Raw genomic sequence first — 57,611 nt, 5'->3', positions numbered from 1 at the left:
TGGATCATATTGAATGCCAGTTAGTGCCATTTGTCAGCACTAAAAGAGGTCTGGCAGTCAGCTTTTTAAGTTATGATTGTAGCATAACAAGAATCATAAGTGTCAAAATAAGGTTCATCATTTAAAAGCTGTAAAATATATTTGTGTTTAATTTGAAACCGTCAAAAATGCACAGTTGAAAACCGATTTTATTAAAAAATCTATGGCCATTTAAAAAAATCTCTATATATATTGTGCTAAAAACTAAACTATTTCTAACATTTATTAGACTAAATGACTAATCAAAAACAGAATTGATTGATTAACTGTCCACGTAACTAGCCCTGTAAATATACAGTGTGTAGGGCACATTATAAAGTTCAATATGTATTCAGGGTGTATATGTGTAAATGTAATCCGGATTCAGCTCTCGCCAGGGGATTCCCCAAAACTGTGACTAGCCAGCCAGATGAGAAAACCAGCTGACTAAGGGATGGTTGCAGCTGATTATTTGAGTGATGTCATTTTTATATTTCATGTTAATCAACAAAACTCAAACGTGTGTACTTGAAAGCAAGACAACTAAAATTCCACCTATAAACATTTTTATTAGATTTAAATTCAGTGTTATGAAAAATTACAACCTGAACACAAACATTACTCCTAAACATGTTGTTGGGCACATTAAAAAAGTGATTGGAGGTGAAATATCTCAATTAATTTAAACAAAATAGCCAGAGTGACCCACGCATATCAACCTTTCTTCTGCCTCACTCCTAGCTGACCAGAAATCAGTAAAGTTTAAAGATGTTATGCTTGTCATAGTTTGAGATATGGTCCCCCTAATGTCTCCTCTGCAGATGTTTACATTCTTATATTGTTTCTGCAGATGTTTACATTCTTATATTGTTTCTGCAGATGTTTACATTCTTATATTGTTTCTGCAGATGTTTACATTTGTGGCTCCTGTTTTTAACTTTACCCAGAAAGACTTTTACTACAAACAGCAGCTCCTCTAAAACATTCATTATGGTCTGGCAAAAGTGACGTCACGGCAAATAGAAGTGCTACATTTTGTGGGTTTCTTTAATATTGACTATTTATATGGAACAATGAGTTTTGTTCCGTCTCTCTTTATTTCTGTCTTTCTCTTTACTGATGAGTCTCATGTCTGTAGAGCTCATTTATGTCATGTCTGGTTCGTCTTGGAAAGGAATACTACATACATACTACTACACATTACCTCTTTCTCAGTCTGTTATTCATAGGGCTGCACCCTCTTGGTGCACCAATCGGTTATTTTGGTCTTAAATTTCTATAGCCGTTTTGTTCATGCTGAATTACTTATTTCCAAGAATCGTATCAGCACATCTCTGGTAAACATAAGATTTTTTGGTTGATTTTTGTGGAGAAACTCACTTTTACTGATCTTTCTATTGGTCTTATAAGAATGTCTTTGGTTGAGCACATCCTTATCATTCAACAATTATTACTAACACATTTGTGTGGGCACACATCTCAACTTAATGTTTAATAATAATAATAATAATAATAATGGCTATAATTATTATTACTATTTTACCGTGCAACGTGCCGGACTGCACACTGTGGCACATCTTGCTGTGATGCTGTTTCTGCTCTGCAGAGGGAGCCATTGCTCCATTTCAGATCCTGTAGCAGCCAAGGAGCCAAAGATGCACTTTCCTCTCATCTTAATAACTTGTCCTACAGATTTGACATTCACTTCATATTCACCTTACAGTCATTAATAGTAGTTTAAGAAAAGCATTCATATGATTAGATACTAAATTAATTGCCTCAGTGTACATATCCTCTTAAATCAACTCATATCTGTCTCTGATATTGCACAGCCTGCACCCCTGAGGGTAGAAATCAATGGAGATAAATTGCCTTACGAGTGAGTTTCTCTTTCACTGAGTGGCCCGGTTCTTCAGAATGATGAGATGCTGCTGTCTCCTGTGACAGGCTGAGGTAGAGTTCCTCAAAGTCAGCAAGGATTCTGGGCAGAAGCCATGAGTGCTCTGCTTACTCCTGACATGCTGCACAACTGTCTCTCTCTATATGTGTGTGTGTGTGTGTGTGTGTGTGTGTGTGTGTGTGTGTGTGTGTGTGTGTGTGTGTGTGTGTGTGTGTGTGTGTGTGTGTGTGTGTGCGTATCTTTGTGTACGAGTACTCCCGCTTGTTTTTCCTTTAGGAGTTATGTTCAGAAATAAGATGGCCCCTCAAACCAGGTGCTAAAAAGACTGTGTGTGTGTGTGTGTGTGTGTGTGTGTGTGTGTGTTCTCTAAGCTAATCCGACTGTGACACATGCATCCTATTCAAAATGGAATTTCCCGTAGAAGAACCATCTGCATGATTTGTGGGTCCATGTCCGACATTTCATTTGCAGTATTACTCCGATTTTGATGACGGATATAGAGTAAAACGTTCTTTATGACATCGTCATAACATCCCCTTTATATAATCTTCCAGAAGAAGTTAGATCACTCAGACATTACAGACTGAAAGTGATACATCTAATAACAAGGAAGACTGTCGATGAGATTTACAATGTCATTACTCTGTCTCTGTGTATGACATATGAATGCGTAGCTGTCAGCACAGGTTTTCCATGCTCTATAACTGAGAACTGACCTCCAGGGGGATTTCTCTATGATGCGTCTGGTCTCACAGCTCGTCACGCCTTGCTGTCATCAAGTCAAACAGATGTGACCCAGTGCCTGCCGTAACACTGCCATGTAACTGACGCCCTGTGATATTCAAATCTGTTGAGGCTGTTGTGATGCACATTTTACAGGATCAGATTTGTAACCTGGCACTTTGGAAGATCCCATTTTCAGTGTGTGACTATAAATGAGTTGAAAAATGCCTCTTATTCTTGCACTGTCCTTGTGCAATCAACTGAATGAGAGTGTACAAACACCCTGAGAGACGAGTTCTGTAATAATTCTTCTTTAGATGTTTTGCCCTCTGTGTGAAACAACAGGGAGGATGTTTGCTTGGCAGGCCATAATCAGAAAGACACTTCTGCCACATGTTCATTGTGTGCGTGTGTGTGCCATGTTCACACGGCTCACAAAGTGTTTGTTTATGTGTGTTTATGCCTGGGTGTGTATTTGTATACGTAAGTGTATGTTTGTGTGCATATGTCTCAGTTGGCGAGTGGGAGTCGTGGTGTGGGCGGGGTTCAGTTTTCTGATTGGGTCTAGATGACAGTCAAGGCTCTTTGTTGTGGTTTGGGGCCCTGCTGGCCCGGGGCCCTCTCCTGTTTCCCTGCCATGTTCTGCTGTCACAGACTGCAGCTTTTAACCTTCAACAGATGCTCTACAGTTGTGAAGATAAAAGATGGCGTTGGTATCTGAGGCTGTAAGAGTGCTGAATAGAAGATGAAAATGACATTCGCGTGATAATCATGTGTGTTTGTTTTCTTTACACTTTGCAGAGTATCATATTCTATTGTAAAGCATTTGAGTCTGGTAATATTAAAGTTGATTAGGATTTCTTACAACTAGTTTTTAATAGATTTTGTCTTTATTCCTATAATATCGGTAACAATGACATTCAATAATCAAAAAGTTAACTGCAGAGTTCCGGAAGCATCCAGGTTAGAACAACTTACTTGAAGGCAAACAGTAAGAGTATAACCCAAACTGTGTAATCTAAATATCAATCATAGTTTACAGACCTATTTAAACTTTGACCTTTGCCGTAGTCCAAATAAATTGGTCCTTGGACATTTCTTACATTTACAATAAGAAAGGTGTAATTTACTTTCATCTTCATTTATACACAAATTGTGTGGAGTCCATTTGTCTCTATAGCCTCTCCTTCCATGCTCACTTCATTGCCTAAAACATCACCACTGTCAGCCTGATTGACCAATAACTGATGCTTTAAAAGATGAAAATATAAATATGTCTTAAGATGAATACCTTTTCTTTCCTCCATTGCAAACCACTTGCTGAGGAACTCTCAGCTCCGACTCCAGCAAGTTTTCCTCCAGCTGATAAATTGTACGGACAGGAAGTTTTCCGTATTCCTCCACACATCAGTTCAGAAACAAGAAACCCACCAGCTATTGTCTTGAAAGCAGTCCAACCCTCTCAAAACATATTGTGTGTGTGTGTGTTTGGAAGAAGGGATTTTATGCAAACGTTCTAATCTTCCCATGGAACAAGTGATTCCTGTTAATGTTACCTAATCCCCCCCCTGCTTTGATCAAACCTAGGAGTTAGCGTTGGATTAACTGATTGTGTAATATATTGGTTTCACTTCTCCCTTTAGGCAGACAATTAGCACATCTGGCCCTGCTACAGTGAGACCAAACTACTAATCCACCATCCCATCAGTAGGTAATTAACATTAAACATAACAGAAATCCCAATCAGGCCTAAAGCTGTTAGGCGTGCACTAACCGCTGATCAACTGTCCCTGAGTACCTGAGCCTGTCTCGTCCTCGGTGGCTCCTGGCCAAGAAGCAGCGATGCTCTATGTTTGAGCTAGTCACCTGCCTGCCTGCCTGCCTGCCTGCCTGCCTGCCTACCTGCCTGCCAGCGTGCCCTGTCATTGAGATAATAGCTGTTTTCTGTCTGTTTTTGTTCAGCCTCTAGGCTTTTGTCAAAAGGTGTCAGTCTTTGTGCTGTACTGCAGGGAGATTTACCTGCAGCATGTTCTGCTCCAAAGAACGGCTGCTGCTGTAAAAGAGACTAAAGAACGACTGAAAGGATTAAGTGACACTGGGATAATACATTGTTGTCCCATTGCTTGTAAATAGTTTAAAACACATCCATGTGTTTCAACGAAAAAGTGAGAACAGCTGTGAGAAAAACTGTATCACTTCATTAAAGGCTTGTTTTAACACAATTCAGTATCGTGTTCAAGGCGTCTGAGTTCTTGTTAAGTGAATGTTTTTCTAGTTTAGCAGCATGACAGATCCGACTTTCCGATGGGATTGACTGCATATGAATGTACACAGTGAATTGTGAATCAAATGCACACACACACACACACACACACACACACACACACACACACTCAAATACCTGAATGCTGTGCGAGCCCTATAACCCCTTCCTCTGTGTGCGCACCTCCACTATTTCTCTTTCCACCTCGAGAGCAATAAATCTCTTCTCTGTGTGTTGGAGCCACAGATGAGCCTTGTGATTTAGACTCTTGAGGGTGGAGGCTTTTCTTGGGTAAATGACCGCGCTCGCTACTGGCCCCCCTCTCCTCCTCTGAGGTGAAAGGGCTTTTACAGCTCCTTTTGTTTTCACTGTTTGTAAAAGAGTTTGGAGGACGTGCTTCAGTGATGGAGTGCCATATGGACATGTGCGTGGAGAAGGGTCACGTCAAAGTGACTTGTATCAAGAAAACCATCCTAATTCTTAATAATGAAGTATTAGGAGGGATCGTCCACTCGCTTGCGTTGGTGTTGGCGTGTATCAGAAGAATGTGTTTTAATTAATGCGCCTCTCTCAGCAGTGCGCATTGTGACGCCGGTTTCCCGTTAAGTTGTCTGCTTGGTTTGCGCAGCGTGGACTAACCCACGCTGCGAGGAAGGATAGACACAACAGCTCTATGGGGTCCAGGATTAACGCGCCGCAGAGAACAATTTGGGTCTCAACGCTCCTGTACTTGCCTTGTACGTTCTGAAGAGCGAAGGCAGATTGGCCGTAAACCAGAAGCGGAACCATTAGTACGTCTTATGGCTGAAAGTCATGGCGCAAACTTTTGGATTTTCTTGTTTTGAGAAGAGAAAAGGCTGGCCACCAAGCAGCTGCTGAGATGGGAAGGGGACTGTCCTCGTGGACCTTTTTTAATGATTGTTTAGAGTTGGGAAATATTTCTAACTTTAAAAATACCTTTCTCATATTTTTGTGACATCTAACTATCTAACTATCCAACTGAATGTCTTATAGGAGCCGATATTTTTGTTGGGTGTGGTAAGAATTGCCAGGAGAGACTTAAATTAATATTTAAGAGGTTAAACTATAAAAGATTGAAAGGATCTGTGACACTGGGGATCTGCTCTATGAAATATGCATTTGGCTTTGACAAATGCTTGTGACCCTGTGGCCTACTAAGGTATATCATTTATTCTTGAAGTAAGTGCTATTCCAGTATATACATTTTCAACAGCAGCACACGTTTTGTTTTTAAAGCGAATCTCTTCTTTTTTCAAAGTAAAAAAAATGGATAGATTTTAATTTCCCTATAATCTCCCTTGTTTTGATGTCTCAAACTCTCTTAGGTTACTGCTAGATAACATCTCTGGGTGTTCATTTTCACTCCCTCATGAAGTGCCAGCTGACACGGTTATAATTTCACCATTTATTATCAGCCAGTAAAAAGAACAAAGCTTCCCACTCAGCTATGCTTGTGTGGTGGTGTGGTATTTGCTATTTATTTGTTTAAAAGGGGCGTAGGGGCTGCTACAGTAATCTCTCCCTCTTTCCTCCCCCTTTCTTCTTTTTTTTTAAAAGTTCATTACCATCACCAGAGGCGCGTCGTGTCGTAGGGGTTAATTTAGCGCCGAGTTGGGGAGCGTCAGGGCACACACAGTGGACTAGTTGTGTCGATCACTCACGCAGAGGCGATGCCCTTTTGTGGAGAGGTCTCTTGTCACACAGAGGACAGACGGCATTCACAATCAGGACGCAGGGAAACAAAGAGAAGAACTGCATTTTAAAAGGCTCCATTCTTTCCCAGCAACCGCTGGGTGTTGACTGTGGGTGTTTTGAGAGGATCTTTGTTGCCCGGAGAAAAGTAGAGAGGAAGAATACGCGCCGTATACGGGTTGGGGGATTTTTTATGGACAAGGTTACTACAGTGCAGCTGATGCTGTCATCCACTCCACCTATGTTTGCTTTCCCGGAGTCTTGTTTTGCATGAGGAGCTGAACTTTTTACGCATTGTTTTACGCATTAATTGTACGAGACTCTGTCAAAATGAACTTTCTCTCCCCGGTACCTGTGGCGTAGCTGTTTGAGCCGGATCATTACACCTTCAAGGAGAACAAGTCATCGTGTGGATATCTGCTGAAAGGATGCCAGTTGATAAATTCGCAAACATGGAGGAAAAACTGTGGATATTGGAGGATCTCAATATGATGTACATCCGCCAGATTGCACTCAGTTTACAGGTACAAGTTTATTTCTATTTCCAGTTGACCATCACTTGTCTCTGACCCTCTGCTCGCGTTTTTCGTTTGTCTTCACCAGATTTTACACAATCTCATAGCTGTGGGGTGTGTGGTCATGTCTCGCACTGTTTCATTTTTCTTGATTGATATCCACACTGAGAACAAGCAGATCTTTTTTGTATCAGTGTTAGCTGTGTGTGCAGCTGTGCTTCTGCTTGTTGTAACGTTTACAGAGGAGTTTTGGTGAAGGATCTTTCTATAAGTGACAAACAAGTAGAGCTGGCTCTGGTGTGGTCTCCCCGTTACAGATGGCAAATCTTACACTGACAGTAAACAGAAAACAACACCACATGCCATCCATCTCTCCCTCTCGGTGTCTCCCCTTCCAACTAGGGTTCACTCACAGTCCACAGCTGCACATATGGGCCTCATAAGTTCCTGTGTGTGTGTGTGTGTGTGTGTTTGTGTGTGCTAGTATTGTGTTCTGAGAAAGACCGAAAGGAGTCATTCCATACAACATGCTCATATCAACAATGTACTAACTATTTCTGTGGAAATGACTAAAATGAGACATGTGGCCACTGGAAATGTTACAAGATTTTCCAAGCGAAATTTTATTATACTTGATTTTCTTGCCCAATAATCTGCAAAGATATGGGCTGTCTGTGCTGCAGCTGTTAAAAAAGGCAGAGTGCCTCTCTTCCACTATATGTCAACTGAAATCTGGTCCAAAAAGCCTTCAGCTGTGTGACACAAGGGCTGTATGAGAGGTGATATCACTCACTGGTGTGTTGTACCTTCTAGCAGTTTGGCATCGTTTTCATGTGCAAGGTGTTTATTTGTTTATACCTGTGCCAAGCGCCACAGAGCAATACAACTTAATGCCAGCTTCAGCTTGTGTGCAGCCTGTAGTCTATTCTCTTTTTGAGACATTATGGTTCCTAAATACTTGAATCTGCCTTAAAAACACCTCGGTGAACTTTTGATACACTTGTGCCGCTAGATTGTCCTGAGGTTTGTATAGCACTTGTAGCCTAACATGTCACAAAGCAGCTGTCACAAGGTGTCTTTACCAACAAATTGATCGGGAACTAATCCGATTATTAGTTCTTGTCACAGAGCCTCCTTTTGATACAGTTGTTTACAGCTCGGACATAGATTTGAAAGTGGTTGAATTGAATCTGGGGCATTATGTTGGTATGTAGATAACAGGCATTTTTGTGCCTTTATTTGTCTCAGTTTTATTTCTGTAAATGCAATTGCAAGGGTAGGAATGTATAATAACGAAACGTTGAGCCCGTATTTAGCCCTGTGGGAAAATGTGTCGCTTCTGCTCCTTCACAGGGAGTTCAGAGGTCATTACTCTGCAATAACCAGTGAGAATTTCAGATTGTTGGACAAAAAAGTTGTGCTCGCCTTCAGCTCATATAAGTATTTTTTGCTGGTAAACACTAACTTGTTTGCTCAGTCGCTCTCTCTTCCCCTCCCTCCCCCCATGTCTCCTCTGCCTGGGTGGGTTTATGAGACAGGGATTCTTTGTATGTAGCTGAGCTTCACGGCCCACAGTTTAACTGTAATTTCAGCTAGCTATGGATGTTTTTTTGCTCCAGGGTCTTTCATAAACGTCCTGCTGGATCATCACGACTTGCAATTATTACACTGTAAACCCTTTTCTCCTCCTCTTTGTTTTTCCCTGCGGCAACATCAAGCTACTCTCACCCAATGCATACACATATATAGATTTGCAAACTATAAAGAAAAACACCTTGTTTGCTGCTGTTTTTTTGCACTGGTCATCTCAGAAGATAAGAATATTTGTCAATTAAAAATAATTAAAAAGTGAGAAAATCACGCATGTCCTGAGGTTCCAGCATTCCTCAGTCTCGTATAATTGCTGTGTCAGGAGGGGAAAGAGAACAGCCATTGTGTTATTTGCACACTCAGTAGGAAGACATTTTTCTGGTCTTCAGGTTTTAACAAGTCTGTTTGTAATAGGAATATCTGCATTCTTGGCTCCAATGTAATGTTTTTTTTGTTGTCTTTTCCTCCATAAGACAGTCGCAGCAGCGCTTCTTCTTTAGGGTAAAAAGCATTTTGCCCAAAGAATACAGAGAGGTGGCCAATGGGAAACAGGAAATGGTCTTGTGTAATTACTTTTTCCCAACGGGAGCAACAAAATGATGTCATTGAACTTGCTGTCTTATAAGAGACGCATACGTCCTGTCACTACAAACCCAAATACAACGATTTTTTTTATTTACTTTGCTTTGCTTTTAATGTTGTTTTCGCCTATCCTGCTTCTCATCTCTCTTCACCTTCTCAGGCTGTGTCCCCACCGTCCTGTCGCCTTCACCACATGGGTATTGCCCGAGGGCCGTAGATAGACACTTTTTCACTGGTCTAATTTTAGCCTGCAGACCGGCCTTGAATGCACAGATCGTGGCTTCAACAGAGTTAAATGTGGACATTTGTGTAAAGGGTTTCGCAAGTTATAAAAGCAGGATTTGTGTTGTGTCCATTCTGTAAGTCAGGCATTGTTTCTGACAGTACAATACTTTCTCAGTGAGTGAGTGTGTATGTGTGTTGACCTCACTGGGCCACAGTGGCCCTGCTCAACTCAGAAGGGGTGCAGCCTGGGGCATTAAGCTGCTACAGCTCTGGCTGCTATCATACCAATGATATTGTCAGATGAAAGATTTAAGAGATCCCCTTTTTGGGTTCTGCTACAGTTGAGGTATTAAATCAACTGACCCTTCACTATTTGTTGAACCTGTGAAAAACACCAACTTAGAAGGGTAGCTAAATAAATAAAAACATTTTGATAAAGCTACTGTGGTTAGAAAATCCCCAAATTATCTGCTGATGTTCAACACTTCAGCGATAGTCAAACAGGATATCATGCTCCTAATTAGTGGTGTAACAGACCATTGTCGATCTGTGATCCGTACGGATCCCGCCTCACGGTTCGGCACCATGTGAACCGCGGATTAATTACACAGTTTAACGTTAACCATCACAATGTGAAATGATGTCTTACTGACATCAGCAGTTATGCTTTTATGTTACATTGTAAACAACCAATCCTTGTTTAAATTGACAGGACAATATAGTTAACGATGGCAGCATCGCTAATGGTTAAAGAACGTAGATTCCGTTTGGTTATATATTATGATGCATACATCGTTAGAACTCCTGACAAGATTTGTTTAATCCATAAAAATGCAATATTTCCATATCATTTGAATTGTGTGTTTTTATGAAGAAGAAGAAAAAACACTCTAGATGACTTTAACAAAGTAAAAGGATAACATTTAATATTTTACTCAAAGCAGTGGAAATAATATTTTGGACTCTGGTTAAAAGTCTGGAGCCTTGTAGACCGCTGTAATCAAACAAGAAAGGGATATGTATCTGCCAATATGGATCATCAACGATCAGCAGTTAGTATAGGCGGCAAAAAAACCTGATCAGGGATTTCTGAAAGTTATATTTGCTCCCTTTTTTCTTTTGTGCTGATCCAATCCGTGACCCTGATCTGTGAACCGTGAGTTTTATGATCCGTTGCACCACTACTCGTAATCAGGCTAATATACTACAACTATGATTTTAATAATAATGCACAAGTCCTATAGATGTCCTTAAGCAAATAGACAGATTGACCCTAACATGTTGTAGTCAAGGGAGCTCTGACCCTTTTTTGACGATGAGCTCTCGTGGGAGTTTCTTGCTGCCTCACCCGGGACTCATGTTTGACCTCTCACACGCTCCCACACCCTAAACTTAGCTGTGGCCATGCCTCAGATAGTTCTGTGGATTCTAGACACCACATGCAGGCGTTAAATATCCATTGGCTGGTATTCATGCAGCCTCTCTTCATCTGTTCTCAGATCACTGCCGTGACCGTTTGATTGAGTTGGATTAATCAGAAGTTGATCCGTCCACCCAGATCAATACAGCCTCTGTTTCTATTTGAAACTGTGCTTGCACAGAAATATCTGTTCTATGTGATTCAGTTTGTTCCCTTGGTCGTATTTGTCGTCATGTGTCAGAAAACATAAACTTTGGCTATTCTGCCATTTCCCTACTGTATATAAAGCCTTCTAAGTATCCGTCCTTGTAACAGAGATGTCTACCCTGACTTCATGCTTTCTAAATGTAGAAGGTCCTGGAGGGTAAAGGCCAAATTGACAGCAGTTAATTCCTCCCTGCTCTGGGACAGTAAACCAGCATCTTCTTGTGCACTCCGGCTAGACTGATGAATCCCAACCTGGATGATGAATTTGTAGAAAGAGCAAAGGTTAATCTTATTTATACTGGGACTGCTAAACAGTGCATGTGAGATTTAGCTTCAATCCCCTGCATTACGTGGACCTAGCCTCGATTTTCTTTTTATTTGTTCTGGTCCTATTCTTTCTGTTCTTGTCATCCTCAGTTAAATTCTTCTTTTAACGTTGTCATTCAATTATTCAATCTTTATTGTATTGCCCTTTCTGTCCTTGTGATGAATTCATCCCTTTAGCATTGACGTAAATATCAATATATTGTTCCATGAAGAAGCAGTCAGCAGTTGAAACCTGTGTGTGTGTGTGTGTGTGTGTGTGTGTGTGTGTGTGTGTGTGTGTGTGTGTGTGTGTGTGTGTGTGTGTGTGTGTGTGTGTGTGTGTGTGTGTGTGTGTGTGTGTGTGTGTGTGTGTGCGCATCTAGGTGAGTGTGTGCGTATGTTAGTTCAGCTGTGAGGTTGTTTAGGTAGCCTAAGTTACACCAGACCTGCTTGCTTCAGTGGAAGGTGTGCTAAAGCTAACAGCGCTCGTGATACAGGATACACAGTTACATCTGAGCCAAAACACATTCCTCCACAACGGACTACTTCATCGCACACCGCTAACCCGCTGAGCTCGCCTGTGTGCTTCTGAGAGTCTGTGGGTAAATATTTGCAAAGAGTAATAAGCCGATACTGTAAGCCATATAATCAAGCCGAGTGCTTTGCTTTGATTAAGGACATTAGGTTTATCACCCTGGATTTCACTGTTAATGGGAGGTTTTTTTTATGGGCTTTTTGCATTTGTTTTGAATTAGATATAAGAACTTCCTACAGTATTGCAACAGTCTCAAAATGAATGGAAATAGCCAGGTTTATTCACATGTAAGTGTTCTGCACATGGGGTTTAGTCTGTTTGCTGTGTGTGTGTGCGTGGTGTATTTATAAGTGTGTCTTTGGCATCTATTTCATGGATAGCTACAGTCGATTCCAGTTCTTCCAGTGCTGTAAGCCAAATGCAGGCACAGAGTGTGTGAGGTAGTGGAGAAAGAGGGCTTTGTATCACATCACACACACCCATCGCACACCAAGCCCTCCTCTCCCTGTTGGAACCACACATCTAGCCCCTAACTCTAAGCTATCTCCTCCAAGCCTTCCTCTCTCCCCTGCCAGCCTCAAGTCTACTGACTTTAAACCATCTGGCTCCCCACCTCACCTCTGCAGTCCCCCTGGACTTCACCAGAGTGCTTTATCTCACCCCATACCTCAGTCCTCACCCCAGCCATCGCCCATGCAGCGGTTAGGAGGTGCAGTACAGGTCTGAATGGGCCCACTGTGTGAGCAGGAACCAGTTAGATGCCGCGGCCTGAGCCAAGCTTCCTTTGAAAAACAGCAGGCTTGAGCTAGGAGAGCGAGAAGGAGAAAACGCAAAGCCAAACCGAGAGATGCTGTTATTGGAACATCGACCTGACTCCCAGCTCCTTCCCAGCCTGTTTCTTTTTGTCATTAACTTCCCTTTCCTCACGTTCTCCACCTGGATCTTTTGATAATTTCACTCTGCTGCCGCCTCTATCTCAGCTTCCGGCCCTTATTTCCACACTCTTTTATCTCACCCTTCAGCATAAACTTTCTTTAATCCTCCTTATCCACTCTTTCGGCTTTCACCTGGGCACACACAAAGACACTTTGGCTTTTTAGTCAAAGGACTCTTTTGCAGCTGCAATGAACATAACTTAAGCTGTTTGAATTGACACTGCAGGCTTTATTCAAATGAGCACAGATTGGATTTAAAGCTGTTTGGCTTATCATGTCAACAGCTCAGAAGTCACTGTTTTGAAGTGGAGATATTAAAAAACACTGTATTCCTTTGTAAAACATGTAATTAAGATCGTCTGAACATGTTCTGGCGATGCAGCTGGTTGCACAGGCTGTTAAATCAGATGGTTCTCTTTGTGTTTAAACAGAGCATTTGGTAATGTGTTTAATTGAGCCTGTAGATGTTGCTTTTGTGTTCGTCCATATGGATGCAATTTCTGCTTGCATCTGTGTGTTCTATTTAAGTGTGCTTTCCAGCTTGTGAGATAAACTCTGCACAGTGTACAGGATTGTGTGGAAGTTTATGGTTCATGCGGTGACTTTATTGATTTGTGTCTGTTGATGAGGTTTATGTAGAGTATGTGGGGGAGTTTTTAAGTGTGCATGAATAAATTCAGTCTATTTTTGTGTTTCTAATCTCTCTATCCCTCCCAACGCTGTTACCAGGCAAAGGTAGTTGCCTGGAACAGAGAGTAGGTGGAAGTCAGAGAGGCGGAGGACAAGAGAAGCTAGGGCTTTCTAAACAAGCAATTACCGCCATTAAAACAATCCATTCCTCAGTGAAGTTGAAAGCATCCTTGGCATCACCAGCATCCTTGTGACTCTACAGATTGTACCTTTTGGGGCAGGGTATGTGTGTTTGAGCAGCAAGCCAAAGTGTCTAATTGAATCACTGCACACTGCGGGATCCTTGGCCACTGAGTTGGTGTGTGTGTGTGTGTGTGGGTGTGTGTGGGTGTGTGTGTAAGTGTGGGTGCGTTGGCAGGTGGAATAACTCTGTCAGCATTTGGAGGGCTGCCATCTGAGCGTCCATTCTGCTTTAATCAAGGACAAGACATGATCTCTTCTCTCTTGCATTTAGGATGTAATGATGTTGTTGTTTCTGTCTCCATCTCTCTGTTTCACAGCGTCTGTAACAGACCCACTAACTTAACATAAATAGCTGTTTGTCACTTAGGTTTTGTATGACTTAAATTAATAAACATTAAAACAACCAGAGAAAGCTGAGCAGATGGCCTTGCAGCATTCGCAGAAGGCTTAATTATCACAGCAACAAAAGATGAGCTTGAGTTTTATTGACTTCTGTGGTTGGACGCCTTCAGATTGATGGTTGTGCTGCTAAGGAAAACCTAAATGGCAAAGGAAAACTGTCACGGGGGACTTCCAGGGTTTAGATGCGGGTCAGCAGGAGCTGGGGCTTAGGGCTGAGGTAGATGCGAGGGCCAAGGTTACTGACAAGGGGGCCTCTTGTTGTGGTACGAGGTGTTGAGAGGCATGGCTGAGCTGTTCCACCCCCAGACAACTCCCCCTCCACAAAAAAGCAACCTCTGTACCTCACCATGATGAGATCAGTGGAACAAACTCTCCAGCCGGATGATGTCATGTTTGGGACTTGGGTTAAAAATGTCAGGGTCACACTAGGAGAAGATGCGTGTGTGTGTCTGTGTGGGAGGGGTGTGCATAATACCCTTTGAGAATTTTACATGGGCTGTTGTGTTCATACCATCGTCTTTTCAACTTCCTGCTGTCTCCTTGATGGGGAAATAAAGAACAATAAGTTCTTCATGGCAAATTTCTATTATCGGGATAATATTGACTTTAGGAAGCTGCCTAGCTTGCTATTATGGAAGAGAAGTGAAAAATAGAGCCTGATTTTAAAAAGACAGGAATTATGTAAAAAAGACCAGACCTTATGAGATACCTTATAGAATTACCTTATTTAAGATTGTGTAAAAATGATGCTCACTAAAAAAAAGTAAGATTCAATAGAAAGTATTAGTTTTAAGTCTTGTAAAGTTAAGTGATTCCAATATGTTTTGGAGCCATTTTAAGAGTTTTAAGCATATTTTGATGATTACCAGGATAATATTGTTAATTGCAATAATTCTGGCCAGCATAATCATGACATGACATTTTCATATCGTCCCGTGACTACTCTCTCTACATTCACAGACACAAATGAGAACACGCACACACACACACACACACACTTGACTCTATTACCTTCTGTGTCCTCCTTCGCCTTCAACTATTTTTAGAAAAAGCGTGCAGAGCCTATAGTCAGAGTTAAAGAGTGTCCATATGTCAGTATATGTTTATCGTCATTCGGAGATGAAAAGGTTAATCCATCTTATTGTTGGGATAGACTCAGGAAAGGGACAGGGATCCCTGTTGGTACTGGGGAGAGGTATATAGCTCTCTATGATTGGTTGAGACGAACCGCTAACCGGACTGAGACCCCTATTAACCCCTGCTACACTGAGCCGCTCTGAAACACTGTGTCATTGATCCGTGCGGCTCTACACACAGACTGGCTGTTGGTGGTTATGTAACTTTGTGTGTAAGTTTATTGAGGGACTATTTTGGGGCCTACATAAAAACACACACAGCTTGTGTCCTCTGCAGCCGCAGCTGTCACTGTAAAATCCACCAAGATTGACGGTCAGTATATATATATAGCTTTGAATATGATCTCTGTTTATTTAACTTGCAAAATACTAAGGTATAGTTCGCAATAGCTATGTATCAATGATGACATGTCTCAAGATGTTTATTAGGTTTCTCATGTTGCAGATGTTGATACTGTTGTAGTGATAATAATGAGATATGCAGTTTTTGTCATTTAGATTTACAGGTAAACTCTGCAGTATATTAGTATGTAAACTACACAGCTATGAGATGTGAATGAATATCACCTCTTACATGTTTTGACAAGCTTGAATCAATCACTCCGTGATGTTGATGTCAAGTCTGTTTGGTGTCATCTAGTCTACTCCCAGCATCCCATGAGCTTTTCTCGGGGCAGCCTGACACTAGCAGGAAAGCATGTCACTACATGTTTCTTGGTCCTTGCATAAGATAAAACCATGACAGGAACATAATAATATGGTCACAGTTTCTCAGATTTGAGGCACAGTTCAGCAGAGTGGAGTGAATGATCCAGTTTGTTTGTAGATGTTGCCATGCTCTTTTATGGCCAATAGGGGGCTGATAGGCTACCCACCATAAAAGCCACCATAAAAGAAATTACGGTCTAAAAATTGGTGGTAAAAGGAAGAGAAAGCAATCAAATTCCTGTATTTTGACTCGTATTCCCGGCACCTTGCAATAAAGCAATTGAAGCTTATCCATGTGCTCCAGTGCTTCCTTTGGGTCAGTTTATGTGAAATTACCCAGAGACCTTTATTCAAACAAAGGGCTGTGAAAAATGTGGGTAAAATATTTGAAAGAGAAACACAGGCCTGTCCTTTAACGACCGCTGTCATCAGAGGCAGCAGATTAAAATCTGCACAAACTCGAGGTGTGAATTTTGCAAAGCTTATTTTCTGCGATGTTGCTCTTTCAGGCTGTGATAAGAATTAAGATTCCATTATTATTCACGCTTATGAAAAGATTACAAATTAAACAGAAATGGTTTGGGAAGATATCCTATAATTAGACACAAGGCTACAACAGACTCTTCGTCTACAGAGGGAGGAAGGGATCTTGAGGATGTGCAGTAGCAGCAGAGAAGAAGGGGAAACACTTGTTTGAGAAAAACACTCTTGTCGGTGAGTCAATAGGAAGTGCTCAAGTCTCAGAGGGAGGGGGCTGAGTAGGTTAGCCTGGCTGGAGGAATGTTCTCTCATTCTGTCAAATGCTGTGTAGTGACACTGGGAATGATGGTAATCATTAATTCAATGGTCCCACTGAGTCATTCAGCATGGGAAAACTGAAACTCACTGTCCAAGTATGTTCCTTATCTTATGTCCAGATTCCTTGAATATGTAATGTGTCATTGTTTGGCTCATACCGTATTCCAATTCAACAGGTGACAACATAGTTAAATGCCACCACTGTTTAGTCAGTGTATGCTGTACATGCCGGTATCGGTATTGTTAATCACTCGTGTTGTTCCCTGAACTGTGAGTGTAAATTTGTCTCCAACAGCACTTCTCTGGCTGGCTCTCTGGCACAGCTTCTTGCTGATGAAACCTTAATCTCATTAACTGTAGGATATTTACAGCTCTAAGTCCTGAGTTATCAAGGCTCATCTTGTTTTTGTTACCACGTCTACTCACACGGAGAGATGAGCAGAGAGAGAGCGCGATGGATTATAGGGTTAGAGGCAAATTTTACTGTAACATTTTTGTTGGTGTTGATGAAGTGAATGCCAGGACAAAGCACCCCCGTCCTCCTCTGTTGTCCTTGGCTTGAGGTTCAGCACTGCTTTCACCCAGCCAAATGCACAGATGTATTATTGTACCATTGAGGTGGACTTTGTTGCTCTGTTGCCATTAGCCAAGGCTGCCCACAGACTGACTCTCTCCTCCTCCATCCTGATCCTCCTACATGTCATCTGTTGCATCTCAGGACAGTGTACTCTATCTCATTCCACTTCTCAACCCACAAACAACACGCAATAAAACAAGTGTTGTGGTTTTTGTCTTCTTTTAATGAGGTTGTAGCCATTTTGCTCTGCTGATCTTCAGGAAAATATTAAAACAATAAAGATGTTTGATGCTTTTTGGTTAATTCCTGCAGAGGTATATTTTCATAACGTTCTCTGTTTGCAAGATATATCCCTAACACTCCAATTATTAGTTTTCCAGTGCGGATTTCCTGGAGCCATGCAGGTTTATTCCCCACACTTTTATTCTAGCTGGACTCTTCTGTGTTTTCCGTTTCCACCTGCCCACAAATCACTCTCATACATCACCGGTCGACAAGCTGATGCACTCAGCCGCACAGCAACTTCCCAGTGCGCACACAGGGGCCATGCAATAAGCAGAGGCAGGCACAGAAAGAGAGAGCAGAGAGATACGGGTAGAGATTTTTATTTTTCCCTGAATGATGACTTGTTCTGTCAGCAGAATTACATATAAATGCACCAAATGTAGGCTGATGGCCAATATTGTTTGAGCACACTGTGATGTTTTGATATTGTAATTTTTTTTTTCATTAGCCCTTTGGCTAATTCCCTGTCTAATTCCAAGAATTAAAATATGATGATGGCCATATTTTACTCATTGCATACATTATCCCTGGGCCAATCCGGGACTTAAAATGTACTACTCAGTAGAGCGTTTATAGTCCTCTACATGCACAGCATCTCTTCTATGGGATCACCTAACAAAGGCAGGTTTTACTGTGACTGTCTTGTGTATCTAATTAGCAATTATTATAAATTAATAGAAAATAAACTGTCCTCAATACAAATGCAGAGATAACGTTTTTTTTAATACACTTCAGCTGTTCAGAAGCAAGGAAGAATGTGTGGTAAAAGTGGGTTGTTTTGCCTGCACTGTTGTAGCAATGCGAACGGCATATTAACCAGTGCCTTGTGAAAAAAAAGTTGAGTCATAACTTAAAAAAAGGTATTTTTTTCCACTGGGCGGTGTAGGCAGAGCGACCACAGTGCATTTTATTGACTCACTTTGCATCCCACTTCAAACTATGGCCAAAGTCGGGGCTGCCAAATCCTTCTTATGTCAGTTTCTTCCAATATAGCTTTAGACTATGCACTGCCTTTATGTGTGAGGGACCCCATGGGACAGTAAACACTGTCTGTGGACTGACAACAACAAACCCCTGAGAGAGAAAAATGTAGCCTTAGTACAATCTCATTTACTGTTTGGTGAATGACAGTGGGATGACACTTAAACAAATTGCTGCCAACACCCCATGGATCCTCCTCAAGGACCGCTGGAGGTCCCTGACTCAGCTTTGAGAGCAACTGCCGTAAATGACAGTTCGTTCTCCTCTGCTTGCGCGCAGCTACACACAGATTAGGAACACACACACACACAGCGCGCACACACACCCGCCTCCTCAGAAACGGCTCTCGGTTGGTCCATCAGCCGGTCAGTCTTTATCCTTCCTTGTGCTGGTGGTGTTGTGTGTGTGTGTGTGAATCCGGACTGGAGCTCTGGAGCTACTAGGACGTCGTCGACGACAATGATGATGACGATGATGATGAAGACAACACAGAGAGGGGTTGGAACACATGACCGCGATCGTTCCCAAATTGCCAGGAGTGAGGTTTGTGTCTTCTGCGCGGATCCATAACAACTTCTGAGGTTAATAGACGGCAGCTATTTTCGGATTTTCGGTGATTATTTCCTTTAGCCTCTAAATGGAGCTGCCTCAGAGGGAAAATCTGAGTGAAGGTATTTCACAGGGTGTGTGGGACGTTGAACGGACCTTGGTGTTGCGTAAATAAGCGCCCGTGCTGCTAGTTTTGGAGAGTTGGGAAGCGGAGTGCTGCTCTTTTGAAAGGATGAACAACTCAAAGAATCAAAGGGTAAGATTTGCTGTTTTTTCCCCGAAAAGATTCAGAGGACTTTGATGGAATGGAAAAATGACAGCTGTAGCGTAAAACACGTCACACTTGGGGTTAATTCGTCACCGTCGGATGGGATCACGTAAACTCTATGATCCCAAGAGATTTGGAGACCTCTCATTGGGTCTACTATTTATTGTTGCAAGTCTACCCTGATAATATGCGGTTTACTCATGTAAGGAGAAACGCAACGCCACGATTGAAAAGCGCGACATTTTAAAGTTACCTTGTTTATCTCCCAAGTCTGCATTCCTGGTTGGTCCTAATCAAGACCTGTTTTAAATCAATAACGTCGTTTTATGAATTTGTCTCGGGGCTTATTTAAGTAGAGGATTTTATTCATAAAATGCCATCTTTTAGAAATGGTTCACTCTGCCTTTTTACTGCCCACCATTTGTTATCACAAGGGAGATTGAGGGAATAGATGAACCAGTTAAATTGTTTAATTGGTTCATAAGATGTATGCCGAACTGAAGAGTGGTACTTATTGACCTTTGAAATCTTGTATGTCATCCTCTTCAAGTTAATGATTTCTGCTAATAATCATGATTGTTTTAAAAGTCAAGATTTTTAAGGGAGTCTGGTTACAATATATTCTAAATTGGGCCAATTGTATATGTGTTCCTTTTTACATCAGAGGACAGGTATGTTGCATTAATTGCATTTGCTGTGGCCATACCCAATTCAATATAGTAGCTATTGATTTTGTTCCTTTGTTTGTCACCTTAAACAACTCACTCTCTATGGCTCACTCTATGCTATGCTTGTGGTTTGCTGGAGGTTACTTTAGTAGGGGATAGTAACCCTCAATGTCATGTTGTCTGAGTGCACTGTGCCGTATCAGCCAGCCTCTCAGAGTTGGAACAATGTGACTGTTACTGCAATAATGACTTACATCTCCCAGTCATCACCCTTTCCCCTCTCTTGTGAATAAATGTTTCCTAAGCGCCTTGAATTGGCAGCACAAAAATAGCTTGAGCATTGCATGTGAGAAGATTATGCTCTTCATTTCTTTTTCTTTTTTTCCCACAGCAATAAAATATCATTCCATGGTTTTCACATTACGCAGTTTTGCTCAGAGGATGCCAGTCCACATAGCAGAGGCATGTCAATCTTGGATTCATATTGCGATTTTTAGAAGCAGTTTGCCAGTTAAACACATGTACACCGAACCACAGAAAAGTGCTGAAAAGAAAGGACGGCTACCGAAATATGTTTTCCTCAACATGCTAAACCCCTAAAAGAGCAGTGGCTAGATGTCCGGAGTGTGTGTGACTGGCAGTCAGTTTGGTTTCTTAGTATAAGCGCATTTGTCTAACAGACCACTTCCTATAATCAACTTTTCTATCACCACTGAAACTCTATCCATGCACAGATTATCCAAACAACTGGCTGCATCTCTGTCTGTTGATTGCCTTCACTTTACTTAATGTCAGGCTGCTTCCTGATGTGAGAGAGAGAGCGAGAAAGAGAGAGCTAGAGTTTAGATTTTAGTGTCATGTTGATTTAAAAGGTCACCTGCATCAACATCAGTCAGAGATTAAACGAGCCAGACAGATGTGATCTTTCCATTCCTGGAATGCAGCCTTCTGTGTGTGTGTATGTATGTGTGTGTGTGTGTGTGTGTGTGTCTGTATCTCAGTGTACGTATGTGTGGTGCAGAGAGCTCAAAGCGTGTGGTGTGTGTTCATGCTGTCCCTACTACTGTTACAGCCACAGCCATCTCTGATCATTAGTAGTGAAAAGGTTACTTATATGCCAGAGCTCATCCTCAGTGTGACAAACGGCATCCTTAATATACAGTCTTTCTGATGCTTCTTTATGCAACTTGAGCTGTATTCATCGCATGCTGCAGTTAAACCGAATTTTTATTATTTTTCGTCAGTGCATTTCTGCTCATGCTTTTCATTGCCTTTGCAATTATACAAGGGGGGAGAAAAGTCAGCATCCTGTGTCGGTTCACTCGCTATGGAATCCTTCGGCCCGTGTCTAACAATCAATAACCACTTACTGCAGAGAAGCTTTCCGCAGTCAAGTCTCTGTCTGTCCACACAGCTTTCTGTCTCTCTCCTCTTTCTCTACCTATCTATCTGGATAGATATCTCAAGTGTCTCCTCTGCTTGTATGTGTCTGTCTCCCCTCCTCTTTCCTCCCAAGCCTTCACTCACCTCTGCAGTCACGTGTTTTCTCTTGTTGCCTCTTTCTGCCCCTGCTCTGTGCTGCTGTGTGTCTGCAGTAGAGGTCATTCTGTTTTCTCTGCTGATATTGTCCATTGTTTTTCCCGGCGAGGAATGAGAGAGGCTGAGGAAGACCGCCCTATGTACTGTACGGAATAGCGGCAGCAGTGGAGTTGGAGGGTTGTGAATTGGACTTGGACTATGCTGTGTGTGTGTCTCCTTGAGCCAGTTGTCTTTGGACTAGTGTGAAAAATGAGCCACTTACACCTTGCTCCGCCGCAATATTGCTTCACTGCCCACCCAATTATAGATATTTTAACTCACTTTTTCATACAAAATCTCCCTCTCTCTAGGAGTTTCTTACTTTTCATATAGTCTCTTGCCAGCTCTGGTCCTCCTCTCCTGCTTTCAGTTTCCAGCTTCATGACTCAAGTAAACACTATACAAAGCCAGCTCAAAATCCGCCCGACATGCCATGGCAGAGCTCTCTCAGTAAAGTTTTATTTTTTTCTCCTTTTAGCTGCAAGTGTTGTTGCACTTGAGTGGCATAGTTCTCGATGGGTTTGTCCTGGCATGAATGCCTCAAAACAGAACGAAAATCAATGGAGAGACAGAAGAGAGAGTGGGGAGAGAAGACAGATAGGTTTGATGCAGGAGGACGTATCCGTGCCATCATACATAGGACACGTGTACATTTATGCAGCAGCAGATTAATGGTGTGGCCTCATGATGCTGATACAGTGGGAAATAAGTGACGGACAGGCAGATAAACGGACAGACAATTAGAGCGGAGTGAAGACCTGACGATGCAGAGGGAGATTGTGAACGGATTGATGGTCATTAAGGAGAGCTCCCAGTCCAACAGACCTAATCAGACAAGCAGCTAATGCAGAGCTGCTGGCAGCGGATCACAATCGGACCCAGTCCACGTCTATCTGTCATGTCTACCCGAGGAAGCAGATGCTGAGCTGTCAGTCATTTATACTGCACTGTTTGGCAGGCTGTTTAATACCTGCTACCTGTTGTGTGTGGGTGGGTGAAAGTTTACCTTCATTTCACAATGTATCCACACTGCCAATACATGATGAGGTCATGTTTGTTAAGTGGAATTGCTCCTGTGTTGAGAAGAGATATGTGTGAAGCCTCAACATTTGTTCACAGACAAACACTCACTTACTAGATCTGTGGAAATGTGACATAATGGATAATCCATCTAGGTAACCCTCTAGCCTGCTCCCATGGCTCTGTGATGAAATGCTGGCATGGCTGTAGAGAATCGATAATAATAATATCAAAAACAGGGCTTTGCATTCCTTCTCACACGTATACACTCAATCAGTGCACACATCAGGTGATACTTTATCGTGGGTTTGGGTTAGATTTTGCAGATAGAGGATGCGAATGGGTGCGGAGCACTGTCAAGGCTTGATTGAATGGTCTGCTGCGGTTTACAATGAAACACATTTACTTGTTTTTTTTATCCATGTTTCTGTAGACTGACTGAAGTAGAGCCTCCACAAATACCCCCACACTGAGCAGTCAGTGGCTGTCAGACCTCCATCCTGCATTTGTTCCACACTGGAAAAACGCTACTCTCATAAGCCTGTTCTGATATGTTTAGACCAACTTGGTCAATAGCCAATATTCATACGTTTTTATGTTAAGGTTCTCTATACAATATTCAGAGCATTAAGATAGCATCTAGCAACTCTCTCTCTCTGTTTATATCTGAACTTCTCCGTGCTTTGTTGACGTAGCCGGGCCGAACGCGCTGTTCTTAGTGCATGTGAGGGTGCCCCACTGGCTAGCTCATGGTAGCCTTTCTGCACCAAAAACGCCCTGCTGACCGAAGGCATCGTAGCAGAATTGTATCGCCCACCCTTTGGTTTTCCCAATAGGTGCACACTGCTAGCTCTGACAGCACTGTCAGCACTGCTGTTGTTTGCACTGTTTTTGTTAGCTGGGAGAAAAGGTGAGCCTCAGCCGTTGCCATGTTGAGAGCTGTGAGGAGATAATAGATATGCTCTGAATTTGGTTTTGAGCAACTTTTATAACTTATATTCATTATTTTGCCCTACTATTTTTATTTTCGGTATAAACTACCGTACAAAGAAAATGACATTTCATTGCAGCTTTTACACACTGCTGGGTTTATGGATGAACTTCCATCGATATTGCTCCCAGACTGCTAAAATGAATTTCCAATAAGTTTAATGAAAGGCTGTTATTGATCCAATTTATCAATTTCACCTTGATTTAAAAAATGCTTCAATATTGGCTGTGTAAATGGCCTAAATGTGTGTTGTATGACAGTTTATTTAGCCTGTATAGAGGAATGCTTTGTACTAATGCCCTCACAGCACAGGCAGAAGCAGGAAAGATAAATGGGGTTCACTCTGAAATTTAGTGTATGTGAGACCCAGACTAGCTCTATTCGTGTCGGCCTGCTTACGGTGCATTTACATGTCAGCAGATAGAAGCTGTTGTGACCCTCCCCCCTCCCACTGTCCTGGAGCCTGTCCTGGCAAACAGTGTTCTGTTGTAGCTGAATAAATATGTTGAACTTGTATCTGTTTGTGCAGTATACTATAGATAAGTGGTGGAGTAAATACAAAAGTGTGTAGAGGTTTTACATTAGTCTGTGTGTGTGTGTGTGTGTGTGTGTGTGTGTGTGTGTGTGTGTGTGTGTGTGTGTGTGTGTGTGTGTGTGTGTGTGTGTGTAAATGTGGCTCCCCAATCTGTTCTGGAGGGCAGATAAGAACCATGAACACACATGTGCACACACACACACTTTCAGCAATTAATTACATTCCCTTTCTTGTTCTTTTCGCTTTTCAATCTCACTTGTTCTTGCCTCCTAGTTTTCACGAAAACTCTCACTGAACTGTCACAATTGCTTGTATGCACACGTACGCACAACACATACACGTGCGCGCACACACAGTGACTCCAAGGGTTAATGTGAACCATTAGTAACCAGAGCAGGCTGTAAGTGCTGTGAAGGGCCAGAAGTGACAGATTCAGAGACTGTGAGTGGATCTCACCTTACATGTGTTCCCCATGACATGAATATGACTGTCATTAATCAAACCCTTGAAACAAATACAACTTACATTATCATGTGATAGAAATATTTCTCAGGTCTTAATTCATGGCAGCCATTAATAAATGGCATACCGCAAGGCTGTAGAGCTGTCGTTCACAAAAAAGCAATGTGCTGTCTTACATTTCATATCCAGTTTAAGTCTGTTAGATCTTTTTTTTCTCGAGACCGTCAATTTTGTTTCTGACCAAACGAGGGTAGTAATGCCTACATTTCTGAAATCATTAAACTGTTACAAATTTGAAATAAGTGACTGTCATCAGCGCAAAAGCTAGCATCCCCCCACTCCCATGCACACACAATCTCACCGTCCAGCCGTGCCTTATCTGTCCCTTTCTTTGGTTGTTTTGTCCTAAGGGCAGAGGGCTGAGGGTCAGCTCAGTCATATCCGGCTTTGCTTTAACTCCGCTCAGAAGTCCCTGCAGCTTCATGAATATTATAATGAAGCGCATTCTCTTTGCTGGTCGATAATGATTCAAGGACACACATGAACAGATACACACATATTACACACAGCTTCACCATGGCGTATCTGCTGCATTTGCCTCTCTGTCTTGTACACCTTCATTATGGCCAAAGGCCTCACCTCCCCTCCAACGGATCTCACGTGGGGGCAGCACATGTGATTATATATACACATGTGGCCATATAGTCTAAATAAGGCAGCAGTGATGAATAATAGAGAGCGATAAAAACAGCTTCAACCGAGCTCTTGGCTAGAGATGCATGGGGCTCAGAGAGAGCACGCCGAATATAACAGAGTCAAACTGAGAACATTGCTACAAACAGATTTCCCCCTGGGGATGAATAAAGTATATATCTATCTACATTTACATGGATTGCAATATCCCAGTATTGATTAAGACAATAGAAGCTGTAAACAACATTGTCTGATTGCCTTTACCTCAATAAGGCCCAAGTTGTAATACACATAATTGAATTGTGGCGAGTAGATAAGTAGAAGAGTGGACACACACAGTATAAATATTGAGTATGGTGGACTATGTACTTACAAGGTATCAATACCCTGTTAGCGATGCTGCCAGTCAGAAAAAATATTGGCACAACAAGCTGGATACATCTATATAGAAATATGAGTTTTCCATTCAAATTCAGATGTTCAGATAGTTGTGACTAGGATATTAAAAGTCCAAACTTGAATGCAATAACAAAACGCAAAAAAAGTCATCTTAAATCTATTCCTCCTCTTTTCAAGTTTGAAAATCTCTTCCTCCTCTTTCCAAGGCAGCTGGCCAAAACCAAATGATATGGTTGAAAGTTTTATCACATGCAATCGCATATTAGAATTTTGTAAAAGCTCTATTTTGCCCATCCATGCTCCGCTGCAAGACCGTTGTTTTGAAACCTACACAGGTTAAGGTGCTCTTTGGAATGTGAATAGAAGAATAAAAGAAGTGTAATGCATTAATATGTCTGTAGTATAGCAAAGAGAGCGGAGATAAAAGACAACAGGGAGGACAATTTGGCAGGCTTTAATGCTAGTTAGGCCGGCTGAGCTAATTAGCCTGATTTCCTGATTCAGATGAGGAGGAAAGCCTCAGATTACTGAGACGAGCATTTTGTGTTTGTCACTGAAATTGTGTCAATCTGTTGAAACTGTTCATCGGCAGGGGTGAGGGGTTGGATCAACTAATGAGAGCTTTACACATGTGTTGCAAGTGTTACAGTAGGATGGGCTTGTGGTAGTGAGATAACTAGCCACCCCTCACCCCACTGAGGATGAAAAGGAGCTTAATGGTACGGGACCCAGCAGGGATGCTACTTTCTGTCGGGAAACTGTGGCACTGTGACCTCTTGCCCTCTAGACCCTCTCTTTGTCCTTTTAGCTGTTTATCATCTGCCATTTGTCTGTCCCTCTCTGCCCACTCCCATGAGTCAAAATGCTGTGTTTGTTCTGCAGAGGTTCGTGTTGATTCTGTCTTTTCTTTGTTTGGACCATGGGAATTCTTGACTCTAATGCTAACAATATGCCCCAAATTAATTTGCCATTTTTCCTAAGCAGTAATGTGCTGTATAGTGGCACTTGCAAGTTTTACTAGGAAAACTGGAAGCAAAATACTCAACCAGTCATGTGATATCGTCGGCCAGTCACAGGCAAAGAACACTGCAAACATTTGGGCTTGCCCAGTCTGGACACACGGCGGAGATCGAATCCAAAGCCTGTCGTGTCTTACTTCTACCCTCGCCTTCCCCCTACCACCACGTCTACCCGAGGTGTGAGGTAGCATGTCATACTCAGAGCTGTCAGTCACCATGACACTTGCAGAGGTTCTTGAAAGATTCAAACGCGGGTTTGTTCTTTTACGAGAACGTAATGTGCTTCGCCCAGCCACTCACAGCCATATCAGCGTAAGCGATAAGCGACAACCAACTTCCGTTCACAGACTAACACCTCTCTTCAAACAGTAATTTGATGTGTGAGAGAGAGAACTGGCTGTAACGACATGTGGAAAATTCCAGCACAGAGTAGATCACAATGTCACATCAGTGCATTTTTGCGTCACGTGTATCTTTTAATGTGATTAAATCCCATCTACCCTATCTCCCCACTTAGGGATGCACTAGCAGAGTGCTCTCATTGAGAGAGATCACAGCAGTCTTTGATCAGGGGTTTAGAAGGACCTGCTTCATACCGTACCTTTCCTAAACCCTCCTCGCCTTTCTCTGTATGGGCCCCTGGCTTCGAGGAAAAGCTGGCTAATCAGATAATAATACAGCATCAGCTTGTGTAATAGTCGGTGGCTGTGTTCCAGGCCTGCAGTGCACAACACTGACTGCCAGTAAAGTTCACTGATGAGGTTACAATGTGGCTGTGCGTGTGCTTCGTAATTCATTAATTGCCTCTTGCAGCCCCCAGACAGTCCGGTCTGCCAATTAGTCTCATTAGGGTTTATCCATTACTGTTTTTTCATTAGAAGCAGGGGATTGTGCTTTCTCCACTTTAAAGCTGTGAAACATACAAAACTATGTCGGAACTGCTGGTGAATACAATTATTACCATCACACGATTCAAAGCCTTCTCTGGTCTGTTTGGATCCTTGAAGGTTAGAATATTTTTTGTTGTGCTTCTTTTTAGATTCAACTGTCAGAGAAGATTTACAATTCAGTTTATTATATCTGAACATAGCATTACTGTATTTTTAATGCAGCTCTGTTTTCCCCCCTGGTCCTCTTAGAGGTGACTGAAGAGGAACGGGGGGGGGGGGGTCCTGCTGTTATTAGTGTTTTTGTGCTGTTGTTACTCATAATAAACTACCTTGCAGTTTGAATGTATACATTTTATTCCAGCCCACAGTTATTTATGTGTCTGCTCTGGAACCCGTACGCAGTGTTCCATAAATCTTTACTCTCCAGGCCTGTTAGTTATACGCTGAGAGACCACACACCGTCATACAGTAGATAGATATACCAACACACATGCACAGGTTCTTACACACTTCCTGTTATTATCACCTATACATTGCCTTCAAATGATTATGAAGTTTTCTGCTCACAGCTCCTCCCAGCTCCCACTCTGCTACTATATGATAATGCAGACCCAGTATATTAGGCTGAGTGTGCACGGCCGCGTAAGAGCCATCACCCTTTAGTGTGCCTATAAATTGCTGGAGTGATCACTGCTTGGCAGATTCTAAGCTTCCTTTGCGCTCTTGTAGCTCTAAACAATTTGTTTTATAGCTTGAAATTCACTCTTCTGTTGCTCTCTCTACGGATATCGGCCAAAAAAATAAATGTACTTGCATGTACAAAATGCACATGCAGAGCAGATATGCAGTAACGTACTTGCATGCATTTGCTTGCATACACATGCATATTCTGGCACCTCCTGCATGTACATAAAACATGATTTAGGACACAAACGCACGCATACTATTTCTCTCTTTAGCACTTTCTGCTCTGACACCGCCCTGTTTGTGCTGGGACCCAGCTGCATTTGAAACACATTGCCTTTGTGCGAGAACAGCTGGCTGCAAAGTCATTTGGACACACGCTCGCACACACAAGCACATGTGGGTACTCGCATAGTTTTCCATGCAAAGCAGAGCTGAATCAGTCTATATTGTCAGCGAATAATTGAATGCATAAGCTGTCTGAAGTGGGGATATTTCACAGTGTTCCAGTTATAAGGGCGAGTTGGTCCACTGTTAAATCTCTATAGCAATCACCTCAATAATGGCATCAGCATGTTGGCACCTAGACCGGGGGTACACAGGCACATTTTGCCATATGAAAGGACCCAGGGAGTGTGTGTGTGGGTGACCTGGCACTGAACAGACTTGGACTGCTCTGTAGCCAGCCTTGCTGTCGTAAAAAGGCGAAGGCAAACACTCCACCCAGTTACTGTTTCTCTCCCCCCTCCCTCCCTCCGCTCTGTCTGACCAGTACCAAACTAGTTCCCTTCACTGTTATTGTGCCCAGGCTTCCCAGCAGCAGCTGGAGTCTGCGAACACTGTAGGGACATTGTTTGGTGAATTGGATCATTGTTTTGGAGTGGTTTGGGGAATGTTGTCTGTTTTCTCCTGATCTCCAGGCTATATGTATTCTGGAAATCATTGTACACATATGTGTACATACTGCGCTTAATGTGTGCTTTGTTATGCATCTGTGGTCATGAGTATGACAGTGACATGTGTTACTGAAAGTCACATTAGCAATGTGACATCCTCCCCCAACATCCCAGCAATTCACTCATTACTCCATTTTGTCCATTCACCCATATTCTGTCCATATCCTTATCATATTATATTATATTATTACATCTTCATTCCCACTTTTAATTTTCTCTCATACGCTAACTCTCTCTCAGCTAATTTTGCTATTGATTTATTTTCCTTTCTTTATCTCGTACTCTTTCTTGCACTCTCAACTGCTCCCTCCATCCTTAACTGCAGCCGTGCTCTGGGTGTGGGAGGGGTGAAGAAGAGGGGTGAGCATGAGGGAAAGTAGCGGAAGAGGGTGGAGAGGAAGGCGAGGCACATAGTTGTGGCTGGCTAATTGAAAGCCAGCAGTTTGGTCGGTGAAGTCTGTATGGGAGTGGTCAGGAATTTCCAATTCTTGGTTATGTTTGCGTATGTGAAATAGAGAAAGACAGCACATTTGTGTAAATCTTTGTGTGTGTAAGTGTAAGTGAGTGAGCAAGACGTTAGCCTTTGTGTCTGAGTGTGTTTAAGTCCTGCTGCTGTTATCCTCTTGCTACTCTGCTATACTGATTTCTTTTATCTGTCACTCTGTCTATCCAACGAGCAGTCAGCTGTGACGTCTTGTCTGTTAAAAAAGGAAACAACTTCAGAATCAGCAAAAAATAAAAAGTGGATGTTTTATAGTGGTTAGACAAGTCAGCCTACAGTAAACCCAAGACTTGTCCTCTGAACATGTATAAAGACTGGACTGTGTGAGGCTGCCTCACTGTTCGGTACTAAATAAATGCTAATGCCAGCAGGCTAGAATGCTCACAATGACAATGCTAACATGCTGACGTTTAGCAGGTGTAATAGTAACCATGTTCACCATCTTAGTTCAGCATGATAGCATACAAACGTTTGCTAATTAGCATTACAGCTGAGGCTGATGGGAATGTCATTAGTTTTACAGGTATGTAAACCAAATTATTGGACAAATTGAAAATTGTACTTGACAATGGCTCTGGATGAAAACAATTCATCCTTAAGTGGAAAATGAATGTCTGTAAATGTCATTGTTGTCCATCCAATAGTTGTCGATTTGGTCCTGATTTCAGTCGGGATCAAAGTGACGAACTGAACTAACAGACTGAGCCACGTAACGAAACAGTAGAGCTAAGCTAAATGGCAAAATATTATACTGGTTAAAATATGCTTTCTTTTTTCAATAAGTGTCCACATTTCACAAATATACATATGAGTAGTTTTGTAAATGTAAACACAATTAGTAATAACTCCTCCTCCTCCCCCCTCTGTCATTCTCAAGTAGTTTGAATTAATATGGCTCTGTACAGAGCAAGCTGTGTCGTTTCTTGCTGTGTTTAATACTAATTTGCTGTTAAATCTAACCCCATGAACTAACCCCATGCTGTAACAGCAGCCGTCTGGTCTGCTCAGGGCCTGAGGTCAGAGGTCAAGGGTCAGGGATCTGAACAGAAAAGCCTACTCATTTGTAACAACACATCGTAAACACACCATTACACACCATCTGCAGCGGCGTCAAATCCCCAAACCAGCTTGTTTGTGTAGGTGTGTGTGTGTTGGTGTCTCTGAGATCACACCCACACACACACAGATGAGGATCAACACACACAGCCAGAAAGGGACAGTGAGGTGATGGAGGAAGTGACCATCTGGTATCTACTGAGGCATCAAATTACCTGCTGAATGGTTTATATTGGCCTCATGCGTAATACTGTGTGTGACATACAGTGATGCTTTTAAAGATATATTGTTTGAAGCAAATCCGAATATTTAGTATTGCTTGTATTGTTCTTGCTGTTCTAGTCTTTGTTTCATTATCCCTTACATTCATTTGACAAACTAGTTTATTCAAAGCAACTTTTTTGGTACACACACATTAGTTGTCTTGCTCAAGGACACTTACAACATGGGGACAGGGATCCACCAGCCCTGTGAGAAACAGCCAACCCACTCTGTTTATGATTTAGCTAAATGGCTCCACAAGAACAGTAATTGTTTGAGTATGAGGTAACCGTATGCAGTTAATCTAAATTCTGCCATAACTCTCTTTCAAAGTTAATTGCCAGTAAGTAATTAGGAGGTTTTCTGTCTTTAACCATTAGTGTAACTGTCAAGTCTTTTTTTTCCTCTCAGAAAAAGACACTCTCCCAATTATTTCCCAGTCTGCTCATATACAGAGCTTAATGCTTCGTTACCTCAGCAACAGATTTGCTCATATGGAACCCACTACCTCTCTTTCTGTTGCCAAATCTGTCTCTTCATTTCCTGATTGCCACCTCCCTTTGGCCAAAATTGGGTTTTTCCCATCATTGTTGTCTTCTCTTGTAAGTCTAGCACCTCCTCACCATCCCTCCCTCCGCATCCCCTAACACTATACCCTGCTCATCTCTTGACATTCAGCCCTTTCTCTTTCTTTTCTTCCACTTGTACTTCCCGTTCTCATCTCTTGTTTACTCCCAACTGCCTCTTACACTCACCCAGACCTTTCGCCCTGTCAACCCGTATCTCCGCCTTTCTTCTCAAGTCCCCCCTCCCCTTGTTTCCTTTGACAGCACCACCTCCCTCCCCTCTGTGTTGCTGCTTGATACCCAACATGCACTACTGCATCCCCGTCGCTCATCCACCCTTCCTTCACCCTCTATCTGGCTGGCTGTCCACACTGCCACGATCAGAGGCAGGCAGCCTCTCTGTCAATGCCCACTGGCCTAACACCTGCCACTCTGACGACAGTGTGAGGGAGTCACTGTGTCCATGTGTGTGTTTGCAAGGTTGTATTTATGTGTGCCTGTGAGCATTTGTGAAAGATTATAAAGAGAAAAGGAGTTTATCATCCCCAATAGACATTTCCCTGCTAATTGTTGTTTGGTGTGTTTATCTCTTACTTCGGTGTTTGTGAGGGTTTATGTCAGTTTTACCGACATACAGCCAGACGCGTGGATTAGAGGTAGATCTAGGCTGTTAGTGTTCTATTCTGAGATCCTCCTTAAGGAGAAGCCTGTTAATTTAGCTGCTCTAAATACAGAACCCCGTCCTAGCAGCTCACTCTAAAACCCGCTACATGAAACTGGACTGTGGCGACAGCTCCTTTACTCTGTGCGTGTGTGTATGTGTGCGTTCCTTCAAAGTTGGCTGGCTAGCCTCCGGCTGAGTGGTGCACGGACGATGGTTTGTGGTGCCACCATTGATGAGGACATTTGGACACGGCCAGAGCTGCCCTTTCTTTCCTTTTCTCGGTTCACATTTTTTTCCACCTTTTTTATTCAAATGTATTGCTCACAAGGAATCTTTTTCCTGAATGAATAATAAAGCAATGATTTCTTCCCACAAAACAAGGTGGTGTATTCAAATTGTTAAAGTCAATTTACATTGCTATAAAAAGAGAATTACTTTTATAAAAATTGAAATACTTGATGACATGGTTAATTGGTTCAATTAATAATTGATTATCTAAGTTTTCATCTAATCAACTAAGTTGATTTATCAAAAAAAAATGTCATCATTGAATCTTGTCTGCATGTGCTGCTCTTTCTTAAAGTATCAGTTAAGTATTTACTGCAACAGAATCGAAAACATAAATGCAGGCTTGAATGTGCATTTTCCTTTATCAGTTATAATGACTTATTATCTCTTCAAACACTCTGAGACACTTGAATTAAAGAAAACCAACTCAATCAAACAATAAACACTCATAATCAACAACACTTGACCTGTACAATTGAATTCTCCACTTGTACCTCGCAGACATCCAGTAGCGAAGTGCTACATGTTAATACCATTGCTGTAATTTGGTCTCCTTTCTTTCACAGCCAAGAGTTCTGTAATTGCTTTTCAGTCAGTGAATGTGTTTATTTAATGGCAGGCTTATTTGTGTAGCTACATTGTGTTCAACAGCCAGTATGGATTTTACACTACTCCAAACTGATCATTATATTTATCAGTATAAGTACGCTCAGTCATGCTCTCATGTGGTTTGATAATTCTTCACTATGGCAGTGTTTCTGAGGAGGAATTTGCTAGTAATCACCTCTGTCCCTTTTAATGTTTATACCATGTTATTGCAGCAAGTGAAACTGTAAAGCATGCCAGACTATGACTTGCAGTGTTACAATGTTTTGGTGGTATGGTTTAGAGACAGAATAATTTGATCCGTGTGATTCACAGCTCTTAGTGTAGCTTTCACCACCATGCAGAGCAGGTTATATCCAAAGGAAACTAATTTGTTTTTCCAAGACTGCGGTTAATCAGAAACCACACAAAACCTCATCTCGTGCACTGCGTCCAAATGTGGACTTTTGTGTCCAAACTGCATTCATTCCGCTCCCACGGCTCCTCTGTTGAACAACGTGTGGGACTCGTGCGAACACAAAGAGGGTATAGAGGAGAAGAAAGAAAAGCTGATTGAAGACGGTGAAGAGGAACGGATGGAGTGTGAGGGAAGGCGGAAGAAAATGAGCAGTGAAAGTATAAAAGCTTAAATCAGAAGAATAAAAAATTCATAAGAATCCTCCAGAGAGAGCTTATAAATGAGAAACATTGGAGTAGAGGAGGAGAAGGTACATTTATCAGGCAAAGAGAGGGGCGGGAGAAGAAGGGCAAAGGGAGCACTGGACTTTATTTGTGGGGATATTGCGAGCTTGTTAATGTATCTCTGAAGAGGACAAGCGCACACACACACACACACATACATTCAAATATTCCAGCAGTCGGGCAGACGCTGCACGGCATTTGTTCATTCATTCATAAACGGAGAGTAACCATCATATTTTCCTAATTTGTTTCAAGCAGTTCTTTAAAGACAACCTTACTCGGATTGAAACAATTGATGTGCTGAGAGCAACGGTGTTTTAGCTTAAAAAAAGAGCGCTGGCACTAACACTCAAGGTCAACCCGGCTTTTCCTTTGCTTGGTCTTTGTTTGATTCTTGGATCTCTTTGTGCTCACTGATCCCTCTCACCTCATATGTTAGTTCTTCCCCTCACGGAGTATTGTTTGAAGTTCATGCATACAGTGTTTTTGTACGGCTAACAAAGTGGAGAGGGGCTTAGGGATTTGTTTAAACTCTGGACATCATCATTAGAGGCAGAGCCAGAACCTTTTACTGTCTGCATGTGTTTGAGTATGAGTGCATGTGTCCATGGTGTGTACTCCTGCATAAGTGTACATAGTATGTTTTGCCCCAGATACGCCAGGTCAAGTTTAGTTTAATAATGTTGTATTTTTCCTTTGAGAAAGTAGCTTGAGGAAAGGAACCATGGCTAGAGGTGTGTGTGTGTGTGTGTGTGTGTGTGTGTGTGTGTGTGTGTGTGTGTGTGTGTGTGTGTGTGTGTGTGTGTGTGTGTGTGTGTGTGTGTGTTTGTATGCCTGGGGTCTCTTATGAGCTGTGTGTAGTGAATAAGTTTGCACTAAATGATTAAGCATCTGCTCAGCAGGGGGTTGGTAAGAGGGCGAAAGGCCACGTGTATGTATTTTGTCCTTGCGCTCACACACACACACACACACACACACACACACACACACACACACACACACACACACACACACACACACACACACACACACACACACACACACACACACACACACACACACACACACACACACACACACTGAACAGACTCCTGAGTGCTTTCAGAGACACATCTCAGTAATGTATCCACAAGAGACATGTAATCTACTGCAGGCTAACACTCTTGATGTCTTCTTTATTTCTCTTATTCTTGCCAAAAAGAATTGCCCTTCTTTGTATTGCTATCTGTTAGAAAAGACATGCCAATTCTCTTCCTCCCTCAATTCACCCTGTGTACTCTAATTATGTCTTCTTACATTTGTAGGTCAATATCTGTAATTTAAGACTTATTTCCCTTACACAAATGTTATTTGCCCTTCTCCACCATCCCTTGTGCTTGCAGGACAGCGACATCCAGAAGAAGATTGACCATGAGATCCGTATGCGCGACGGAGCCTGCAAGCTGCTGGCCGCCTGCTCCCAAAAAGACCAGGCGTTGGAGGCGGCGAAGAGCCTGCAGACCTGCAGCATGCGTATCATGGCCTACATGTCGGAGCTGCAGAGGATGAAAGAGGCTCAGGTCATGCAGAAGCTCACACGGAGGTCGTCGGATGCAGGGCCGATGGACGGCAGACTCCCGTGCAAAGGAAAAGTGGCCATCTCAGGCAAGTAAAACCTAGACTCTAGATGTGTGTTGTAGGATCATTTTATGCAGGATTATGCAAGGCATTTGTAAAATGCACAACTTCATTTATTTATTATTGGAGATGTGGATATGCACCAGCAACATATAAGAGAACCTTGAATCTTTGTGATCCCTTTAGTGTTACTATTTAATGCAGAGCTCCTCTTGTCAGGCAGAGGCTGACTGATAGATGCTGCCTCTTGCAGTATGACAGCGAGCAGTCGGATGAATAATTATGGAGCTACTCTGTTTGCATTGCAGATACACTGCAGGTAGATTATTCACACCAGGGACACCAAAGCAACCAGTTCTTGTTTTGTTTGTCTTTAGAACATGATGAGAGGGTAATATATATTAATAAGATGTGAGACAGGGAGCATGTGTGTTTTTGGTATGGAGTTTTTTTTGCTGCATGTCTGGTACCCAGCTGGAGAGATACACAAACGGTAATTAGCTGTGGGTACTTTAGCCAGTGACTGAGTGCACACACACAGATTCAGATAACCACTTATCAGTTAGACAGTAAGGGTGATTAACATTTCTGTGTTCTAATCCCCTGTCTGTTGTCATTACAGATCTTCGGATCCCTCTCATGTGGAAAGACACGGAGTACTTCAAGAACAAAGGAGGTGAGGAGCCAACTCTGTATGTGTGTGAAGAATTGTATTGATGGAGTATTAATGATTTATGACTATAAGATTTATTAATGATTTGCTTCTGAGGGAATGGTATGTGGCTTCACACACGGTTATCAAATGGCTAATTCAAATATGTTGAATGTGTGGGTGTGGGAACAGGGGTGAGTGTGGGATTCAACAAATCACATTTTATCATTTGCTAGAGGGCGAAACACTGATGTGAACTTTGAGATTCCTATTTGAAAATTCTGCTGACCCATTGAACTGTGTAGACAGATCATACAGTAGGACATTTTCTCTACTATATGCATGGTCCACAGCACAGCTCCTGGAGCTGATTATTACAATATGTTGCAGCTTTACCATGAATCTTAGTATTTTCCGGGAACTGTTTTCTGTAGACATGAGGAACTCCTGGCAGCACAACCTGACCCATCGTTCAGTCCTGCTGGCTTTGCTTTTTGGCTCCGAGAAGCAGCAGCAGCACACAGGTGCTAAACTGGGTCATTATTAGTCATTTTAGGAACTCTTGTTTTTGTTCTGTGGACTATTACTGTGAACCATTTCATAGTTAAACATTTTTATGGCATTTCAGAATTCAATGGGGCACTGAAAATATAACTGGTAATCATAAAAATGACTATTTGCTATCCCGCCTCCTCTTGATAACGTCAATGTGGGTGAACCCCCTTGCAGTCATTATAACAGTCTCAGAGCTCATTCTCTCCCCTGACAGCTTGAATGGAATTAATCTGCATGGCCTGTGCATATAAATGAACTCAAGAGACAGGTAGTAGACTCTTAACGAAGCTTAATGAGGCTGTTAGTCAAGGTCATTAAGCACACCGAGACATATACTGAGCCCAGGAGGTGAGGAGGAGTAAAGCATGTTCCTCCATCACGTGTCCAATCACATTCTAAGCAGAGCGTTGCACTCATACTTTGAATGTTAAGTGTGAATATTAAGTGTCAATGTGCCGTGTACTGAGAAGCACATAAATTGGAGCCTTTTAGCCTTTTCAGTTGAAACCTTGAATTTTGAGAAGTGGCAAAATGAATACATTTTTGTTAGTACTAATTATAAATGATAAAAACATAGAGGACCATCAGTAGCAACACTATTTATATTTCAACAATGATAGTACTATTTTTTTTACATACATGTCTCACTGGTATTATTAATATGTTGGTGTGTAATATGTAGGTTAAACACCATTGTGCTTCAATTTCAACCACAAAACATGCTTCATAGGAATTCTTGGCACAGCTGGTGAGTGCACAGATTGTTGAACTGAAACTAACAACGGTAGAAGTGCTTGTCAGTCAGGTGGAGGAGCTGATCTTATTTCACCTTTAACTACTCGGGTCATATTTCCTCTCTAGCCTCTGGCCTCAACACGTTGTTAAAGCACTTATCTCCATCTTGGAGGTGATGTTGTTTTGGAGCTGAACATGAATTTTTAAGTGACGCAAATTAATAAAAGATGTCAACATATCACGTGAACTTTTTTTTCTGTTTTGTTCTGCCGTTCCACCTCGTCCTATTGTAGAGCTTCATCGGTGTGCAGTGTTCTGCCTGCTGCAGCTGGGAGGAGAGATCTTTGACACAGACATGGTGATAGTGGACCGGACACTCACTGATATTTGCTTTGACAACACCGTCGTATTGTAAGTAATCTGTCTCACACATAAACTGAAATACTCACAAAAGAAAAAAATGATATGATCATGTTCATCATGTGTATCCTTTCGCAGTAATGAAGCCATCCCGGGTTTTGAGCTGCGTGTTGAACTGTATAGCTGCTGCTCAGAGGACGACTACTCAGCAGGCAGCACGCCAAGGAAACTAGCCAGTAAACTGAGCTCGTCACTCGGGCGATCAGCTGGCAAGAAGCTCCGGGCAGCCATGGACCCTGGGCCATGTAGTCCTGTTAGCAACGGAGCTCCTCTTCTACTGCCAGTTCCCTCTGTACCGTAAGTTTAAATATGAGCTAGTTTACATGTTGAATAGAGGAAGCAATTATATATATTCCAGAGAATACAAGTTGGCATCTTTATGGAGAACATTTTTCACGATGAACATGCATTCTCAAATGCAAAATATATTTCCATCCCATCTCTTGTGTGTTGACAGGGGCCCTAAGTACCACCTCTTAGCTCATACCAGCCTGTCGCTGTCGCACGTCCAGGACAGCTTTCGCACACATGACCTCACCATCTCAGGCAACGGTGAGTGGCAGCCTCCTTCAATCTGTCTCCTCACCATCTTTCTCTTTTCTCTGCCAATCCAGCCATCTGTCTGTTTTTTTGTGTGCTTCCGTCACTCCCAACTGTCTCACTTCCCTTCCTTGGGTTCTAACAATTTGCCTTAATTTCCCTCTTCTCTCCCCTTCCTTCCTCCCCCCTCCTCTCTGTCCTTCCATGTTCTCTGACAGACAGCCATTGTCAAGGTCACAATAATAACGGCTGTGCTATGAGGTGACTGCTGTGTAAAGCTGTAATGATGTGGGCTAACAAGGGCCCAGGCCCTCAGACAGACAGGCCCCTAGTGTTTTATTCATTGGCTTTTCAGCCTGCTCTAAAGTTTCATTGCTGCACTTCATGACACTCCCTGCAGCTGCCAGTCTTTTATACCGCTGTGCCTTGTTTTGTGTTCATAAGGGGGGCAGTATGATGACAGGAAAAAGTGTGTGCATCTCTTTGTGTGGATGCACGTGACTATACATGTTTGTGTGTACATTTTGAATGTCGTGTGGGAATACTTTTATTTATTCATGATGTTTATTTTCGCCCATCCATCTCTCTCTCTTTCCCCTACAGAAGAGTGTTCGTATTGGCTGCCGCTCTATGGCAGTATGTGTTGCCGCCTCGCAGCTCAGCCTCACTGTATGACCCAACAGATGATGAGTGGATGTTTGAAAGTTAAGGTAAGTTGGCAGGTGTGAGTGCGGCAGTGACGGGAACTATGCCTTCCAGGGATTCAATAGATTTTTGTTTTTGTCCTGGTTGACTTTTTCTCCTCCTCCACTTTCCTCCTCTTCTTCTTATGTTGCCATCTTTCTTTGTGTTTCTCTCCCTGTCTTTCAATCCGCACTTCATTGATCTTTTCCTCTACCCCGCAGCAGTTGGGAGGTGACCCTCAGAGTTGGACAAAAGTGTACGGCGTTCTAAAAGGAACAAGCCTTTTCTGCTACCACCGGCAAGAAGATGTGGAGGCTAACGTCGAGCCAGCTTTCACTATTGCCATCAACAAGGTCAGCAAAGGAATCACATAAATGGAGAAACTATCTGAAATAGATTAAAGCGCTCCGGAGCTTGAGCCAGCCTGACACAACCCATATAGTTGTGTTGTTTTTGGTAATGCCTGAGGCATCGGTAGCATAGATGGAAAGGATTTGGGTTCGTGGATTGCTGCCAGTTTGAATCTCAAGGCAACTGGTTGACTCTAAGCCAAAGTAAATAAAAAACGAGCTCTTCTCTTATCTACTAGTGAGGGTGCCCTTGAGCAAGGCACTCAGCCCTCAGTTGCCCCAGTAGAGCTGTTCAGAAGCCAAGCATAGAAAACTGTTCTGTTCTGTGTTAATGTTCAGCAATGCTAGAAAAGAGCAGGTATGTCCTGATAAAAGGCTTTAAAGATTTGAAAATAAAATCTGTTCATCCAACTAGGTATCATAATTCTCTCATCCAGTCATTCAGACAGTCAGGTTCTTGATCATCTTATTTCCTGTCTGGGAGTTTATGCCTGTGAGGCTTCTCATTCCTTCCCTAGTGACTCATTCAGTCTTATGTAGCCGCTAACCCTGATCTCCCAGCTGACCTAAAGCCAAGTCAGTCGAATCAGGTCTGTGTGATCCTTTGTCATACAGTTAGTTGTCTGTCCTCAAGAGGAGCGCAGTCTGACGAATAGATGAATAGAACAACACTGCCATCTAGTGGTCATAGGCCGACGTAGACACATTTGGAGTAGAACGAAGATGTGGGAATTGGGAGTCTGCACCTTTTGTTGATTAATTGCCGAAGGGAAATGGATTGGAAGAGGACTCATTAGTGGCGGTACTAGTGAGGGCTTATTTTCAGTGGGGACCTACAATTACAATTGCCGTAATGATCACTTGTTGCGGCGCATAATTGTGTTAGTTCAGGAGTGCTGGCATTCATTCCTGATTGTATTCATTTTGTGGTAGATGATTGTATTCTTTGTTGCTCCTGTGTTTCAGGAGACCAGAATACGTGCGTCTGAGAAAGACCCTCAAAGTAAAGTTCAGAATATCTGTATCAGTAACCAGTATGGAGGTGAGGAGGTCACCCACACCCTGACAACAGACAGCCGTGAGGACACACACCGGTGGATGGAGGCCTTTTGGCAACATTTCTACGACATGAGTAAGTACTTGCTATGCTCTAACACATGAAGTGTGTGATACATACAGTCACTTACATATACTACCTTAACTACTTAAAGGACTCCAATTCAAGGACGTACACTGTTGTATATTCTGGATCTGCTGCTTGGTGCGTTGAAAGTGACAGTTTGTCTCCAACATACAGGCCAGTGGAAACAGTGCTGTGATGACTTAATGAAAATTGAACTGCCATCACCAAGGAAACCAGCTCTTGTCACACCAAAACAGGGCTCGCTCTATCACGAAATGGGTAAGAGCTCTCCCTGATTATATCACTGCGCATATGCATAAAAAAAAACGTTTTGCTCACTTTTAGCCGAAGAAATTATTTGGAGGAATACAAGCGAAGGCAGGGAAAGAAAGCACTGTGCCTGCTTTGCATGTGACTGTATGTAGCTTTAATTCCTTGGGTCCGTGTGCATGAGAGATCCTTCACAATTAAATTTTCCTCTCCGATATCTCAAACTCACACTCTCAGTGCTGTAGAATAGAATGGGTCTTATCTCTGACACGCTGACTCACTCTCTGTCTTCTGTTTTCTCTGTTCCTCTTTGTCCTTTCCTATTTTCCCTGTGTGTCCCGAATCCATCACTCACTGGCTCTGTCTTTTTTGCCCTTCTTTATTATTTCCTTGTGTCCTCATACATTATTCATGATCAACGTCACATTTTTCATCAACTTCCACCATTCATATTTTATGGGGGAATTATCTTTATCCTTGAGTGAATCTTTTTTTCTTCTCTTATCATGCCTTAACATTCACTAATACACATGAATCAACCTTTATCACTTTCTCTCATTACCATCAAAACACATAAAAACTGAACGCACCCGGTTGCAAACATCCTATCCACTCCATCCCTTCTCTCTCACCAACCTCCCTCTCGGTTTTCCTAACCCCTCCCCGGCAGCTCCTCTTGCCACACCCTCCTCTGAGGGTCTTCTGCTGCAGGATAATGCTGTGTCTGCTGAGATTCGTGCTCTGCTCTCGTCTTATTACAACGACAGGTGATGTAACAAGAGTAGGGCTCCATATAAATAATGTTGAGGTAAATGTTGCAGTTCGGGATTTACTGCAAATCCAGGATCTAAACATCACAGGACAGAATATTTTTGTTTCATGATCATTCATCATAATTAAATAAACATTAAGACATGTGCAGAATTTTTTCATTATTCTGCACAACTGTACAATGCATTACCAGACATAACATCTCATTTGATTGCAACATTTCCTTATGAATTCAAGAATACGTTTCAAAGTAACTCACACACTTCACAAACTGCAAGTATGTCTCTAAATCTGCCGATAATCCATACTTCCAGTGAGATCAAATTTTTCATAAATTTTGCATCAAAACCATCCTTATCCCTGCCTTAACAAATAAAAGAATATTTAAAAAACAACTGGATTCATGTTCCATATGGTAAGAACTTCCAGTTTGAAAAACCAGGCCCGAGCCCAGTATGCAGCAGTATAATGAAGAGTTTTGCTGCATCTCTCCTGCAGTTATTGAGCCATCCAATGACCTCAGCAGCACTGTGTCAGACATCCTGGCTCAGAGAATGCGGGAGCTGGAGCTCCGCAGCCAGCTGGGAACCTCCCCCACCTGGATGTCTGTGTTTGAGGAGAACAACCCCAAAAGCGCTGGCCGCCCCCGTCCCTGTACTTCTCGCCTCTCTGGCCACAGCCCCTGTACCCCTCATCGACTGCCCCGGAGTCCTGTGAGCCCCCACCGCTGCCCACAGCTGAGTCTGCTGTCCTCAGATGCAAGCCTGACCTCAGACAGCGACAGTCACTGCAGCACCAGTCCCTGCTCCCACCGCCATGGCTGGCCCGAGCCTTCTTCAAACTTCCCTCTCTTGTCATCTTCCCCCTCCCGCCTGAGGCCACGCACTCTGTCGCTGGATGCTAAGCTCAGCACCCTTCGAGGGAGGGTGTACGGAGGAGGAGGGACCCTGCAGTGCCCCTGCCAGCCACCTCCCTCCTCGCTGCTCGCCCCGTTCCCCATCTCCTCCCGTTCACCTCGGTCACAGCGCAGCACACAGACCACGCTCTCTTGCTCCAGCTCCACTTCCAGCAACAGCTCCAGCAACAGTGAGGGCAGCCACAGCCTCGAGTCATCTGAGGGAGCCCCCTTCTCAAGGCCCTCCCCGGCTCGACGCAGCCTCAGGAACCTCAAAGCCAGACTTGATCCTCGCAACTGGCTTCAAAGTCAGGTGTGAGAGACCTTTTACACTGGCCCAAAGGCAACAGTTAAAAGTTTAAACCATGGTTTAACTGGCTTAACATATATGTGAACCAAGCTCAGGCAGTCAGCTCGGCCACACGCACAGACAGCCCTGAGGAGGATAAGCTGCCTTTACTGCCTCCTGGTGGAGGATGGATCATGAAAGACCCTCATGGGGCTAACTGGAATGTCTTCTAACACAAAGGACAGGTGACAATCACCGCAGGCAACTGCACATTGCTGGGTTGCCGCAATTTTGAAGATGGTCTAATACTAAATGGGAGGTACTCTGCTTGCTTTGAGAAATTATTATGGTCATGCTGCTTGGGAGAAAGTGATGCTAAGAGCTAAGGATGTGCTCTAATAAACAGGCCACACTGGGCCTAATGTCTGTCCATGGACTCTAATTCTGAAACTGGTTTTGTTTTGACCTTATGAGCCACCCTGGCTACTCAAACAATGTTTCAAAATCATCTCTATTAATGCACTAGCAGTATTTTGACTGGATGTTTCCGATCTGTATTTTATAGATAAAGGTTTGCAGTGAAAGCTATGAAAGCCAGTGAGCATGTGGCAAGATGAACATAAGGTATAATCAGTCAAGAGTTTTCAAATGTTAGAAACTGTTAAGTGTGGAGGTCAAGGTTGGAGTCTGTACTGTCTACTGTGTCTACTTCAGTGTATATGCATCTAATTATTCATAAAACAGATGATCTTTGTGGTTCTCCTAAAATTACTATGCACCATTTTGTTTGTTTTTGCACATGATTTGACTTAAAAGTTAAAATGATGAACTACAAGAGATCATTTCAACAATGAATCTGGTGCAAGCTTAACTTTATGCAAGTACTCATACATACTACTGGTTATTACTGTGATGTCCTCTGGTCTTAACTTTCACACATTTATCTGCACACTAATGACGTCATTAGAAGTAGTTAATAGATTCTACATACACAGAACAAACTAGAATAAGCTGAAATTAATTAATTAAGTATTGTTGAAAAGCCATTCCTATAATTCTGCTACTCTGCAGTTTTGTAGGATTCCATTAAGATTTCCAGTTCCTGATTTAGGAATTTCCAATAAAATGTGTAACATCAAACAAATATTATGCAACACAGAGACATTTGATAGAAATTATTTTATAGGGGCTGTATTCCAAGCAACTTTATATGAAGCTGAGTACTTAAATGAATCCCCAGTCAACCATTAGGTCACGATAGTAAGAGCAAGAATAAAATGGTGTATTTACACTGCCATGTATTTATTTAATTCTGTAAGTTAATGCCATTTAGACAACTCTTAACAGCAGAGACTTTGTGTCACAAGAAAACAATCATCTAACTCAAATGTTATAGGTGAGTCTGTGTCTGTCAGTGCAGTAACCTCTTCTCCTCTCTCTGTATTGTTTACTGTGGATTTTACTTTAACAGTTTCCCTCTTGGGGCTCAGAACTCGGGCAATTTGACTAAGAATTGAAACTGTCAAATGTTTTAAAAACATTTGTTACTGTAAATTCATTTTTAACAAATAAACCTCTCTTTTGTTATAAATGCAGCTATATTGATACCTGATTATTATATTAAGATGACGTGCAGATCTGTAACGGTTACATATAGATAACATTGAATGTTATAACCTTTGCAAGTTCCGCATGTTAGCAGGCTTTGTGTTCTGCATGTACACCGTCCTAGAAGGCGAACATAAGATGAGAAATGTGGAAATCTCATGTTTAAATAATATAACATTAATTATAATAAATGTTTTATCAATTCAAAAATGACTCTTTTTCTTCCACATTTTTGTCATACATGATATAATTTGAAATATTACACGGAAGTCTGTCTAGGGTAATATTTAACGTTTTATTGATCTTAACTGTGTAGCTTAGATTATGATTGAATACATCTCTTATTTACAGTATATTGATACTGTAGCACAGCATATAGGAGTTTTAACAGGTCAAACATGCAGGGTTTAAATTCTGAATAGTAAACTAGAAAAGTAGACTGAGGGAAACTCTTTCCTTTTTCCTGCTCTGCGCTCTGAGCATATGATGGATCATATTATATCCTATTCTGTTCCTCTCTTTCTCTCTCCAGCAACTACATCTCAGGAGAGCCCATCTTGCGTGAACGACTGTAGTGCAGTAGTCTGTCTTAGTAGATGCATCGAGAAAGGCGGGTAGAACGGAGGCTTTATTGTCAACGTTTCGGAACCAACGCCTTAGATTTGTCAATAGTACAAAGCACTGTTACAAACGTGGGAGGTAGTCGACGCTGAGTCTTCACTGAGCATTGTAAAATGCATAGAGAAATACTATGGCCATACTGACTGCTTGCTGTTTGCAGTGCAGAGTTGTACCATCGTTGTGCTATAATAATTTTACAACTGCTTAAAGTAGAAAAATCATAAATAATGATATTAAACCCAACATATACATATTAATTAGTATAGAACAGAATCACACTATAAATACTTTATATTGTATGCTTCATATGATGCTGATTATTGACTTATGTAACCCAATAGGGGAATTTTACAGAAAGTTTGGCAATTCTATGACGTCTGTTGGATTACATAAGTAAATGAACAATGTTACATCGAGTTACAGATAAATGACGGGTGTCTCCCCTCCATATTTAAACTTTCTTTGTTCACTTGTGCTTCCTTCGGCTCCATGATCCCCTCTCATTAGCAGGCACACCGTGGGTTGAATGCCCGCAGCGCCACACCAGCCAGAGTACCCCAGGCAAATGTGGAGAACTTTGCAGGGCACGTTCCAGCTCTGCTGATATATGTGGATGCAATCCGGTGAAGACGCTTCGCACCAAAGGTGTTGTAGTGTCCTGGGAGCACTTGGTCCACCTGTTTTAATGAATTTACAAGTTTAATATGTATCCATAGGTACATTGCACATAGCTCTGATTTAAGGATGACTATATCATACCGCTAAAATACAAATTCTGGTAAATCTTTTGCTTTACATGGATATTACTAATTATCTTTTCTATTCTTAACATGCATTGACAAACACTACAAAAACACTGTTGTTGGTCAAATCCAGTCACTGAGTGTCATGAATAAAAGCCCTCTAAAATGTACACACAATGGACAACTGTCTCAAACACAACAGGACTATGATATTTTCATTATAAACCTAAAAATGGGATTGGATACCTTGTGCATCAAAACTCAAATTAATATGACCCCAAATATAGTACAAAAATTGTACTATGAGCTGAAATGGTTAGCTACCCTCTGGTGTGTCTCAATGGTACCTGTTCGCTGTCCACTAGCCCCACCAGGCGCTCACAACTGCTGATGTAGTCACTGACGCGGCTGTAGGGCAGCCAGTCAATCATGGCGCCGTCGTACACTACGTCTCCACTGAAGAGCAACTTATTGTCGCGGTCGTGGAGGCAGATGCTGCCGCGAGAGTGGCCAGGCATGTGGAGCACCGTCAGCTGTCTGTCACCCAGGTTGATGACATCACCTAGAGAGAGAGAGATGGTGTCATGTTTTCCAAAACCATCACACATATATACACACACAATATAACTTTTATAACTATCTTCAAGGCCATACGCATTCCACTCCCAGGCTAAACTAAACCCTTATGTTCCTCATAATTTGGCAGGCTGGAATAGAGCAAGGATTTGTGTCTCATATCACTATGATGTGAAAGACATTCAGTACATCATTGATTTGGTCCAGGCCAGATATGAGTTGCACATTGGGACAGAAGGGTGAAACTGAACCACAGCACTGCAGCAGAGGCTCGGACACAGCAGAACAAGTCGGTGCATTGACTAATGCTGGCTTCAGTATTTACACTCTGTAAATAAAGACAACGTTTTGGTCCAAACTCCAACAAAAACAAAGCTGCTAATCCCAAATGCAAAGACCTTTGTGATATAAACGTTGTGCAACACCTATGATTAAATTAAAGACAAATCCCAGAGAAATGTGGCAACATGTGAGTTTAATGTATTAGTGAATTGATCTGGTGTGTATCTGCCAATAGCACTGTGGAGGAAGGCTGTGAGGTTATTAATACTCTCTGGGAAGCCTTCCATAAACTGCACCATCTCTGCATTTTCTTCTCATCTTTCTTGGTGTCATCAGCATGCTGGCTTAAAATAGAGCTGCTCTGGAAAAAAAACAAAGAATATGCACAACAAAAAAATGATTTGTTCTTGTCACATATTGCCTCACAGATCAACACGGTCTGCTTCGATAAAGAGAGTTGACAAATGAGCTCTGCACTGTTTACGAGGCCCGACCAGTAATAACACATTTACACCTGTACAATTGCTACACCTGACCTCATATTGAACTCCTGCCAAAGCAAATACAACATCCTGTGTATCTAAGCGTAGTGCACCATCCATTAAGACCCTGATGAAAAATGTTGTTAGCACCGCTCGAGACCTCCACTACATATGTTTGATGCCTCTATATTGTGTAGGAATGTGTGTCTGCATCCATTTAGCAAGTCATTTTTGGTCTTCCGCCAAAATTCACTGTGCGGGTAAATCCTCCTGTGGGGAGCGAAAGCATTCTGTATACTGCATAATGTGCAAAATACTGATTCCAGGCACACCCATTAAATATGGTCTAATGGTATCGACCATGATGCTTATCCCCGGGCAAATGCGTTTAGACCTTCTGACCTGGCCTAGCTATGATCGCATAGCTACCCCCCTTCAATAAATCTAGATCTGCACCGGCTGCATCTCCCACCTACCCTCCTGCAGTATGTGCGTGGGCTGCACAGCCTTGACTTTGTAGTTCCTTGCCCTCCATCCCGGACTGGGAGCCTCGACTATCTCTCTGTCGCTGAGCCAGGTGGCCGTCTCGAAGTTGTCTCCGTTGGCCAAGGCATCGACCTCGGCGCTGTGGACGCCCACCTGTTGGAATTGATGAAGACCACCCGAGTGGTCGAAGTGGGCGTGGGTGGCGATGGCCAGCAGCGGGTTCTTCTTCTGCGGATCTTTGCCGAGCAGCCCCTTGCCGTCGATGTAGTCAGGTAAGCTCCTCAAACCAAGACCCGTGTCTACCACCACGTCCTGGTGCGAGCCGCGGATCAGCCAGATGTTGGCCCGGTTCTCTGACTGGTAGAATCGCTCCTGGATCCAGAAGAGTCCGTCTCCGAGCGATTTGTGAGCGTACCAGTCGGCTGCAGACATCCCAGTTCATGCACCTGTCGAGGTAACCTGCTGCGGGTTTTTGTGCTTTCGAGTGATTTTTGCCGGCGGAGATTTGTTACTAGCTAGAGGTGATATGTTTGTGTGATGGCAGCTGCCGACACACCCTTGTAGGAGGAGATCGTGCTCATTGGAAGATCAGACGAGTGACGACAACATAAAGCGCGCTACTCTATTGGCTGTAAACAAACCGCGTCATGCAGGGGCGGGGCGAGCTAGAGACACATTTACGCTGACTGCTGAGAGAAGCATGTGTGAATAGGTGTCCACGCTGCTCATTGCTTCATTAGATTCAGCTGTAAAATTGGTGATTTCAGGAGTTAGTTTACGTGCCGAACAACAGATACAACTGAGTAGCTGAATGTTTATGTAAAGTAAGATCGAAAAAGTGAAACCATGGAGACTTAGTAGAGGCTAAACGGCTAAATGCCAGTGAATAGCCCTGAAACACGTCTCCACGTTAGGAGCAATTCACAAACAGTCACATAGTGAGTATGACAACTTTAAAAAAAGTGATAATGAGCATGTGATGTGTCAACGTTGATCAACGGTTCATAGCAGGCAATGGCAGGCTTACAGGCGACGAAAGCTGTAGCACACGAAGTTGTGTCTACACGTGTTTGACAGCGAGTCGCCTGACGGCATGTGGACTCTGTGTTGTAGGTACAGGGGAGGCTTGCAGCCATGGCAGGCAAGGGTCGTGGAATAGGTGCCTTTACCTTCAACGTCGAGGCTTTGGGCATCGGCAGGGGCAGCATGCCAGAAGCCAGGGTGGGGCCCAACCCGCTGTTTCCAGTAAGTATCGACAACACACACACACACACACACACACACAAATGCAGAGAACCCAGGATGACATATCACATTGCAGTGTATTCAATTCACCTCTAAGCCCTGAAAGCGTTTCATGGCACTGCATTTAAGTGATTTACCTCATTTGTTTACAAATCAGAGAGACATGTGCATGACAGTTCAAAAGTAGACTTGTAAGAAGAATAGATCCATCATGTTTAAACAAAAGTACAAGTTATGGCAAACACAATGTTGTATTTTGCATAAATCAAATGTGAAATGATATTTGTAATTGTCAAGGTAACAATAGACAAACTAACAGTTGCTTATAAATGTTTATTTTCTGCATGATGCAATGGAGGGTCATATAACAGAAATACCTTTATGAACCAACTGACTTGTTTTCCTCATACTTTGTGCATTGTGACAATATCCTCTTGCATTTAAGTGCCCTTTAAGCATGAAACACCCAGCTCACAATGAATATGACAGGTTGGTTGTATTTTGCAAGGGCTCAGGCCCCAAAGCAGAGCCTTGGCTAAAGTCGCTGGTATTAACTTTGCATTTCTTGACACATAGTCAAAGGGCGTAGTCATTTATTCAAATTACAGAGCCCCAAAAGTCCTTTTGCTAAACTGAAGGAATAGGCTAAACATTCACTTTGAAGATGTCACAAGAAAGACACCATCATGATTCATATTAGGTGAGCGTTTATCTATGGGACTTTAGAGGGGCTGAGTGCTGTTTGGGATATTATGTGCCCGTGCCTGGGGGCCCATCGTCTCATGATTTGATGGTAGATATTCCCAAACACTTTCCGACAAACCACCTGATAAACCTGATGCTTTTGAGGCCCCCGGGTGTCATTTTCTCTTTTGCAAATTAAGAATTGCTTTAAATGCGACACCTGTGCCCACTTGCTTCGACTGAAGGACCACAAAGGACATACGCTCAGGATGTTCAGTGGTCATTTCTGTTTAGTTTTTTTCTTAACATAAAATTTGTAATGTATGTAATAACAATATAATAAAACGACCTGTTAATTTTTAAGAACACTTAAGTACTTGAGCTGCTTTTGACTTGTCCTGAAATCATCTTTTTCAATGTAATTGTAGGATCAATTTGGTACTATTTTTATCTTACTGTAATTGCACTAATATCAGTTAAAACTAAGATGTATTCTGTTGAAGGTGACACTAAACCTGTAAATCCATAAATGTACAGACTTTTCACATCTGCTTCATAGCGTAGGAGAAGATGTTGCAAACAAATTACCTGTTAAAAAAAGTAACACAACTGTCATACTTAATTGGTATTATCACCCTTCACTGTCCGTCCTCCTCCAGAACACAGACTTCAAGCCGGTGCCGCTGAAAGCTGGCGAGGATGAGGACTACATGCTGGCCTTAAAACAGGAGATGAGGGGAACAATGCAACAGCTACCGCACAACATTAAGGCTCAGTGCAATAAAGGAGGTGAGGAGGAGAGTAGTGCTTTAGAAACCTGACATCTGATAGAAATGCTATGACAAGACAATTGGCTGCTGTGAGGGAAGATAATGCAGCACTTAGGAACTGAGACATTTCATTAGGGTCATAGCTGGGAAAAGGAGAGAGCGAGGTATAGTTATTGCAGAATATTGAGTTACAGCTGCTGCCTCATCTAGCAGTTTCAATATTATTTCTGTGGTCTGGCCGGATGGTGTCTTTAGAGTTCCCCTTTTCAGTGCTGAGCTAAATATATATTCATAACAAGTAGTAGATTAAGTTTTCAGAATGTCTTGTTCTAAATGTTGTTGGATGCATAATTTAAGTGCTTTCTATTTTCTAACTTCATCTATCATGTCTATGAAAGTCTTTTGTTTTGGCACTATTAAAGCCCAAAATTGATGACTCTATAGTAAATTGTTCAAACTGATTTGTGGTTGTGATAATGAATCAGGAGTATGACCCGGTGGTTTATGTTGATACATTCATGGTTCTGATAAACTGCTGAGTGCGTTGTAAAAGTGAATTGGGATTTGTTTTAGATTATACCAAAGCTGACTTTCCTCTTGTTTGCATGAAACAGAAGTGGAGAGATACACTGAGAGATACTTGAAGCAAAAACTGATAGAAGATCAGGATTGGAGTCCAGGTACGTGCATTACATACTGTCATTTGATTACAGCAAATTTGGAAGAACAAAAAGTAAAATAATGGAAGTACTATTCTTGATATTTTAGACTGGAACCTCCTTCCAAAAGAATTGATGCCCAAAAAGAAAAAAACATGTGCTAAAAAAGGTATGTTAAAGCCGTGATGTATGTAATGCCATTCCATTTTATTCCTTTAAGAATAAAGACAAAATGCCCCAATCCAACAGAAACAAAGAAGAAAACTGTGAAGATATCACGCAAAGACGCAGAGGATATGCTGAATAAATTAGACGTAAGCTTTTCTTCACTTGTTTGTACAGTTTTAAACTACTGAGCATGACATGTACTATTCATTTTCTCTTGATGTGATTTATCAAGTACTCATGAAGTTGATGCAGTATACATGAGCTCAGGATATATATTTCTACTTACCCACAACTAGGTATGTCCTTCTGAGCGAGCAAGCGTTTTATTAAAATCATTTTATATTAATGACAACATTTCAGAACCTGGAAAAGAAAGATGAAGGAAACCCTGAAAAATCAGACGATGAGACCGAAAAGAAACCCGGGAATGAGGAGGAAGAAATTGAAGAGGAAGAAGTTGAAGAAGAGGATGTTGAAGAGGTTAGATTACAAATCACAACCTGGAATCATTTTTGGCAAATTTGTTTAACGCAAATCTAATGTGGTCGATATGTACGAAGCGGAGTTAATATCTGACTTCATGTTTCTTTTGTTTCTCCGTAGGAAAACGACTACATTGACAGCTATTTTGACAATGGCGAAGACTTTGGTGCGGAGAGCGATGAGAACATGGATGGCGAAGGAACATTCTGAGAACGTATCGACCATGTTGAAGTAAACAATCATGTGACTGCCACTATCGGTTAAATATTGTATATACGTTGCAAATAGTGTTTAGCCGAGTGATCGTTTCGTTTTTTATTTTGTGTGATCTTGAAGGGCAGGCTTTCCTTTGGAGACTTGTGTAAATAACAAATGCCAAACTGCGCACACTGGCAATAATTTATTCAAAATAGATTTATTTATTTTACAGCCTGTGGCACATTTCCACAGGTTAAAAAGGCACATACTGTCAACACATGTAATGCTTTTTCATGAAGTATCAAGTGAACATGGGAATACAATAAATGGGGTATATAACAAAGTCTAAAATCTCACAATTACAAAAATGAGTCGTTGTGGGAATAATGTGCATTTCCCATTGTCCTCACCATGCTGTGAAATAAAGAAACTCTTTAGGCAAGCTAAAGGTAAGAATTCAAGCAACTTTTATGGAAATTTAGAAACAAACTTCAACCGGTACCTCTCAATACTGATAGTGTAAATATCTTAATAGTGTTGAAATAAATTAAACTCAATGGCAGCAATCATTTCCCAAGATAGTGTTGGGGAGTACAATTTCCAACATGGTAATAAAACTGCATTTGCACCAAACCACATAAAAGCCAAATCCTCAGAATCATGATTTGCTGAATAAACAAATAGTTTCGCTGTTGGTCTGTTTCTTTTCAAAATCCCTGGATATAGTTTGTGTAGCTTACTGAGAACGCGGCAGCATAGATAACTAAAACATTACCTCAAGTCTATCGGCTACACTGATGATAACTCAAATGTATCCGTCTATTCAAAGTGTTCAGCAGAGCCTAACGTTTTTAGCCCAGTGTTACTCCTTGGAAAGCATGTAACCGTTAATAAACAGACCAGGAATGACAGTGGCCACACCCTTATTCCTAGTTTCTCAACCATATAAAAACGAATGCCCCCACTACAAAGTGACTGTCCTTGTTAGACAGATTGCATTGCTGTATTGATTTATAAGCCTATAAAAAACGACTTATCAATGGGAACATCCACCTAGTCTTATTAGGTCTGAGTTGGCAACAAATGTGGAGGTAAAGTAATAATCCCTTTTTATGTTTTCTCATGCCCTCCGTGTTCACCGTCTCCTGCTTCGTCCACATGTCCCTGTGGATCTCTATTATCCATATTGCCATCATTGTGTCCAGCCCCTGCCTTGTTGTCTCCAATAGGGAGGTCTAAATTATTGCCTTGGAGAGCTCCGTCGCCATGAGCTTGTGTAGGAATGCCATGATGGCTGACGTCCGCTTTCACAAGAACCTCATAGTACAGCAGATAAAACACAGGTGTGACAATGCCAACAACCAACATAATGGCCACAGCCGTCCACCACCTCATGCCCCAGTCTGCCCCATAATAAGGGTCCTTTCTCTGTACCGGTTTATACTCCACTTCTCCTAGAAGCGGCTGCTGTAGCGTTAAGGAGGACACAACCTCATTCAGACTGCTGCGAGACGGACCAGTGGATTTCACCAGCCGCTCAATGTCCTTGTCCTTCTCCATGAGAAATCCTTCCACACTGTCAGTGGAAGAGGAAGAGGAAGAGTCAGTGGAGGACTCGACGAGAAGGGAGGTAACAGGTGAGATCTGGTGGAGGCGCCTGGCAGCTGCGGGGGAGGCAGATTTGAGAGGTCCAGTGCTGTGAGTCTCAGTGAGCACACTGAAGCGCCTCACAGGAATCTTGACTGACCGCAGGGCAAAGAAGTCCTGCTCTGTCAAGAGGTTGTTGGAGCGCTTTATATCTGCCACCTAACAAACACACACACACACACACAGGAGAAAGATGAATTTACGACGCTGCTTACTGACAAACTATCTTACATTAACTGTGGTCTGAATATTCTGGATTCAAAGTAACAAGAGAATGCAGGAAATAACAAATTATTAAATACAAAAAAAGTAAAGCAAACCGAATAAATGACATATGATTGCAGTGGAAAGTATGGTGGGTATGCAATGACAGTTTATTAGAAAAATGCACTGTTCTTAAGGAGCTGTTATATAAAGTAATGTAATCCAATAACCTTGATATGTTCTAAAGGAGGGTTTTTGTTGCATGTCACTGTACCAGTCATAAACTGAATCATTGTTATAAGTGTGTCATTTATTTATATATGTGCCACTAAGAGGTAACTGAAACGAGTTGTGAACACAAAATCTGAGCTAGTCGCTAGCCTGCGTATGCTGTTAAGTGCCGAGCGGGCAGCGTACAATGGGTTTTTAAGAGCAGTTTTGCCAAAAACTGCACAATGAGCCGAAATACACCCTAATGCCCTGTGAAGTCGAGGGGAGCCACAGATTCATCACTACAAACGACCCCTTTCACATTATCATTTAATACATTGTTGTTATCAAAAAATAACAATTCTAGCCGCTTTAAATATGCAACAGTGAAAATGAAGAGGAGTTGAGTGTGTACTCTTCAAGGAGATTAAGGAAGACAGACACACAGGTCTGAACACAAACGTACTGAGCAATGGTACTGCAGGGCAACGCTGTTCAGGGTGTCCCCCTCCTGGATATCTCTGGTCAGGTAGATAATGTCGTCCATCCTCTCTCTGGAGGTGCTTCTCCGCAGCCTCTCTCTGCCACGCGGCCGCAGCTCAAAGCTCTCCCCATCCTCCTCGGACAGGTCATTCTCTGAGCCATTGTTTCCAAACAGATAGGCATGACCGCCATTGGCAGGCTGCACCATGGTGGCTGACTGGAACCCATAGTGCTGGCTTATACTGGACATTTTTCTTCACTGTACTGGGAAGAGCAGAGACAGGATTGAGAACCAAAATACCAGCAAGGTGTGCTTTATTCTGAAGGAAGTTAAAAAGAAAAAACTCGCCTGAACCAATAAGTCACACACAATTCTCATTTTATAGCTTAAAATAAGAGAGGGCTATGCTGGCAGGCACACCTGCCTCTGACAACTTGACAGATGAGGCATCAACACTTTAGCTATACATGCAGGTGACTATGTCGTCATTGTTTTTACCAGGTTTAGCTGCTTAGGGGAGAGGAACTATCACTTTGTTCCATTGTAACTGTCAATGTCATCCCACTGTTATACATTGACCATATAAAATGTATGACACCATTCAAGCCCATGCATTTTTTTCCTAAAACCAGCAATTAAGGGAGCAGTGAAGTTCAGTTCAGCATTCTAAATGAGACTCGAGTCAATCTCAGTCCTCATGTTATTAAAGTGGATAAGATTGGGTCCCTTGCAGATTGATAGGAGACCTTGCCTGTACGTTGAATCCTCGAGGTGTCAATGTCCTCTGTTTTTGCAATATGTTTGCTTCATTAACCATTACGACCATTACTGTGGATTGTCATATCTCGACTGATAACGTTAACGTCTCCTAACGTTAGCTACTTCCCTATCGCAGCGGTGATGTAACAGCAATGAGCAAAACAGGTTTTATTTTATCTAGATAAGTAACGTACTTTAAACGTGATGTAATGCTAGCCACGTTAGCAGCTGGCAGCCTAACGCGTTGCCTAGAATCATCTTCTTTATCAAGCACACAGGAGAGTGATTAACAAGCTAATCTTACAAGAGCTGCTTTGGTTAAAATACCATCTTGGCACATATTTAACTAAAGAAATTGGCTATAAAACAACCTAGCTAGCGTAATGCTACACTTCAGTCCAGTTGATATCCGTCCAAGAGGCATAACTAGCTACGTAACTTTAGAAACACGAGCCACCAAAGCAATGCTCTTAAATGAACAGCTACGTTGGTCTTGTACTGATAAGGCTGAGATGTACAGCACATAGTTAACTAAGAACCATCTGCACAGGCTAACGTCAGGCTAGTGCTAACTAGCGTCCACCTTATGTTATGTGACAAGTAACGTTTGTGCCTTTCTATCCGCCAGTTGTCACAGTTGATGAATGATAAATTAGGATGATGTCGCCAACAATAACCTTTACCTGATAATGTGAACACCGATCAATCATTTGACCTGGATAATATCCATATTTCCACGGGATTTACCTTCGGTCTCACCTTCCTTTTTTGCTTAGCGTTAGATTCTTACCTGCTAGCTACTGTTGAGTTGCTACCGCTCACGCCACGTCAACAAAATGTTTGCGTAGTGACGTTTCCAGTGACGTCTTGAACAGAGTCCTGACTTTTGATCGCGAGATGGCGCTAAAGGTCGGGGTCGTCATTGCTGTGATGGGAACCAACAGACTTGCAACTTTTGAAAGTTAATATTATTATATATTCAGACATTTATATTCATATCCGTGTCATCCAAATTAATTGATTACCGTATACCTAAAATAATTGCCATGTTAATTAAAATGTAACATAACTAGTCAGTAGAAAATAGGCTTTAATTACCATTACTGGGTTTATGGAGTGTATGCAGTAAATGTCATAAATTCTAAATTAGAGTAAGCACCGTCCCATCATTTAATGTGGACATATTTAGCATGATACTTATTTATAACACAACATGATCGGTTACCCGGGCAAAGGTCATTTTGTCAGATTTTAAATAACTTGTGAAGAAGTAAACATTTGCAAAGTTTATGTTGAGTAAAGAAAGGAGAGACAGTTCCTCGGGCGCTTCACAGGGTGGCGCTGTGCACCACCACACTGAGCACCTACGAGAAACAAATGAGATTAAAACATCTTGTCTCATTAGGCAGCCACCGGGAGACGAGCTGGAATCACTGAGTAGCTGCAAACTAATCTTCACGTTGGATCGGTGAGTTGTGTGTGTGTGTGTGTGTGTAGGGTACACAGCAGCAGCAGCTCTCACGTGGCCGCAGGAGGACGACGTTGTTTATAGCGGGAGTAGAAGGTCCTGAACAGACCGGGGAACATCTCCGTCTCCCGTTATTTCTCCAGTCCCGTTAGATGACACACACGCTTCACCCCATGCAGTTCACCGGGATCCCCAAGCCGCCGACGGACAAATCGAGTTGAGCAGCAGTTATCGGATGCTGTTTGAGAAGAGAAGGAGCTTTTGACTCTGAGAGGACTCATCGATGTTATTGTCAGCATTAAATACATCGTAGTAATTTATCTTGGACGGAGAATCCAAGGAAGGTGTCAGGTAAGTTGGAATGATATATCGTAAGTCTCTTTTCAAACATGCTTGTGTTTGTCATTGTGAGTACGGGCTGATAGTACGGTTATGCGGCGACCAGCTAAACTTTGCTGGATGATTTCATAGAAATACTTGGATGCAATATCGCGTTGTGACACATGGTTACACCGACTCTAGGACAAAGCAAACGTCTCAGATTTTTTTTTTTTTTAATTAATTTAATTTAATAGTGGTGTATTGATAGTGCAGAAATAAAAGAAACAAATGAGTAGCCATACTCCTCATCAATTATGCCAGACAGCTCAAGCAGACATATTGTAGAACACTATAACAAAACGATTAAAAGTGGTTGGCCACCGCTAATTTCTTTTTGCATTGTGCCAAAAATCCCCCTTGGAGCAGCTAATAAAATTTGAAAAGCCTAAATATTGATTCAGCGCAATCAGTAAATGAATGGCCGGGTAGCCCATTGAGGACGGAGACAAACGCTTCCATGGTTACATCCAGGATCTCCAGTGTGATTACTGCGCTTTGTGTGGGTTTCTCTCTCCCACTGAAAT

At 42.2% G+C, this 57,611-nt stretch overlaps 4 protein-coding genes across 7 annotated transcripts; 2 read left to right on the top strand and 2 right to left on the bottom strand.

Annotated features, from left to right (window-relative positions):
- Nucleotides 1–6,780: 6,780 nt before the first annotated feature.
- Nucleotides 6,781–44,789, top strand: rtkna (rhotekin a). The gene is made up of 11 exons (XM_079161598.1): nt 6,781–7,141; nt 35,411–35,672; nt 36,268–36,321; nt 37,881–37,998; nt 38,086–38,304; nt 38,465–38,559; nt 39,151–39,257; nt 39,453–39,584; nt 40,548–40,713; nt 40,879–40,983; nt 42,244–44,789. Exons 1-11 carry the CDS (start codon nt 7,046–7,048, stop codon nt 42,957–42,959), a joined length of 2,070 nt encoding a protein of 689 aa, XP_079017724.1. The 5' UTR covers nt 6,781–7,045; the 3' UTR covers nt 42,960–44,789.
- mblac2 (metallo-beta-lactamase domain containing 2) lies at nt 44,781–48,248 on the bottom strand. The gene is made up of 3 exons (XM_079161595.1): nt 47,718–48,248; nt 46,249–46,463; nt 44,781–45,835 (listed from the first exon to the last, which is right to left on the bottom strand). The coding sequence occupies exons 1-3, from the start codon at nt 48,157–48,159 to the stop codon at nt 45,662–45,664; spliced, it is 831 nt and encodes a 276-aa protein (XP_079017721.1). The 5' UTR covers nt 48,160–48,248; the 3' UTR covers nt 44,781–45,661.
- Nucleotides 48,249–48,481: 233 nt separating this feature from the next.
- Nucleotides 48,482–51,990, top strand: polr3g (polymerase (RNA) III (DNA directed) polypeptide G). Of its 2 annotated transcripts, XM_079161172.1 has the most exons (8): nt 48,482–48,665; nt 48,841–48,972; nt 50,316–50,445; nt 51,041–51,106; nt 51,195–51,254; nt 51,335–51,399; nt 51,614–51,733; nt 51,857–51,990. In XM_079161172.1, exons 2-8 carry the CDS (start codon nt 48,862–48,864, stop codon nt 51,944–51,946), a joined length of 642 nt encoding a protein of 213 aa, XP_079017298.1. In that variant the 5' UTR covers nt 48,482–48,665; nt 48,841–48,861; the 3' UTR covers nt 51,947–51,990. The 2 variants fall into 2 exon arrangements, with proteins under 2 accessions (XP_079017298.1, XP_079017299.1); XM_079161173.1 differs by lacking the exon at nt 48,482–48,665 and having other exon boundaries at nt 48,808–48,972.
- Nucleotides 51,991–53,035: 1,045 nt separating this feature from the next.
- On the bottom strand, nt 53,036–56,046 carry lysmd3 (LysM, putative peptidoglycan-binding, domain containing 3). 3 transcript variants are annotated; one of them, XM_079161171.1, is made up of 3 exons: nt 56,029–56,046; nt 54,462–54,742; nt 53,036–53,740 (listed from the first exon to the last, which is right to left on the bottom strand). In XM_079161171.1, the coding sequence occupies exons 2-3, from the start codon at nt 54,726–54,728 to the stop codon at nt 53,045–53,047; spliced, it is 963 nt and encodes a 320-aa protein (XP_079017297.1). In that variant the 5' UTR covers nt 54,729–54,742; nt 56,029–56,046; the 3' UTR covers nt 53,036–53,044. The 3 variants fall into 3 exon arrangements, with proteins under 3 accessions (XP_079017297.1, XP_079017296.1, XP_079017295.1); XM_079161170.1 differs by having other exon boundaries at nt 54,462–54,737; nt 55,922–56,033; XM_079161169.1 differs by lacking the exon at nt 56,029–56,046 and adding an exon at nt 55,922–56,026.
- Nucleotides 56,047–57,611: the final 1,565 nt, after the last annotated feature.

The sequence above is a fragment of the Pholis gunnellus genome (assembly GCF_910591455.1).
Source record: "Pholis gunnellus genome assembly, chromosome: 6".
NCBI classification, from domain to species: Eukaryota; Metazoa; Chordata; class Actinopteri; order Perciformes; family Pholidae; genus Pholis; species Pholis gunnellus.
This window is presented reverse-complemented; position numbering and strand designations above follow the sequence as displayed.

Excerpts from the sequence above, each read along its gene's own strand:
- lysmd3 (XM_079161171.1), bottom strand. The coding sequence starts at position 54,728 with ATGTCCAGTATAAGCCAGCACTATGGGTTCCAGTCAGCCACCATGGTG. Across the intron at positions 53,741-54,461 it reads CCCTGCAGTACCATTGCTCA|GTGGCAGATATAAAGCGCTC; the intron begins GTACGTTTGTGT and ends TGTGTTTGTTAG.
- polr3g (XM_079161172.1), top strand. The coding sequence starts at position 48,862 with ATGGCAGGCAAGGGTCGTGGAATAGGTGCCTTTACCTTCAACGTCGAG. Across the intron at positions 51,255-51,334 it reads AAAAACATGTGCTAAAAAAG|AAACAAAGAAGAAAACTGTG; the intron begins GTATGTTAAAGC and ends CCAATCCAACAG. Across the intron at positions 51,734-51,856 it reads AAGAAGAGGATGTTGAAGAG|GAAAACGACTACATTGACAG; the intron begins GTTAGATTACAA and ends GTTTCTCCGTAG.
- rtkna (XM_079161598.1), top strand. The coding sequence starts at position 7,046 with ATGCCAGTTGATAAATTCGCAAACATGGAGGAAAAACTGTGGATATTG. Across the intron at positions 39,258-39,452 it reads GTGGATGTTTGAAAGTTAAG|CAGTTGGGAGGTGACCCTCA; the intron begins GTAAGTTGGCAG and ends TCTACCCCGCAG. Across the intron at positions 39,585-40,547 it reads TCACTATTGCCATCAACAAG|GAGACCAGAATACGTGCGTC; the intron begins GTCAGCAAAGGA and ends CCTGTGTTTCAG.
- mblac2 (XM_079161595.1), bottom strand. The coding sequence starts at position 48,159 with ATGTCTGCAGCCGACTGGTACGCTCACAAATCGCTCGGAGACGGACTC. Across the intron at positions 46,464-47,717 it reads CACGCACATACTGCAGGAGG|GTGATGTCATCAACCTGGGT; the intron begins GTAGGTGGGAGA and ends CTCTCTCTCTAG. Across the intron at positions 45,836-46,248 it reads GGCTAGTGGACAGCGAACAG|GTGGACCAAGTGCTCCCAGG; the intron begins GTACCATTGAGA and ends TCATTAAAACAG.